The 72,089-nt window shown below is 40.2% G+C and overlaps 2 protein-coding genes across 2 annotated transcripts; both read left to right on the top strand.

The window, feature by feature from the left end:
• Positions 1-8,603: 8,603 nt before the first annotated feature.
• Positions 8,604-17,725, top strand: LOC112844847 (collagen alpha-2(VIII) chain-like). Its single transcript, XM_025904447.1, has 5 exons — positions 8,604-8,623; positions 15,892-16,035; positions 16,290-16,391; positions 16,647-16,748; positions 17,001-17,725. Exons 2-5 carry the CDS (start codon positions 15,914-15,916, stop codon positions 17,104-17,106), a joined length of 432 nt encoding a protein of 143 aa, XP_025760232.1. The 5' UTR covers positions 8,604-8,623; positions 15,892-15,913; the 3' UTR covers positions 17,107-17,725.
• A 6,299-nt stretch (positions 17,726-24,024) lies between these two features.
• LOC109197068 (ribonuclease inhibitor-like) lies at positions 24,025-53,757 on the top strand. The gene is made up of 10 exons (XM_019352152.1): positions 24,025-24,186; positions 28,483-28,662; positions 31,739-31,918; positions 38,377-38,550; positions 47,925-48,098; positions 48,385-48,552; positions 51,585-51,631; positions 51,780-51,785; positions 52,614-52,617; positions 53,343-53,757. The coding sequence occupies exons 2-10, from the start codon at positions 28,523-28,525 to the stop codon at positions 53,755-53,757; spliced, it is 1,308 nt and encodes a 435-aa protein (XP_019207697.1). The 5' UTR covers positions 24,025-24,186; positions 28,483-28,522.
• Positions 53,758-72,089: the final 18,332 nt, after the last annotated feature.

Below are 72,089 nucleotides of genomic sequence, written 5' to 3'. Positions count from 1 at the left end.
CTCTCATCCGAGAAGCTTCTTCAGTTCTAAGGTCAAATGGCCGAGAGTCCCAGATTTAAACCCAGTGGGAGTATCCCCCCAAGGAGGGACAAAGGACCCCCTGGTGATCCTCTAATCACATGCGCCAAGGTGTGAAAGTGGGTGTGGGACCTAATCAGCCAGGGTTTCGGGTGAGCTCATTGTGAAACCTGGCCCCACCCTATCATGTGATTTCCTGAGGTCAGATGGCCCAGGATGTGAGTGGGCGTTAAGGCGTCTGGCGAGGGAACTCAAAACTGGATTATAGATGGCAGACAGTTGGTGTCGTAAACCACCGCCTCTGTTCAAAGATGGTCGCTCACAGTGGACATAGATGGCCTCTTTCACTCCTCTTTCAAACCATCTGTCCTCTCTGTCCAATATGTGAACATTGGCATCCTCGAAAGAGTGACCTTTATCCTTAAGATGCAGGTGGACTGCTGAGTCTTGTCCTGTGGAGGTGGCTCTTCTATGTTGTGCCATGCGCTTGTGAAGTGGCTGTTTGGTCTCTCCAATGTAGAGGTCCGGGCATTCCTCACTGCACTGTACAGCATACACCACATTGTTCAGTCTGTGTTTTGGAGTTTTGTCTTTCGGGTGAACCAGTTTGTGTCTGAGTGTGTTGCTGGGTCTGAAGTACACTGGAATGTCGTGCTTGGAGAAAACTCTCCTGAGTTTCTCTGATACACCGGCTACATAGGGGATGACAATGTTGTTGCGTCTGTCTTTCTTATCCTCCCTCGCTGGTGTCTGATCTTCTTTTCTGTGCCTCTTTGCTGACTTTATGAACGCCCAGTTAGGATAACCACATGTTTTCAGTGCTTCCTTTACATGTGTGTGGTCCTAATTACTCCAAGTTTGTGTTCCAGAGGGTGATGGGAGTCAAAGAGGAGGTACTGGTCCGTGTGTGTGGGCTTCCGGTAAACTTCAATGTTGAGGTTGCCATTCTCTTCAATGTGCACAGCGCAGTCCAGGAAAGGCAAACAGTTATCCTTAGTGTCTTCCCTGGTGAACTTGATGTTTTTATCCACGGCGTTAATGTGCGCAGTGAAGGATTCCACTTCTTGTGTCTTGATTTGGAAAACATGTGACTCGTCTCCAATCGGCCGAACTGAGCCCGACTTGTGTTTGTGTATTTATTTCAAAACAAAAACAACAAACTTTTTGCTTTCATTCAAGGCAAATCCCACTCACCCCAACGTCTCTGTTGAGAACGCCAGCATCAGATAAATAACACGTGAACACAACCCCATGCAATCACCTGAGGTGCAGGAAAATCTAAACACCTGCGCCACCATAACTAATAAAAACATAAACATTCACTTTAGCTCTCACACTCAGTCTGCACTTTCATTCATGACTTCAACAGGTTGAAATGAGCTTTGAAGAAACATCAGTTTAGTGTGAATTTGGACACCCCCATAACTCAGAGTGGTGGACACACTCGGCCTCGTTGGTCCAGCTGTGAGTCCGTTACCGTGAACTATGGATACGGCAGATTTGTGCTGAACTAAGCTGCACACAGCTGATGTTAGCCAGGAAAACATTACACACTGACTTTAATGGAGAGACCAGAAATACAAACACACACATTTTGTTGTGTGAAGAAATCAAACATGAGCTGAACAAACAGTATATGGGGGACCACAAGAGCCACGCGCATCGAAATAAAATTCCAATTTAATAAACTGCATTTCAAAATCCTTTTCCCTTTCCTGTTTGCTCCGGGATTAGCTGCTGGATTAGCTCTTCGATTAACAACTTCCTCGAGGCTATTCAAATTAGCCACACCGTGGGATGTAAGGAGCTCTCTAATTGGTCAGAGAGCTGCCCGCTTTATTCACTGTTATGCGCACACTTTAGGCGCCACATTGCACAATGCTTTAGAAAATTAACGGTGCTTGTGCTTGTGCCAGGGCATTTTGCCTGGTCCGTCTGTAACCTGAAAATGTCCAGCATATCACGCATATTGAGGAACATTGCCAGTGAGATGGAGCGGAGGGCAGAGACTGTTTCGTCGACAGAAGAACTCTCATCATCATCCGCGCCGTCAAGACACCCTGTTGACGGTAAAATATGTTCCATACAGTCAAGTACATTTAGGCTAATGGTAAAATGCTAATCCAATGTTAAAACTTGACTGAAGTTTGTAAACTTTGGCTTGTGCTGGCTGATTAAAATCTATACTAGAAGCGCTGGCTAGCTATCGATCCAGCAAATATACCAGGTCAGAACTACTCACAGCACAACTTCAAAATAAACTGTAAAAAGGCCAGTGTACATGCTATTTCTGTATATATTATAGCTCTTGTCATTTTATTAAAAGTGAAAAATATCGATGAAATTGCACAGGCTTGTGCAAATACAAACTTCTGTGGTGCATCTGATGACCTGCAGAGGAGAACAAGTCGGGGTAAAAGTTAACAAAAGATATAACTAAATAAAAGATCATAAAATAACATGATGTAAGTGTCTTGTAAGCATGTGCGGCCTTCTACGCTCTGCGTCGCTTCACACAATAGATCAGCCAGACATCCCGCTGACTGTAGCTTTTAACCCTTACTGACGTGAGCACAACTCTATAATAAGCACCAAGCGGCAATATGTATAAAGATGATCCAGGTTACACCTGCAACGAAAGATTATATGATTATACTAACACCTGTAAATAGAAGATTAACATGAGGTTATAACAATCACTGTCATCCAAACTTTAATGCAATGCTTATTATATGATTCTGATGCAATGATAAAATAACAGTAAAATATATCTTCTCACCGGACACCTCCTGACCTTATTTCCTCGACTCAGCTGCAAAATGCTTACGGGGTCAGTTTCCTTTTCATCATCATTATCTGCTGTCATTCAGACATAAGTTGAGCAATGGTTTAACCAATTTTCCATCAAAGGTATTAAACAGAACATAGGATGTAAGTTAAGGAAATATAAGTTTGACCATGGAGCACATCTCCTCCAGCGTTCACAATAATGGGTTGCATTTCTCTCAGTCAACTAACTGTTTAGGGGGAAAAGCAGCTAATAGTTAGTGGGCTCTGTGGTTGTTGTTTGTTAATCAAACTAGGAGTGAACAAAAGCAGAAAAAAAACCCTGTAAAGATGCAGACTGTGAAAGTCTGGTTTATACCATAAATCTTAATAGCTGTAGCTGGGTTTTTTTGTGTTTAAAGTTATAAGCACGTGTAAAGACTTCTGTCTCCCATTGCTGATGTGATCCTTCTTTTTTCTTCCCTATTAATGATCTACAGTAATTTGTGATATTGCCCCCATAAAATAATAAGGCTTTAATGAAATCATTGTGATACAGAGAATTGATTTCTTGTGCATGCACTGGATAAAAAAGTAATTTTGTCTACACTGAATGTAGTTTACCGACTGCTCCTCAGTCCAAACTGACTTTATGGTTCATACGTGTCAACTCAGGGAACTCCTGCCGTGACCTCCGCTCTGTGAGCACACACACACACACACACACACACACACACACACACACACACATGCAGAAGGAGAGAAACAGAAAGATCATTAATGGAGAGGATTGCAGCAGCTCTTGGATTTTCAGTGTGTCGGATTTCAGAAGAACGGTCACATAAATTTCATTACAAATGTTTTGCCTTTGCTTCAATGTGTCTTTAAACCCTTTCTCATTCAAATTGTTTATTGACATAGTAAAGAAGTAGCTAGGGAACTCAGTAAATAGGAACAGTGATAGTTTAAAGACATTTTCTACAATAATTTCATCATCCACAGTTTGTGAAAACTGCAGCTAAAAAACAAATCTGTAAATTCACAAATGATGGACTCTTTTCAGAGGTACGCTTCGTGTACTGATTAACATACACTTAAAAGATGTACATTAGGCTGCACACTGGTTATGTGGATTTTGCTATATGAATATGCTCAAGAGTCTGTTTAAGCTAAAAACTTGAAAAATATATATCTGTATATTTTAAATCAGTAACATAGATAAAATGTTTTTGGATAACAAACGAGTCACATTTTAAACACTGTTTGAATAATCAAAGAGATATTTATAAAGGGCAGGCTACAACAGACATGCTTACCGGGAGCTCTATTGTCTCTTCTGCATAAGCCACACCAGAAACGTTCTGTGCAGATAGCAAAGTCTGCGCCGTAGGAGTGTCTGGACCCTCCACGCCGGGATCTGCCGCACAACCTCACACTGGTCCCCAGGGGCACGGCAAACTTGTAAGCCCTAGTTCCGGCTCCTGAAAAATATGCTTGAGTTGTTTTTGTGTCCAACAAAAATGAGTTCTAATATGTTTTATTTTTAATGTTAATGTGTTGAAGTTAGCACAATTTAAATTAAAAAAATTATTAGTCTCTTAAATGAAAGGCATCTTGACGGGGACTCGGTAAGAGGCTTAAAAAACTAATACATTGTTTTACATCTTGTGCACCTGAGTACACTTCAATGAAACTCAAAACGTGGGACACACAATATGGAGATGATGACTTGGCATTTGTTAGGGATGAGTGTAAGTATAGAGAGGAGGAAATCCCATTCATGTACTCTGCAATGTGCATTCTGTCCTTGTAACGTCTTTACTTTTATCAGATTAAATAGCTGAGAAAAAAACCCATCAAAGTTGAGGTAAGTATTCACCACAGTATCGTGTTTTTTTTATTAGGGTCAAATTTCTCTTTGGGTAAAACTTAAGCCAACATCCAAGTGTCAAAGGTCTGTTCTAAAAAAACAAGTCAGTCCCTGAAGCTTATTTGTGCCACAGATGCTAATTCAATGACTGCGTGTAAGGAATGTTTTGAGACCTGTCTGGTCTTAAAAAACTAACTTTGTTGTTACATTACAGCAATATTGAGGAAAGACTTAACGGCTGATCATGGAGCAGGATAAAGGTCAAAGGGAAACTCGTTGCCACGCTTCCGGTTATGCTTCCATCCGGCGTAGTCATCCAGCCGGTCTGTGCTATATCGCCCCTCCTGACCCGGAGTGGTATAACGTGTTGTAGAAAAGTTTGATCGATTCGCTCTCTCTTTCTCTCTCTCTCCCTCACTCTTACAAAAATAATAAATTCTCTGGAGTTTTTTTCTTATACACTTATGGTACCCGACGGATAGGGATGGGTATTGATAAGATTTTAACGATTCCGATTCCATTTTCGATTCTGTTTAACGATTCGATTCTTTATCGATTCTCTTATCGATTCTTGTTTTTAAAAAGGAGAACACTAAGGTCGATTAGCTTAGAACTTTGTTTTATATCTTCTCTTTCAACAAGATAGAAATTTAGGAGTAACATGGCCTTACAAACCCAACAGTGAGATCTTAAGAGATCCAGCCTACGGCTCTTCAATGGGGTGTCACAGGGTCCCCGGGGAAAATTATAAACGTAAAATAATAAAATAAATATTCTTCTGTAGCAATAACAAAGTATAACATAAATTATTCTGTAGCAATTACACAAGAATATCCAGTAATGTCCCTGCCTGCAATTAAACACATTCACTTACCATCTGCTGTGACAAACGGGTGCAAGGTTTTTACCACAAACTAGTCACTGCTCGGTGACATTCGGGCCTGAAAAGAGACGCTACCGGTAGACTGCAGCGACAACTGCCAGCGAGTGCCAGCCAGACTCTGTCTGTCTCTCTCATCATGGTCACCTAAATGCACAGTAATGGCAGGTTTTGTAATAAGGCAGATCGCGCTAACATAATATGCACTGTTAGTTGATTATTAACGGATTAACGGGAGATGACGTGCAAACGTTACCGCTGCTGCTGCTGGGTTGAGATTCACGAGTCCGGAGCGGTTTTGTGAGCGAATGCTTTTGCATATTCGTAGTGTTTCCTCCCTTAATGAAATATCTACTTTGCAAGTATTGCAAGTTGCCCTGTTGTCATTCGTTCTCGTAAAGTATAAACAAACTTGTAAGCGTTTGAGCCGCTTAGGCGCCGTGTTTCCTGCCAGGTACCCTCCGACGCTCCGCAACGTGGTGACGTCATTCGGGGCGACTGGAATCGATAAGGGAATCGTTTGCAAAAATGGCAAACGATTCCAAGGAATTGAAACAGTGGGAACCGGTTCTCAACAAGAACCGGTTTTCGATACCCATCCCTACCGATGGAGGAAGCATCCCGATCTCTTGGAGGTAATTGACCGGGATGAACCGACGGTCGTCTGATTCCTTCTTGATGTGCATAAAACAAGGCCGTTTTCTTTTAGGAATTCTGTCTATTTTCTGTTAATGAGAAAACCCGTTGTAAAAGGAGCTCAAAAAATGAAGAAAAACTCTTTACTTTCGGTCTGATAAGGAGTGGCTGCACAAAACCAAAATACCTCATCGGGGTGATTTAATAAAATTATTTGGGATAGAGATCTGAATATGTGCTTTTTTTTCTTTTTCCTTTTTTTCCTTTTTTTTTACTCAGGGTTATTTTTCACGTACAAGGAGTTGAGGCCTTTATGAAATTCTTTGCTTTCCCGGAGGCATTAAGAAATACTAATAACGATTAGAGGGGTTGTTGACTTCTCCTCGATGTGCGTAGTACAAGACAGTTTTCTTTTAGAGTTTCTGTCACAAAACCAAAATAGCTCATGGGGTGTTTTAATTGTTTAAGTAAGAACGATTTCTGAATATGTGCGCGGTGCTCTTTTCACTTAGGGATAATATTTTTTTTAACACATACAAGCAATGGTGTAGCTCGCCTCCACCCGGCACTATATATAAATGCAATCCGTTACTAGTCGGATAATCTTAAAGGTTTTTATTTTATTGTGCCTGTAACGTAAGAAAGCAAAATAAAGCCACTATTGAAAAAAGAAATAGCTCTTTACTGAGAAAATGGTTATCAAGATCACATTGTCATAATATTTAAAACAGAATTCAAACTATGAGTTTGTCTGTGGAAACCTAACTGCCGCGATCATTCTGTCTCTCTATACAGCATGCGCTCCGATCTCCGCCTTCTCATCAGAAATCTGCTGCGTCACCCTCTCTTCCACGTCCAAGTACAGAGGAACCCAGGGCTGCAGAGTGAAAGGCTCCATCTTGTCTGCGCATAGAAAAAGTGTGCGCCGGCCCCTCTGTTTTTACTCTCCTCCCTCCACAAACCACCTCCTTTTTTCCCACCGGATGCGATTAGTCACACATATGGAATCGATTAAACACTTCTGGAGTACTTCCGGTAGGGTCAAAAGGTCAAGGCTGGGGCCATCAATCAAACTCGCATTCTTCAGTGACACAAGCCATATGGTTATTTTTTTTATTGTTTCACTGATGCTGATAATAATGAATGTGTCATATGTGACATATGATGTGTGGGGGAGCATAGAGGGATGATGGGCACTAAAATAACTTCCTGTTCCCTTAAATAATGCACAGATAGTGGCCACTGTGTCTGTACTGTCAGAGCTGATGTCAGAGTGTGTTCACCTGCACATGTTTGTGTTTCTGGCACTGAAATCACAGTTAGATATCAGTTTGCTCCCACAGACTGTCTTTAACATGAGTGTAATCAGTGTAATCATGCAGACATACTGGATTCATCCACAGTTCAATAAAATCGCTGCATCTTTATAACTCATCCCGTGGACATTTACACATCACTACAGAAGTCCCTGTTTAAACTCGTCTGTTTGAAGCTTCAGACAATCATTGATCGCACTGATGGCTCTTTTCTGTCAGAGCTGGTCTATGATGTTGGAGATGATCTGGATATTTCTTAGACTGATGACTGTGCTGCAGCTGAAACACTTTGAAGTTCATTCACTAAATATAGTTTCTGAGGAGTTTTTGAACACAGCTGCAGACAGTCTGAATGTGTTCTGACAGCATTTCCCACTGAAAGACTTAAAGATGTGCTCATTAAATGCTGCTGTCAGTGCACAGCAGCTCACTCCGCACAAACATGTAAACAGCTGTGATAGAAATGTCTGATTACCTCGAGTCTGTTGAAAAGGTGGGAGGAGAAAACAGCTGAGGTATTAAAAACTGCTTCACTGTCTAAAAATATATGAACTGAATTTGATTCTTTTAAAATCCTCTAAATGTTTCTTTCAGCTGTAAAAACTGTATTGATACTACATTACAGTTACAGAGTATTACTTCAGTTATATTAGTTCATACTTGTATTTAATTGATGAACACATTAAACTCTGAGCTGGATTTAATTCATTTAAAGTTAATATCAGCCTGTAGTTTTCTATGTGAGTCCATGTGCGGATTTTAAAAGGAGATTCTTTGATTTGAACCAAATTCATGTTGATTTTCAGACTTTAATAATTTTGTTGATAATTTCGCTGATAAAAAGTGATTTTATTATTTTAATAATTGCTGAATCTGCTCAGAGAAAGAAATAAAAACTTGGTGAAAAGATATCAAGCTACTGATATTTCTGACAAAGTCACTCAGTCAAAAACATCAGTGAGACCTTACATTCATTCGAAAACAAAATGCTCTTATTGTGAAAATCTGCCTCCTTCCCCCTCCCACCTGTCCTGCTTCAGGGTGAGTCCCGCCTCTTTCCAGGAAGCAGCTCACCTGTGTGTCCGTGTTTAGTGTCCAGGTGTGGAGTGGAGCTTGTTGTTGGTGTGTGAAGAAACTGTAAGTTTGCTTTGTTTCCTCCTTTAACAGTTTGTCTTTAGGAACTTTACTGTTTGTTCAGCTCATGTTTGATTTCTTCACACAACAAACTGTGTGTGTTTGTATTTCCGGTCTTTCCATTAAAGTCAGTGTGTAATGTTTTCCAACAAGGCCGAGTGTCTCTGCCATGTGATCAGAGTCCGGGAATCAGACTAAACACACTGAATGTGGCCTGAGCTCCACCGGAGAGCCTCTGAGCTCCGGATGTTTTTATTTACATGGACAGCAGGAGACAGAGAGTGGACTTTGTAAATGTATACTTAGTATAGATGTGTGTTAGATACAGGTTCAACATGTCAGTCTTAAAAATACTGCGTCACAAACTGTTGGCTCCTCTCCAACAGGAAGAAGTGTTACAAAACACACAAAACTGAAAGTTAACTTAGAACTACAGCTAGATCTAAAAAAAGTTAAAGTAGAAATAAAAACTGCACACATAAACTAAAACTAAATTATTGATAATGATCAATGAAATGATTTTGGAAAACTGATTAACATTTTACAGGAAATGGTCTGTTAGTGTTGTTAATTTGGCTAAAAAAAAAAAAAAAAAGACTGAGTCACTGCTTTCAAAAAGTTCAGTTTTTATCATAAAATCTGCATTAATCTACGTCAGTCCAGCCTCTGACACCCTAAATATATAATAAATAAAAAATCTAATATAAGCTGAAACAAGCAAACTCACCGTGGAAACTAACTGAAACTAAACAGAATTAAAAACACAAAGTGAAAAAGAAATACAAATAAAAGCTAATTAGAAATTACAAAACTACAACAACCTTGCTGTCTGTGGATATGTTTTGTGTGGAGGTTTCAGCCACCACAGATGTCTTCCTTCATTTATCTGTCAGTTTTGTTTTTCTTTTTCTTTTTTTTTCTGTTTTTTTTTTCACTTGTTTTCTCTTGCAAGACGTCTGTAAGATTGCTGGTCATTTCTGAGATGTAGCGATAATATCTTATTTAAGTATTAAAAAGACAGTCAGTGAGATCATTTAAAGATGGTTACATATCTGCCACAGTGTTAAGATAAGTCCTCACCCTTTGTATTCAGAGGCAGCAGGTGGAGGGACAGCATAGGACTTTCTTTTTTTAAAGCAAATTTGATTCAGCAGGTCGGCCTCTGTTAAAAATATCACGAACTGTCCGCTCAGACTGTTCACACCTAAACAAAGATGGAGGATAAAACATGTTTTACATTTCTCAAACTGAACAAAAGTTACTGTATTAAATTTAAAACACTGTTAATAAATCGGAACATTTAAAGATGCTTCAGTCATGGTTTTTATATTAATAGTAAGTCAGATGTTGAGCTTTGACGTGAAAAAAGTTTTGTTTTTTTCCTGGTGAGGACAAAAGTTTGAAAAAAAATCAGTTTTAAGTTTTATATATACATATTTGATTTGTACGGGACTCATATATTAATACTAAAGAAAACCTTTTGTCTTCTGTCTGTACAAAATACCAGATATTAAAGTGCAGATGTTACAGATGTTTATATCTATATTTTATTGTGAAACAGAACAAACGAACAGTTTAGCACAAACAAGCATTAACATGTAGATATTGTACTAAACTGCAGTGAATATGAACTCAAACTTTGACTTTTAGAAGATTAAACTTTATAGTGACGTGTAGGAGTGGAACAGATGAACACTAACTTTGACATTTGAATACAAACGACTGATTCTGAGAATTTTTTTTTCTCACCTCTCATCATCTTATAATATATTTGCTTGTTCTTCATAAACAGTAAAAAAAATCAGATCAGTGGATCTATTTTACTGTTTTAATGGCAGCATCGACAGAAGTTTTATATCTCTGTGTTTATTTTTGAGGGGATCACTGTATATCACTACTGTTATAGTTTAATATTATTTCTGTACAACTGCTTGAGCAAAAAAGCTTAAAGTTTGAAACCAGGACTTTAACTTTGATCAGAGTTTCCATAGTGAGTTCCTCTAAATTTCCTCTAAATTTCATTCATGGGTGTTGGACTGTTCATAGGTCTCAATAAAGTTTGTTTCAAAAGAAAAAGACTGACACAGACACGTCATCCGTCTGTGTTCATGTCATATGAAACTTAGAGTGGAAAATTCCTACTTATGCTGCATTCAGGAGCACCAGTAAAACCTCGGTTCTCGAGAGATTAGAAACACTTTGGGTCACTTTGAACGGCGGCCATGAAAATGAGATTCTTGTATCAGAACCAAGAAATGTTGATTTTTCAGGGAACATTACTGATAATTAAGAATTTAGAGAAAGACACAAACATATTTAATTATTTTAATAAAAGCTGAACCTGCTCAGTGGAAAAACAGAAATGAGACGAGATTAAATCTGACATCATGACGTTAAACAGTCAGAAACTCTTCTGAAAATCTGCCTCCTCCCCCCTCCCCCTTCCTTCCAGGACGGCTGTAAGTTGGCTTTGTTTCCTCCTATAACAGTTTGTCTTTAGGAACTTTAGGGGCTTTTTTTTCTCCTCATGAACATGATGTGAGACAGAGGACAGAGCTGCTTGTGTTCTGCTTTTTTGGGTTTCCCTCAATAAGCAGCTCCCTTTATGTTCTCAGTTCTTCTGTATCTAATGTCAGCATGTGAGTCCTCTTCAAACACAAGCTGAACATGTTTTCATGGTAGCATCTGTAGGATTCATGGAAAAAGCACTGATTCAGGTCACTAACCAGGTTCAGGGAAATGACTGGAGTATTTCCCAAACAGAGACATCCTGCTGGGATCTTTGTTCTCTTGTAGACTCTGATATTTGTAAAGAGAAAATCTGTTTGGTTCATTTTTCTTTGTTTCTTTGTTTCTTTGTTTCTTTCTTTCTTTCTTTCTTTCTTTCTTTCTTTCAGTTGGTTCATAGACCCTTGGTCTGAGGAACAGAATATAACAGGGAGTCCAACACACAACTTAATCTAGTGAGTAACTAAGTAATATACTGCATTACTTTTAAGAAAAGCAAGAAGAAGAATCCAAACAGAGCAAATCAGCATGTGAACTTTACCCTGACTCAGTCTGAGCAGTCAGACGGCTTTTTTTTTTTTTTTTGGAGTAACACATAAAGGTGTGACTGACACACACACACACACACACACACACACACATAGTTAAATCCAATCTGAAGTGAGACTCAAAGTTCAATTTGTACATAGACAGTAAAAAAACTGCATTTACAGTATTTCACAGAATTGAGTACACCCCTCACATTTTTGTAAATATTTTATTCTATCTTTCCATGGGGATACACTGTGGATATGACACTTTGATACAATATAAAGTCAGTGTACAGCTTGTATAACAGTGTAAAATTGCTGTCACCTTAAAATATGCCAACATACAGCCATTAATGCCAAACCCGCATGCAAGAGAGGTGTGTACACCTCTAAGTGAAAATGTCCAAACTGTCAATATTTTGTGTGGCCACCATTATTTTCCAACACTGCCTTAACTCTGTTGGGCATGGAGTTCACTAAAGCTTCACAGGGTTCCACTGGAATCCTCTTCCACTCCTCTATGATGACATCTTGGAGCTGGTGGATGTTAGAGACTTGCACTCCTCCACCTTTGAGGATGCCCCACAGATGCTCAATAGGGTTTAGGTCATGCTTGGCCAATCAAGTATCTTTACCCTCAGTTTATTTAGCATGGCACTGGTCTTTATGGATGTGTGTTTGGGCTGTTATCATGTTGGAAAACTGTCCTGTGGCCCAGTTTCTGAATGGAGGGGATCCTGCTCTGATTCAGTACTTCACAGTACATATTGCCATTCATGGTTACCTCAGTTAATTGTACCTCCTCAGTGCCAGCAGCACTCATGCAGCCCCAAACAATGACATCCCACCACTATGCTTGACTGTAGGCAAGAGACACTTGTCTTAAGATAAGATAAGATGGCCTTTATTAGTCCCACAGGTGGGAAATTTGTTTTGTTACAGCAAAAGTGCAAAGTTATGTAGCAGAAATTAGAAAACACTGGAATGCAATAAAATAAAATAAAATAAAATACTATGTACAATAGAATAAAATGGAAATACAAATACTATATACAACTGAGTAGGAAAATACAAAAACACAACTTCGTCAGAAGAAGAATTGCACATATAGCAGTCTTATTGCACATGTGTGGGTTTGTGTGTTTGATCAGCTGCAAAAGTCTTTATTGTAGAGTCTGACAGCAGTGGGGAGGAAAGACCTGCGAAATCTCTCCGTCCCACACCGTGGGTGCCGCAGTCTCCCACTGAAGGAGCTGCTCAGTGCTGTCACAGTCTCATGCATGGGGTGGGAGATGTTGTCCATCAGGGATGACAGCTTAGCCACCATTCTCCTGTCACTCACCACCTCCACTGGGTCCAGAGGGCATCCCAGAACAGAGCTGGCCCTTCGGATCAGCCTGTTCAGTCTCTTCCTGTCCCCAGCAGAGATGCTGCCTCCCCAGCAGACCACACCATAAAAAATGGCTGAGGCCACCACAGAGTCATAGAAGGTCTTCAGGAGTGGGCCCTCCACTCCAAACGACCTGAGTCTCCGCAGCAGGTACAGCCTGCTCTGCCCTTTCCTGTAGAGGGCGTCTGAATTATGAGTCCAGTCCAGTTTGTTGTTCAGTTTGTCTTGGTACTCCTCACCCGGTTGCCGCTACACATCCCTGACACCATCTGAACCAAATAAGTTTATCTTGGTCTCATCAGACCAGGTAATTCATGTCCTTAGTCTGCTTGTCCTCAGCAAACTGTTTGTGGGCTTTCTTGTGCATTATCTTTAGAGGAGGCTTCCTTGTGGGACGGCAGCCATGTGATGCAGTGTGTGGCATATGGTAACAAGTCCTTTTTAAAAGTTGTGTTTGACTTTATGCTTTTCTGTATAGTTTCTGGGATGTTTAGAACTCAAATTGCACTGCTGGAAAGAGTTTATTTTAATGCACATGCTGGTTTTTTTTGGCAAATTTGCATTATAATATTTATTGGGCGACCGTGGTTCAGGGGTTTGGGAAGCTCATCTGTAACCAGAAGATTGCCGGTTCGATCCCCAGCTCTCTCTGTGCTGGTTGTTGTGTCCTTGCGTAAGACACTTTGCCCTACCTACCGCCTACTGGTGGTGGCCAGAGGGGCCGATGGCACGACATGGCAGCCTCGCTTCTGTCAGTCTGCCCCAGGGCAGCTGTGGCTACAACTGTAGATTGCCTCCACCAGTGTGTGAAGGTGAGAGTGAATGAATAATGGAATTGTAAAGTGCTTTGGGTGCCTAGAAAAGCGCTATATCAATCCAATCCATTATTATTTACGTTTTTTCTGCAGTATATAAAAATTGGTGTATTTCAAAAATAAAACTATGAAGACACTCAAAATAAATTTCCTGTGGTGGGAAACTATTTTGTGCAACGTTTTTGTATTTACAGTTTAGAGGGATAACCCTCTTAAATTTCCTCTAACTAGAAATGTATGTAAAAACAACAAAAACGAATTTCAATTTTTTTGTACTTTATTGTACTTTTTTGCTATTTATGTAATTACTATGCACTTAATGCATACACATTATTAAAATTTGGGCTATAATGGTTGTATTGATGTATAGTAACTTGAAATGTTCCCAAAAATGGCACTACAGCATGTAAAAATATAATATAAGCTCTGGTGGACTTGGTTCTATGGTAGGTCTTAAAGGGTTAAACTGCTGTATGGTCTTGGCCACTGTGCTGCAGCTCCGTTTTAGGGTGTTGGCAATATTCTCATAGCCTAGGCCGTCTTTATGTAGAGTAACAAGTCTCTGTTTCAGATCCTCAGAGAATTCTTTACCATGATGTGCCATGTTAAACTTCCAGTGACCACTATGAGAGAGGGTGAGAGCAATAACACCAAATTCAACACACCTGTTTCCCATTTGCCCCTGAGACCTTGTAATACTAACGAGTCACATGACCCCAGGGAGGGACAATGGCTAATTGGGCACAATTTGGACATTTTCACTTAGTGGTGTACTCACTTTTATTGCCAGCAGTTCTGATATTAATGGCTGTGTGTTGAGTTATTTAGAGGGGACATCAAATTTACACTGTTCTACAAGCTGTACACTGACTCTACATTGTATCAAAGTGTCATGTCCTCAATGTATCCCCATGGAAAGATAGAATAAAATATTTACAAAAATGTAAGAGGGGCTCTCACTTTTGTGAGATACTAGAGATGAAGGAACAGTTGTTAGTGGAATTCTTCATTCATGTGATTTCAGGATTCAGTAAATGTGACATGTGTCAGCTCCATGTCATCAAACTCAGGACTGATCTGTTCATCATTAGAATCCAGAGTGATTTTCCTGCCTCCATCAGTCTGTGGAGGAGTTTGAGAGGAGCTGCTGCTCTCACTGAAACACTAACTGCAGAATGAGCTCAGCTGCTGTTCCACAGTAACTGCTGTGAGGTGGACACATCTGTTTGACCATAACCAGTTACTGTGTCAACAGCTGTTGGAGGTCAGGGGTCTTTATAATTACAGTGCAGGTGGATGCATAGATGTAGTGTAGAACTGAATTAAACATGCTGACTTTATCCGTTTAAAATCTTCACCTCCTGCTTCAACAGGAAGTAATTATCACAACAATACAAAGGTTGTTGGGTTTGATAATTAGACTGACTTAATTAGATAATTGTAAATGGTAAATGGCCTGTATTTGTATAGCACTTTACTAGTCCCTAAGGACCCCAAAGTGCTTGACACATCCAGTCATCCACCCACTCACACACACATTCACACACTGGTGATGACAAGCTACGTTGTAGCCACAGCCACCCTGGGGCGCACTGACAGAGAAAACATTCCACAACGTCCACATCAACACAAGTACAGAAAAAAACTGTCACTTCTAATTTTTCTTAATAATAGTGAATCAGTGTGTGTCAGTGAATGCATCACGTGTGCTTCATGGCTCCATCTAGTGGACTGATAGTAGAGCAGCTGATGGCAGCTTCCTCTGCCTCACACTGCTGTCTGACTGCATTCAGCTGACACTGAGATGAAGCAGGAAAGAAGCAGCTGATATTTGGACAGCACACATGATGGAAAGGAGGATTTCAGTTGATGTGCACATGAATGATTTGTGTTTCCTCTGCAGGTGAAGGTAGAAAGTGTGTGTGAGCTGATGTGAATCATGTGACCTGGTTTCTAGGTCACATGACAGGTCAGAGGTCAGCGACTGTAACTCAGTAACTCACTGAGTGTTTGTGGTTTACCTCTCAGACTGACTGAAGTCCACAAGAAGATGATGATGGAGGAAGAGGAGGAAGACAGAGCAGAGTCTGCAGGATCCAGCTGTCCGTCTGTGAGGAGTGACCGGTCCAAAGATCCACCTCCAGGCTTCAGTGGTGAACCTGGACCAACGAGGTCAGAGAGCTGAACTCACTGAGTAACAGAAATAATTCTGCACTGACATTATAATCAGTGTTGATTCTGGTTGATTGTCTGACTGTGTTTGTGAGCTGAGAGGAAATGAAAATGAATTTGTAACAAAATCAATTTTGTCCAGTTTTCCTGTAAAAAGCTGAACTCTAATCTAAGAGGATGTTACTGACAGGAAACAGCTGCATTATCTGCAGTCTGTGTGATCACAGCTGCTTCAATCATGTTTGTGTCTGCAGAGGTCAGAGGTCACAGTCTGCAGGATCCAGCTGTCCGTCTGTGAGGAGTGACCGGTCCAAAGATCCACCTCCAGGCTTCAGTGGTGAACCTGGACCAACGAGGTCAGAGAGCTGAACTCACTGAGTAACAGAAATAATTCTGCACTGACATTATAATCAGTGTTGATTCTGGTTGATTGTCTGACTGTGTTTGTGAGCTGAGAGGAAATGAAAATGAATTTGTAACAAAAATCAATTTTGTCCAGTTTTCCTGTAAAAAGCTGAACTCTAATCTAAGAGGATGTTACTGACAGGAAACAGCTGCATTATCTGCAGTCTGTGTGATCACAGCTGCTTCAATCATGTTTGTGTCTGCAGAGGTCAGAGGTCACAGTCTGCAGGATCCAGCTGTCCGTCTGTGAGGAGTGACCGGTCCAAACCTGAACCTCCAAACTTCAGTGGTGAACCTGGACCAACGAGGTCAGAGAGCTGTGATGACTCCTTTACATGTTTGTGTTTCCTGGATAAATCTGACCTGAAACATCCTCAGATTGTTACAAAGATTCATTAAAAAGAAAACAATGAAAGAGAAAAGATCCAAATGTTCGACTTGGTCATTTGCTGTTTGGGGACAGTGATGCTCATATCTGTGGGGAAAGTGTGACCTGAGTGGGTTCATGTTTGTCTTTAAAGAGCTGCTCTGATTCTCTTTGTGTCTGATCTGTTAAACAGTCTGAGAGGTCACACAGAGACCCAGCAGCTAAAGCCTGGATCATACTGGCTGCTGTTACTCCATCAGGACAACACTGAACCACAGTGGTGTGGATGTAGTGGATAAATCCCACCATACTGATGCTCAGATTTAATCACAGGGAACAAAACCAGATGTGACCTTCAGATTGTGACCTTTGGAGTGGATGATGCAGATTTCAATAGAAAATAAATGTTGTTGTTTTTCAGCTGTGAAAAAAGAATCTAATTTTCTGAACTTAAGAATTTATGATGCTGAAAAAACATGGTGACAATAACACAACATTTCACTGTATTCATAGAATGAATGTAAAACTGTCAGACATTCATTAAATATGCAAAATGTCCACAGAAGCATCAGAGGGTCAGATGTGAAGCACTCGGTGATTTTGATCAAAGGACTCATCAGTTATTGATCTGTACTACACTGATCTACCACGTTAGTAAAGCTGGTGTTCTGGTGGTGGAGAGACCTCGGATCATGTTCTGGTTTTGGAGCAGTGATCTGCTGATGGTTCAGTTCAATGAGCTTCTTCAAAATCATCCCTGACATCCCCACTGAAAGGACGTCCATATACTTACTAAAAATGACCCATATTTTCACAATCTGAGAGTTTAAAACTTGACAGACTTGATTCAGATGAAGTTATTTGAGCAGAAACTCCTGGATCTTTATCCTGTGCTTGATCTAATCCTTCATGGTTCCTCCACAGAGTGGACCAGCAGAGCTCAGAGGTTCCCAGTGGTCAGTCTGCCCAGCAGCATCAAACACAGCTGGACTCCATATTTATGGTCTGTACATGTACAACAACTACTTTACATCTATTCTGTTCACAGTCATCTCCATGCTGCTCTTTGTAGACCAGTGGATTGTCAGTGTGTCCAACATGGATCTGATGTTTGGCTCCATGATTGCAGTCTGATTGGCTCATTCATAAAGTATTCTGTTCCAGCTGCTGGAGGACAACATCATCACTTTTGTGAAGAACGAGCTGAAGAAAATCCAGAAGGTTCTGAGTCCAGATTACCCAGAATGCTTAGAGAGCAAGAGGAGCAGCAGCAGAGAGGCATTTGTGAAGATCACAGTGGACTTCCTGAGGAGAATGAAGCAGGAGGAGCTGGCTGACCGTCTGCAGAGCAGTAAGAGGATTTAAACTTTTGGATAAATGAACATTTACTAATGTCTTAAGAGATGGAGCATGAATGTTTTAAAGATTAATTATTTTTGGAATTAAGTGTTTATTTCCATTTTCAAATGATATTCTACATATTTCTTCTCTTTCAGAACTTCAAGCTGCAGTTTGTCATCGTAACCTTAAATCATCTCTGAAGAAGAAGTTCCAGTATGTGTTTGAGGGCATCGCTAAAGCAGGAAACCCAACCCTTCTGAATCAGATCTACACAGAGCTCTACATCACAGAGGGAGGGACTGCAGAGGTCAATGATGAACATGAGGTCAGACAGATTGAAACAGCATCCAGGAAACCAGACAGACCAGAAACAACAATCAGACAAGAAGACATCTTTAAAGCCTCACCTGGAAAAGATGAACCAATCAGAACAGTGCTGACAAAGGGAGTGGCTGGCATTGGGAAAACAGTCTTAACACAGAAATACACCCTGGACTGGGCTGAAGACAAAGCCAACCAGGACATCCAGTTCATATTTCCATTCACTTTCAGAGAGCTGAATGTGCTGAAAGAGGAAAAGTTCAGCTTGGTGGAACTTGTTCATCACTTCTTTACTGAAACCAAAGAAGCAGGAATCTGCAGCTTTGAAGACTTCCAGGTTGTGTTCATACTTGATGGTCTGGATGAGTGTCGACTTCCTCTGGACTTCCACAAAACTACAATCCTAACTGACCCTAGAAAGTCCACCTCAGTGGATGTGTTGCTGATAAACCTCATCAGGGGGAAACTGCTTCCCTCTGCTCGCCTCTGGATAACCACACGACCTGCAGCAGCCAATCAGATCCCTGCTGACTGTGTTGGCATGGTGACAGAGGTTAGAGGGTTCACTGACCCACAGAAGGAGGAGTACTTCAGGAAGAGATTCAGAGATAAGAAGCAGGCCAGCAGGATCATCTCCCACATCAAGACATCACAAAGCCTCCACATCATGTGCCACATCCCAGTCTTCTGCTGGATCACTGCTACAGTTCTGGAGGATGTGCTGGAAACCAGAGAGGGAGGACAGCTGCCCAAGACCCTGACTGAGATGTACATCCACTTCCTGGTGGTTCAGGCCAAAGTGAAGAAGGTCAAGTATGATGGAGGAGCTGAGACAGATCCACACTGGAGTCCAGAGAGCAGGAAGATGATGGAGTCTCTGGGAAAACTGGCTTTTGATCAGCTGCAGAAAGGAAACCTGATCTTCTATGAATCAGACCTGACAGAGTGTGGCATCGATATCAGAGCAGCCTCAGTGTACTCAGGAGTGTTCACACAGATCTTTAAAGAGGAGAGAGGACTGTACCAGGACAAGGTGTTCTGCTTCATCCATCTGAGTGTTCAGGAGTTTCTGGCTGCTCTTCATGTCCATCTGACCTTCATCAACTCTGGACTCAATCTGCTGGAACAACAACAAACAACAGGCTTTTGGTGGCCTTTCCAGTTCATGCTGTGGTTTAAACCATTTCCAGAGAAAATAAATCTTTACCAGAGTGCTGTGAACAAGGCCTTACAGAGTCCAAATGGACACCTGGACTTGTTCCTCCGCTTCCTCCTGGGTCTTTCACTGCAGACCAATCAGACTCTCCTACGAGGTCTGCTGACACAGACAGGAAGTAGCTCACAGACCAATCAGGAAACAGTCCAGTACATCAAGTTGAAGCTCAATGAGAATCTGTCTGCAGAGAAAAGCATCAACCTGTTCCACTGTCTGAATGAACTGAATGATCGTTCTCTAGTGGAGGAGATCCAACAGTCCCTGAGATCAGGAAGTCTGTCCACAGATGAACTGTCTCCTGCTCAGTGGTCAGCTCTGGTCTTCATCTTACTGTCATCAGAAAAAGATCTGGATGTGTTTGACCTGAAGAAATACTCTGCTTCAGAGGAGGCTCTTCTGAGGCTGCTGCCAGTGGTCAAAGCCTCCAACAAAGCTCTGTAAGTACATTTGTACTCATATCTTTACTTTTAACATCCAACTGTGTCTGTAATTTATTTCACCAGGCTTTCTGTCTTTTAATGAATTTGTATCCAAAAGTTTTGGAACTGTAACCTCTTTGATGCCTCCAGAACTCGGTGTACTCGAGACGCTGAATCCACCATAAACTCTGATCATCACTGCTGCTGTTATGTTATCAGTCTTTGTTTAAAAACTTAGGCTGCATGTGCCTGATGTTGTGATACTTTATATTCACATGCATGCTCCTAGATACATTTCTACTGCAGGTCTATTTTTAGTCACAAATATTGGTGAAACACTTGCTTTTACATGCATGGTGGGTCCTGCATTAAAGAAAGCATTTGAATTACTCAGTGAATCACTGCAGCCAGAGAAACATCCTTAGTTACACTTTAAACTAAACTCTGCTTCGGTCTTCCACAGTGTGTTTGTTGTTTCTTTGTTGTTGTTGGCCTGCTCTCTCCTCTCACTCCAGTCTGGTTGCAGCAGACGTTTGTCCCTCCCTGAACCTGCTTTTCTTCCAGTTTTTCTTTCACACTGTTGTCAACATGTTGTTACAGACTTGGGTGCAGCACCTCAGTTCATCTTCAGTCTGAAACCAGCTGTTTTAGCTATATCCCCTCAAGCACACCTTCCCTGGTCATCTCTGCTGTGGTTGCTATAAAATTTAATCTTGATTTTTTTTTAAAAAGAACAAAAAAAAAGCAAAAACTCAAGTCAGACTTGATGCCATTTATTGGCAGCATGGTGCCTGTTTGTCAGTCTTTGATGATAAACTGCACCACAGTCTAAAGCAAACCTTCTGACTTTATTGACTTTATGCATGTATATATTCTTCCTGTTCACCTTGGACACACAACAGCTCTCTGTTTGTTGTGATTGGATCTAGAACACAATTCAGATCAGCCAACATATCCTAATCTAGATGATTTTTAAGGTGACATCTGGGACGAAAAGTTAAAAATCAGCTTGGATGGCCTGTACTGTATGATGGCCTTGGTTGCACCACATTGATAGCCATGCAGGGTGGTTCACTCCTTGGGCAAGAAGACCGAGGAGTGAGCCACCCTTGGTCAAAGCTAGGGCTGCCACAAACGATTATTTTGATAGTCGACTAGTCACAGATTATTTTTGCAATTAGTCGACTAATCAGATCCTGCATCCATTGGACGTTAAACGTACAGCTTATTGCACCAGCATGCATCTGCTCTTATATAACCATCATTAGCTTACAGCTTTAAGTGTTTAAGGTCTGTGCTAACTAAAAATAAAGACAAGATGATAGTTTGTTTCGGTGAAGTTTAATAAACTCCTTGCTATCTGAAATATAACAGGGCACCGGAGTATATTCTCGAGCATCTCACACGTTGATGTTTATTCAGGTGTGTAAAAACTAGAACTTTAATCTCAGCCAAACCGATTTACTCAGGAACAAATAAAATACTAAAAAAAAGCCAAACAATAACATTTTTAAGTTATCTAAATGACTTATATATCATGTTTAACCTGAGTAGCGAAAGACGGCGGTGGGTTTGAAAACGATTTGCCGGGAGTCCGGTGTTCTCAGCGGCTCTAGTGAGCCTTGAGCCCCGGCTAGCTATCGAGCTAGTGGGTAACAGACGTCTCCGAAAACGTTGGAGCGCTTTTGAAAATATGTGGTGTCTTGATAAACGGAGCAGATATTTGAGGTTTACACAGTTACATTCTCACCTGAAAATATGTTAAACATTTATTTTGTGACCCAGAAAGAATAATAAGAGTAATATTAAAACTAACTGGCTGCTGCCATTGTTGGAAACTGAGTAGGGCTGCGCTATGAACTCTGGGACAGAGCTACTTCTTCTTCTTCGGGGTTTAACGGCAGCTGGCATCCTTGTACATGCAGTGCTGCCATCTTCTGTTTCAGTCCGTTATTACACTCTTAAATCCTACTATTTTGTGATCTTACAAAGCTTCAAACGACGCGTCGACTACTAAATCAGTCGTCGACGATTTTGATAGTCGACGTAATCGTGACTAGTCGACTAATCGTGGCAGCCCTAGTCAAAGGGTCATTGGTCATTGGTCATTCAAGCTCACTGTTTTCCCGTTGTTGGCTGATGATAAGTATTTTGTTTTGTTTTTTACCTGACTTATAGTCATCATTGTCTTCAAATTAACTCACACACTGCTGACTGCTGTAGCTTACCTGGCTGAGCAGGTGACCCATGTACTGAACGTTAGAGTCGTGACTCCAGGGCCTGATTTGAGTCTGCCCAAGACCATTTCCTGTGTGTTATTCTCCTCACTTCTCTGTCCTATACAGTGAAGACAAAAGGCCTCAAGTTTTGAAAACTCTTCCCCTTCATCATCTTCCAAATCATCTCTCTCATCTAAAATCACCAGTATTCTCTGAGTAGAGAATCTTTTCACAATCTTGAATGATAAGGATCCAAGTGGGTAAAGTTATTTATTTGTTGTGTTCCTATTTGCAGCTGGGATAGATTGTGAAAAACTCTCGGCTGCCAAAGTTACATCCATTTTAGAAGAAAAACATTGAGTGAAGTGTTTGTTTCATCATCCTTCACAACTCATCCAGCAGGTGTCACAAACTGACGCAGAACTGTACAAAGCATGTCATACTGGATGGCTGCAACAACCAGAGTTTTACCTACCTTTGGTATTTCTTGCATCTTCAGCATGAGTGTAATATTTACTGAATATAGTCATCTTCTGTGATCTTTTCAGATTCAGATTCAGAACACTGTATTTATTTTCAAGGGGCAATTATGATACTGACCTTGCCAACTGTACATACAATACACAAACATCACATTGAGGAGACAGGTCAGGCTAGGTAGCTGGCGGGTCAGCCGCTAGAGCAGTGATCCGGAACCCAACAGCAGAAAGTGCACAACATCAGGAAAGATGAGGAGAAAAAAGAACTCCCCCCAGACTGAGCTCCAACAGGGAGATCAGTTTGAGAACAGAAAAAAAATGACCTTAGCGCAGAGCACATGAAAACTCTTAATACGCCATAGAAACACATGACAAGCAACAGGGATGGGTAAAAGGTGAGAGACAGCCGGTGTAGACAGCGCATCTGGGCCTGCAGCATTTGCGCTGGTCCCCTTGACCCACCGTCTGCACCGGGAGGGGATAAGCATGCTTAGGATGGGAAGGAACAGTCTAAACACTCTGTTATCAGGGTGAGATTTGTTATGTTCAGCTCCAGCCTTGAGACCACAGCTGGTACCGGTATGTTAGCCACATGAAATGATGGTGGTTTTCTTTGGTGCCAACAACTGCATGTCAATTTCACAGCTGATCTAACAGTCCGTCACACGTCTCTCAATCTCCCGTTGGAGAGCCACGAGCTTCTCCGAGAGGTTATCAGTGTTGCGCTCAAACAGCAAAGTCTGAGAACTCACGCATGAGCTTCTTCAAGATCTTATCCGTGCTGCGTTCAATCAGCCCATTTTGAGAAGTCACGACCCGTCCCATTGTTTCAGTCACAGCAGGCAGCCTTGTGGGGTTTTGAACAGCTGATTCCGCTTTCTTTAATCTTCAATAAGCCAGGGCCAAGCCAGCTCAGATCAGCAAGAACCCTTTGCTGCTGTGAATGTCCGTGCTGCTATATTTCAGTATCAGGCTCTAAATGTACAAATGGATCTGAGAAGATTTCCAATCATGTTTCTACTAGATTTACAGTTTGTTTTCATGTCTTCTGACTCAGAAGGTGGAGCAGGTGGAGCTTACAAGGTGTAAGTGCTGATATAGAAGAAGAGTTGTGTTTTAATGAAGCCATTTAGTGAACCAATAATTGTATTGCATGCTGGCATTAAAAATGTTTCATTTTAATTAATTAGTTTGTTTTTTTTTCTTCCAGACTGAGTGGCTGTAACCTCTCAGAGAGAAGCTGTGGTGCTCTGTCCTCAGTTCTCAACTCCCAGTCCTCTAGTCTGAAAGAGCTGGACCTGAGTAACAATGACCTGCGGGATTCAGGAGTGAAGCTTCTGTCTGCTGCACTGCAGAGTCCACATTGTACACTGGAAACACTCAGGTCAGGATCCAAATTATTGCATAAACAACCAAGCTTTATAGAATTGGCAGGTGAACTTTTCTTTATCTTTGGATTGCTTAGGAGATTCTTAATTACTGTCTGAAGATTTTTTACAGTCACATATTTTGTTTTAATGGTAAAACAGAATTATTGTTCAGTTCAATGAGCAGGTAGCTGTGAGATTCATAATAATGAGGTATATTTGTATTAACGATGACTAAACTTGAACAGTAGCTGTGTGAGTTACTTTGTTTACTCATGTGTGCTGATGTTGTGAGTAATTTAAAGCTGAAGTAAACTTGTAATGAGTTTAGAGTTTCTGAAGTAAGTGTACTTGGAGATATTTATGTGTTTACTAAAGTCCAGGAGCAGGAGGCTGTGTGTAGCATAGAGGAACCCAGACCTCAGCTTTGTCTCCTGGTTTCTGTTGCTGCTGTTACAGTTTCCCCTCATCGTTCCCTTCAACAGTCTCCTCACTGTAACAAATCAAAGTGTTACTGTATAGATTCATGTCTGAATGTTGCCATGTGCTATTAAAACTAAAAGCGATGTTTCATACACCCACGTGGTTCAGTCACACAGTAACTGATGGTGAATAATGTTTGTGTTGAGCACATCGTACAGGTCAGCTGCTCCACACAGATCTCAGGTTTACATGCTGGAACAGTTTGTGATCATGAAGGATAAACCTCACTTCCTCTTTGTTTCATACAGATGTGACATGAACAATAACACATTCATGGAATCCTTTTAGGAACACAAACACTATTGTAGCTGGAGAATATATTTGAATGTAGGATAATGTAGGGGATCATAAACAACAGTAATAACTAACCACCACCTCACCATTTGGGTTGATAGCTGTATGTTGATTGATGAAGTCATTTTCTTCTTCCTCCATTTCTACCTTATTAGTACAAGGACTGGACATGGGGGAAACGGCTCTCATCACTGGATCAAAACATGAAAACAAATCTGAAGTAAAGTTTTGTTGAGGTGAACTGTGGTGGTGCCCAATGTTCCCTCTAAGTTGCACGTGTGCACAATTGCACACTGCTGGCACGGTCTCTGCGCACAGAAAATCTGCGTTGCTCACAAAAAAATAATCAAATCTCAATTGAAATTAAAATTAAAACTTTAACAATTCTGTTTTGCAGTGTTAGTCAGTGAGTGACTGGCTGCTCCCGTATGGGATTAGAACGATGCCACCTTATCCCATAGTCCAGCCAATGATGTGATTCACATTCGTATATACGCAGCTAATCAACATGGTTGACAGGCTCTGACAGCGTCCTTATGTGCCGACACCGGAGTTTTAGCTAGCAAAGCGCCGTGGCTGATGTGGAGTGAAGCCACGTTAATGACAACGTGTACAACCATTGGAGATGTGAGCAGGAAAGACGGAACAACTGACGGACAAAGTGTGGACTTTATACCAGTTTTTAAATTGTGTTGATCGGCCACGTAAAACCAGAGTTATGATAAAAATATCTGCAATGTTCGGTTTTCTTCCTGAATACTGTCGTTGTTTATATTTACTGCGGGAAGAAACGGTAAAAACGGCGTTTTATAAGGAAAACGCTTGAAAGCACTCTCCACCTGTGAGCAAAGATGAAACCAAAAACCCCCCACCCTTTCCCATTGGTGGAAAAATGTACCATGTCGACCAATCAAAAAATGATATGGCGATATGGCATTTAGTTGTTTAGGGAGGGGGAAGTTATAGGAGTGATGGCGGTGTTTTGAGATATGAGAGATTTGTGAAGTTAAGCGTGTTTGGAGTGTGGTAGTGTCTTGTGTCTTGTGTAGTTAGTGTGTAGTTAGTGTGTAGTGTAGTCAATAGTTTTGTTGTGTGTGTCAGAACAATGAGGCGACTGCTGAATGTTACAGGTGTTACAGCAGTGATACATCTCCTGCTGTCAGGCCTGCAGGTATCAGGCTGTTGTTCTCCTTTATCTCATAGTGGACAGAAATTATTTTTTTGAGTGGCACAAATAATTTGTGTGGCATCAAATTTGATGCAGAACAGCTGATTGTTCTGTAAATAGTTTAAAATGTTTATTTAAAAAACGCCTTGGCTGCATTTTTAGGTAAACAGCTGCAAAAAACTTTGTTGTTTGCAAAACTCAGTAACGTTTTTGAAGAAGTAACTATATAATTAATTGCCCAACATTGGTCATTATTTACTGTATTTTGCAGACAGAGAGTTACAGACTCTCTCCCAGACCACAGACTCATAATACAAGTCAGAGCTTTATTTTAAAAAAAAGAAAAGAAAGAAAGTTCCATCCATCCATCCATCCATCCTCATCCGCTTTATCCGAGGTCGGGTCGCGGGGGCAGCAGCCTAAGCAGAGAAGCCCAGACCTCCCTCTCCCCAGCCACCTCCTCCAGCTCATCCGGGGGAACACCAAGGCGTTCCCAGGCCAGCCGAGAGATATAATCTCTCCAGCGCGTCCTGGGTCTGCCCCGGGCCTCCTCCCGGTGGGACATGCCCGGAACACCTCACCCAGGAGGCGCCCAGGGGGCATCCTTGTCAGATGCCCGAACCACCTCAACTGGCTCCTTTCGATGTGGAGGAGCAGCGGCTCTACTCTGAGCCCCTCCCGGATGGCCGAACTTCTCACCCTATCTCTAAGGGAAAGGCCAGCCACCCTTCGGAGGAAGCTCATTTCCGCCGCTTGTATCCGCGATCTCGTTCTTTCGGTCACTACCCACAGCTCGTGGCCAGTTGTGAAAGTTGTGTTTTCAAAATTGGAGTTCAAGTTATTTTTACTTCCAATAGTGTTAACATACTACACAGGTCATGAACAAGATTGTTTTTAATTTTCATTGTAAGTGGGCTAAAGCAGTTAATTAAAAGTAGTCTAACATAAATGTAAATGCTGTAATTTGATTATTTTAATAAACCATGTAACTTGGATGGATTTGATGCTGGCGTGACCACAGTGCACACGTCTGATGTCGCTCACAGTGGTCCAAGGGATCGCTCAGTTTGTGTGTTCGCTCAGACACATAAAAAATTAAAGGGAACATTGGCGGTGACTGACAGGGAAAAGGGGAATGATAAGACTTACTGTAAATATAATTATGTATGTATTGAAAAAGGAACAACTAAAATGTTCCAGCTGAAAAAATGAAATCAGTTTCAGTTTATGAGCTCTGTTTGTTTTCTTTACAGTTCCAACCTTTTATAGTGAAATGAGCTGCTCATCCCTGTTTAGATGACCTGGATAAAACAATACAGAGCACATTGGGCTGAATATGGAAAGGAAGCATCACAGTACACCTTAAAGTCTCTGATATGAAATGAAGCAGCCAGAGCTTTTTCATGAGTGGAAATCCACTGTGACTGTCAGCTGCTGCTACAGCCTCCAGATTAGCCAGCAGCTCATCCTGCTCAACATTTTCTCACTAACTTTACTGGCAGTGTGATGTTTTCAGCTGGAGTGATGGTCAGGGTGGCCTCCCTCTCCTCTTCTTCTCCTCTTCCTCTTTCATTTGTAAAGCCACTTCTGCTGTTTTCATTCATGTGGAAGTCCTGTAGCTGAGTTTGGGAGAGACTAACAGCCTCGACAGCAGAGGGGAGAAAGGCTGTAACACCAACACTTTATTCTACCTCTCACATCATTTTATCAGAAAACATATGTATGCTCATGTTTTTAGTATGTTTGGCTTGAAAAGCTAAAATAAAAGAAGATCAAATGATGCTCTTTATTATCATGTTGGTTTTGTTTCCTGTCTCTTGGATGGAGCCCAGCTGTGCGTGGCCCCTGGGCCTGTGGTCAGAGTGTGTGCTGGATAATCCGGCCCAGGATGAGGCCAAACTGAAATGGGATTAAATGTCTGTCACATATTTGAGCCTAATTTAAAAACATCCTCCATAAATATTGAATAATAACAATAATAATAAAGGGTCAGAAGATGACTTGTTGGAATGAAAATGAGCTTGTAGTTTGTCTGCTTTAATAATGTGACTGAAAAAAGGTGTTGAACTTCAAATATGTCCATTTCTTTCACACTTCACCTTTAAAAGTGAAGCCATGTGGTTCCTTGAAGGAAAAACACGACTTTTTCATGTTTTTATGATAAATGTACGACTTTAATGGGAAATATTCAGAGTTTTTTCTCTTGTTTGTTTGAAGCAGCTTCCTGTTGGCTTCAGCTGTTTGGAGTTTCCATTTTCTAAACGTCTACATTCTGAACCTTCTTCAGCTCTGAACAGATGATGAAACACTGAATGATTTCAAGCTCACACTTTGTCTAATAAACTTACATCTTTCATTCTTTATACAGATTGAGGAGCTGTGGTTTGTCAGAGATCAGCTGTGGTTATATGGCAGCAGCGCTGAAGTCCAACCCCTCGTATCCCAGAGTGCTGGACCTGAGTGGAACCTACAACAACCTGCAGGATTCAGGAGTGAAGCAGCTGTGTGTTCTTCTGGAGAATCCACGATGTCAATTTGAAACTCTGAGGTCAGTCACCATGTTTTAGTTGTGCTGAGATGAATATGACGTGAAAGTTGTGCTGACACTGTGCATCAGTAGGCCCACAGACACCTCTATACAGGAAGTCTTGTTCTACTCTTTGTAGAACTTCTGATCCCTGATCCTCTGAGTCTGACTCAGTAGATAATGCAGAGTTCTGAACTGATATGGGTGAGCGGACTCAGGCAGCCTGACAGACTTGATGTCTTCCCTGCTTGTCATGATACAAATAAACATGAGTATCTGGTCAGTGGTTGTTGATCAATGGTCATGAGAATTTGCATAATTAAGATTAAGGAACTGACCTCCCAGCCCATTGTTCCTTCAGTCTGCTGGTTTCAGTCATTATGCAAATGTACTGTTTATAAGATTGGGGAAACCTGCAGTCAGCTCAGACTGAAGAAGTCACTTGGATGAGTGACGAAATATTTCTCCCACAAAACGCTACGTCCAGATGAACAGAATCAGCTTTTGGAGAAACATGAGTATCCTTGCAGGTCATATCTTATCAGTCACACCTGTTAGTGCAGCTCTCCTCTAGATTTTAGTGCTTGGTAAACTAGGATTATTTTAGGAGCCTGCACCATAGATCCAAGGGAAGATATTACTTGGAAAGGCTGAAGCAACCTATTAGAGGTATTTGCACTAACATAGATAAATACTCAGATTTAAACCTTTATTCTCTCACAAAGGGTTAAAAAGTGAATGTACACAGAGAGATTGGTGGTGAGATGGGCACTTCCAGCACTGTAGATGTGTTCCAGCTCAGTGTTCATGGAAATAATCCGGAGAGCAGGATTCCTTGATAAATTTCACATCTTAAAGTTATAATCCACAGGGAAAACTGTAAAACTGTCGTTCTGATATCTAGTCAACCAATCAGGTGTTTGATCTTCAGCCCCACCTTATTATCAGTTTCTCTCTCTTTCACATCTGAATTATCTTCACTTCACATTTCAGTCAGTTCAGATTTCATTAGCACGTTCACTTTAGCATAATCCATTTTAATCCAAACACCTTTCTCTTTAAACTCTGTTTGTCAGTCACAGTATATCCAATACAATCCTCTTTTTCACTGAGTCACACACATTCAGAGATTAGAGTGTCCTGTGTGCTCTCATTCACTCACACTCACTGTCAACTGGCCTGAGTTAGGCCTGTCTCTAAAATCATTATTTTATTACTTTTATTCTGATTCATCAAAGCCAAACTCAAACATCTTTATATTTACTGATTATGTTCTCATCAATAATTAACAGTCAGTACATTCAGATATGAATCATAATTCAGTGTTTAACATATTATCACAGATGGACTCCACAGGAGATCTCCTTTATGAAGAAACTGTGAAAGTTTGTCCAACAGTGGGAAACATTTCAGAGAACATCTCAGAGAATATCTGTGAAGCAGAAACTAAACATAATAATAGAAGAAAAGCCAAATAATGATCCAAATCCTGCTCTGAGACTATCAGACAGTAAAGGCTTCCAGAGACTGCTCACCTCTCAGACTTAAAGATGCTGGTGCTGTCCACAGATCAGCTGACCTGCTGGGTCTCCATGATCAGCTTTGTTTCTTGGAGATAAAGGCTGAGCCCTTTAGAGCTTCAGTTCTCCAGAGCAGCAGGATGTCTGAGGTCTGCAGAAACACAGAAACACATCAGCTAAAAATAGTTGTTCAAAGAAAACGAGGTGGGAGCTGCTGATTCCTGAGCTTTGATACTGGATTAGCTCCAGTAGTTATTCCCATCACTGCTGTAGGAGCTACATTTAGTCACAGCTGATTGTCTTCTTTGAACAATCACAATGACTACTGTTGTAAAAACAAGCAGACAAAGAACCAATGAGAGTGAAGAACAGGATAAAGACCTCCTGTGATGGTGGCAAAGAAATGAGCAGCAGACGGCCATCTACATGTTGTAGTGGTTTACAGTCACCAGGGGCCGCCGTCACAGCCATGCAGTCAGCTCTACTTATGCTGTTGTTGGTGCAGCTGAAGTGAAAGTGAGTGTTAAAACAATGAAAAGTGTCCACTGCAGCCTCCATCTGAGCTTCTCATGTTCTTCTTCTTTGATCCTCCATGTTTGTGCTGAACGCTGCCGTCACTCTCTTCCCTGTTCCCGCCCACTTTCTAACCAATCAGCATTGGAGCGTGCACAGCGTCGTCCACACTGAGCTTTGTTGTGAGCGCGTGGACTCGTCTGCAGAACATTTCCGGTACAATAACCATCTGTGCATGCGCCCCAAGCAGCAGCTTCAAGCTCACCTCAAAGAAGTTTAACAGGAAGGACGACTCGGCCATCAGGCGTACAGCTGTCCGTGACCGTGTCCACAGCAGAGTGTCACCGAGGCTTCATGCTAACACGCACACATGAAGCTAATACCACCACGAGCAGCTGCTCAGTGGATTTGGAGGAGAAATGTCTGCAGCTTCTCACAGGCAGTATGCAGAATGTGGATCTCCACAAAGACTGTGGAGACCTCGTCCCAGACTCAAAATCAACACTTGTCTGCACAATGCTTCTCACACGTTCCCGTCACAAGTGTCCTCTAAGTGAAGCTACCAGGTTCAGGTCCAGCTCTGTTTATCTGGGGCTGCAGCACATCGGTGATCCATCCTCACAAATCAACAAAAACACCAGATATGCAAACACAGCATTATACAACACAACCAAGAGATCCAAAGAATTTTCTCTGCATTTCTGTGGCTGATGCTGCTGGAACGAAGCTGTTTGAAAACTTGTTGTTCTGCACTTTGGGACCTGAAGAGGAAACTGAACCTCTGTGCAGAGGGTTCAACTCTGCGGATTCCTGTTCAGTTTTTTTTTTTTTCACATGGCAAAACTTGACAACTTTATGATAAATGTACAACTTCAATGTGAAAAATTCATTTTTTTCTCTTGTTTGTTTGAAGCTGCTTCCTGTTGGCTTCAGCTGTTTGGAGTTTCCATTTTCTAAACTTCTACATTCTGAACCTTCTTCAGCTCTGAACAGATGATGAAACACTGAATGATTTCAAGCTCACACTTTGTCTAATAAATTTACATCTTTCATTTTTTATACAGGTTGAAGGACTGTGATTTGTCAGAGATCAGCTGTGATTATCTGGCAGCAGCGCTGAAGTCCAACCCCTCGTATCCCAGAGTGCTGGACCTGAGTGGAACCTACAACAACCTGCAGGATTCAGGAGTGAAGCCGCTGTGTGTTCTTCTGGAGAATCCACGATGTCAATTTGAAACTCTGAGGTCAGTCACCATGTTTTAGTTGTGCTGAGATGAATATGATGTGAAAGCTGTGCTGACACTATGGATCAGTAGGCCCGCAGACCTCTATACAGGAAGTCTTGTTCGGTCTTTTTGTAGAACTTCTGATCCCTGATCCTCTGAGTCTTTCTCAGTAGATAATGCAGAGTTCTGAACTGATATGGATGAGCGGACTCAGGCAGCCTGACAGATTTGATGTCCATGTCTAAACTGCAGTTTGGTGGCGCTGTCACTTGGTGTTCGCTCGCTTTGTGGTAGAGTATCACTTCCTGTTCCTGCTCAAACACAGTGGTGTTTCTGAGTAGCTTTTCTGCTTAGCAATTTAATTTAAATCTTTTGATACATCCCTTTTTCATAGTATAATCTTCACGTGCTTCATCTGAATCACCCTTTCTGTGTACTCACTACCTAATTTATAGCCAAAGTATTCACTCAATGTCTCTTTACTGTTTCGCTACCTTAGCTTAGCTCGTAGCCGACTCGTTAGCACCATGGCTACTTCACCTGTCCCCCCTGCACTTTCCTGCTCATTGTGTCAGATGTTTAGTTACTCCTCGGCCTCCTTTAGCAGTAATGATACCTGTAACAATTGTAGCATATTTGCAGCTCTGGAGGCCAGGATTACTGAATTGGAGACTCGGCTTCGCACCCTTCATTCACCCGTAGCTAGCCAGGCCCCTGTAGCTGGTGCAGCCGAAGATAGCGTAGGCCCCGCTAGCTGCTCCCCGGCAGACCCCAAGCAGCTGGGGAAAGAGGGCGGCTGGGTGACGGTGAGGAGGAAGCATAGTCTTAAACAGAAGCCCAAGGTACACCACCAACCTGTTCATGTGTCTAACCGTTTTTCCCCACTCGGCGACAAACCCGCCGGGGGTCAAACTCTGGTAATTGGTGATTCTGTTCTCAGACATGTGAAGCTAGAGACACCGGCAACCATAGTCAATTGTCTTCCAGGGGCCAGAGCAGGCGACATTGAAGAAAATTTAAAACTGCTGGCTAAGGGTAAACGTAAATACAGTAAGATCATAATTCATGTCGGCAGTAATGACACCCGGTTACGCCAATCGGAGGTCACTAAAATCAATATTGAATCGGTGTGTAACTTTGCCAAAACAATGTGGGACTCTGTAGTTTTCTCTGGTCCCCTCCCCAATCAGACCAGGAGTGACATGTTTAGCCGCATGTTCTCCTTAAATTGCTGGCTGTCTGAGTGGTGTCCCAGAAACGATGTGGGCTTCATAGATAATTGGCAAACCTTCTGGAGGAAACCTGGTCTTGTTAGGAGAGACGGCATCCATCCCACTTTGGATGGAGCAGCTCTCATTTCTAGAAATTTATTAACCCCCCCAAAATATGACTATCCAGAGTTGGGACCAGGAAGCAGAGTTGCAGTCTTACACGCCTCTCTGCAGCTTCTCTCCTCCTGCTACCCCCCCCAAAAACCCATCTCCATTGAGACTGTGTCAGCTCCCAAAAAGACAAAAAACAAACCAAAAACCAGCAATAAACAACTTAAACATAAAAAATCACAAAGAAAGAACAATACAGTATCCACATCTAAACCAAAGAGTAAAACAGTGAAATGTGGATTATTAAATATTAGGTCTCTCTCCTCCAAGTCTCTGTTAGTACATGACTTAATAATTGATCAACAAATCGATTTACGCTGCCTTACAGAAACCTGGTTGCAGCAGGATGAGTATGTTAGTTTAAATGAATCAACACCCCCGAGTCATTCTAACTACCAGAAATCTCGAAGCACAGGCCAAGGGGGCAGTGTGGCAGCAATTTTTCACACCAGCCTATTAATTAACGAAAGACCAAGACAGACTTTTAATTCATTTGAAAGCCTGATGCTTAGCCTTGTCCACCCCAGCTGTAAAACTCAGAAACCAGTCTTACTTGTTATCATCTATCGTCCACCTGGGCCTTACACAGAGTTTCTCTCTGATTTCTCAGACTTTTTATCTGACTTAGTGCTCAGCTCAGATAAAATAACTATTGTGGGTGATTTTAACATCCATGTAGATGCTAAAAATGACAGCCTCAACATGGCATTTAATCTGTTATTAGACTCAATTGGCTTCTGTCAAAATGTAAAAGAACCCACCCACGACTTTAATCACACTCTAGATCTTGTTTTAACATATGGCATAGAAACTGAACATTTAACAGTGTTTCCTGAAAACCCTCTGCTGTCTGATCATTTCCTGATAACATTTACATTTACAATAATTGATTACACAGCAGTGGAGAGTAGACTTTATCACAGTAGATGTCTTTCTGAAAGTGCTGTAACTAAGTTTAAGAATATAATCCATCCACTGTTATCATCTTCAATGCCCTGTACCAACATAGAGCAGAGCAGCTATCTGAATGCTACTCCAACAGAGGTTGATTATCTTGTTAATAATTTTACCTTCTCACTACGTACGACTCTGGATACTGTAGCTCCTGTGAAAACTAAGGTCTCAAATCAGAAGTACCTGACTCCGTGGTATAATTCTCAAACACGTAGCCTAAAGCAGATGACTCGTAAGCTGGAGAGGAAATGGCGTGTCACAAATTTAGAGCATCATCATTTAGCCTGGAGAAATAGTTTGCTGCTTTATAAGAAAGCCCTCCGCAAAGCCAGAACATCTTACTATTCGTCACTGATTGAAGAAAATAAGAACAACCCCAGGTTTCTCTTCAGCACTGTAGCCAGGCTGACAAAAAGTCAGAGCTCTACTGAGCCAACAATCCCTTTAACGTTAACTAGTAATGACTTCATGAACTTCTTCACAAATAAAATTTTTATCATTAGAGAAAAAATTACCAATAATCATCCCACAGATGTAATATTATCTACAGCTACTTTTAATACCATCGATGTTAAGTTAGACTCTTTTTCTCCAATTGATCTTTCTGAGTTAACTTCAATAATTAATTCCTCCAAACCATCAACGTGTCTTTTAGACCCCATTCCTACAAAACTGCTCAAAGAAGTCCTGCCATTAATTAATTCTTCGATCTTAAATATGATCAACCTATCTCTAATAATCGGCTATGTACCACAGGCCTTCAAGCTGGCTGTAGTTAAACCTTTACTCAAAAAGCCATCTCTAGACCCAGCTGTCTTAGCTAATTATAGGCCAATCTCCAACCTTCCTTTCATATCAAAAATCCTTGAAAGAGTAGTTGTCAAACAGCTAACAGATCATCTGCAGAGGAATGGCTTATTTGAAGAGTTTCAGTCAGGTTTCAGAGCTCATCACAGCACAGAAACCGCTTTAGTGAACGTTACAAATGATCTTCTTATGGCCTCTGATAGTGGACTCATCTCTGCGCTTGTCCTGCTAGACCTCAGTGCTGCGTTCGATACTGTTGACCATAATATCCTATTAGAGCGATTAGAACATGCTTTAGGTATTACAGGTACTGTACTGCAGTGGTTTGTATCATATCTATCTAATAGACTCCAATTTGTTCAAGTAAATGGAGAGTCCTCTTCACACACTAAGGTCAATTATGGTGTTCGACAGGGTTCAGTGCTAGGACCAATTCTATTTACATTATACATGCTTCCCTTAGGCAGCATCATTAGAAGACATAGCATAAATTTTCACTGCTATGCAGATGACACGCAGCTCTATCTATCCATGAAGCCAGGTAACACACACCAATTAGTTAAACTGCAGGAATGTCTTAAAGACATAAAGACCTGGATGTCCGCTAACTTTCTGCTTCTTAATTCAGATAAAACTGAGGTTATTGTACTCGGCCCTGAAAATCTTAGAAATATGGTATCTAAGCAGATTCTTACTCTGGATGGCATTACCTTGGCCTCCAGTAATGCTGTGAGGAACCTTGGAGTCATTTTTGAGCAGGACATGTCCTTCAATGCACATATTAAACAAATATGTAAGACTGCTTTCTTCCATTTGCGCAACATCTCTAAAATTAGAAATATCCTGTCTCAGAGTGATGCTGAAAAACTAGTTCATGCATTTATTACTTCCAGGCTGGACTACTGTAATTCTTTATTATCAGGATGTCCTAAAAACTCGCTGAGAAGCCTTCAGCTGATCCAAAATGCTGCAGCAAGGGTACTGACAGGGACTAGAAAGAGAGAGCATATTTCTCCTGTTTTGGCTTCCCTTCATTGGCTTCCTGTTAAATCCAGAATTGAATTCAAAATTCTGCTCCTCACATACAAGGTCTTAAATAATCAGGCCCCATCTTATCTTAATGACCTTGTAGTGCCATATCACCCTATTAGAGCACTTCGCTCTCGCTCTGCAGGCCTACTTGCTGTTCCTAGAGTATTTCAAAGTAGAATGGGAGGGAGAGCCTTCAGTTTTCAGGCCCCTCTTCTGTGGAACCAGCTTCCAGTTTGGATTCGGGAGACAGACACTATCTCTACTTTCAAGATTAGGCTTAAAACTTTCCGTTTTGCTAAAGCATATATTTAGGGCTGGACCAGGTGACCCTGAATCCTCCCTTAGTTATGCTGCAATAGACGTAGGCTGCCGGGGATTCCCATGATGCATTGAGTTTTTCCTTTCCAGTCACCTTTCTCACTCACTATGTGTTAACAGACCTCTCTGCATCGAATCATATCTGTTATTGATTTCTGTCTCTCTTCCACAGCATGTCTTTATCCTGTTTTCTTTCTCTCACCCCAACTGGTCGCAGCAGATGGCCCCGCCCCTCCCTGAGCCTGGTTCTGCCGGAGGTTTCTTCCTGTTAAAAGGGAGTTTTTCCTTCCCACTGTCGCCAAAGTGCTTGCTCATAGGGGGTCATAGTTATAGTTAAAGTATAGTTAAAGTTATAATCTGATATCTACTCAGCCAATCAGGTGTTTACATCATATTCACTGATCTTCAGCCCCACCTTATTATCATCCCCTCTCTCTCTCTTTTACATCTGAATTATCTTCACTTCACATTTCAGTCAGTTCAGATTTCATTAGCACGTTCACTTTAACATAATCCCATTTTAATCCAAACACCTTTCTCTTTAAACTCTGTTTGTCAGTCACAGTATATCAGGTACAATCCTCTTTTTCACTGAGTCACACACATTCAGAGGTCAGAGTGTCCTGTGTGTGCTCTCATTCACTCACACTCATATGGCTGAAGTCTGTTTGTACAGAGGCTAACCTCAAGAAATCACATGATAGGGTGGGGCTAGGTTTCACAATGAGCTCTCCGCAACCTTGGCTGATTGTGACCTACACCCATTTTCACACCTTGGCTTGTGTGATTAGGTAGAGGATCAACAGGGGGGTTCATGACCCATTTGGCGGACTCTCCCACAGGGCTTAAATCTGGGACTCTCTACCAGTTGACCCTAGAAATAAAGAAGCTTCTTGGATGAGAGGTGAAACGTCTTCAAGAAACTTAAAGAAGTCCAGATGCCTTTTTTTCGAAGCTCTTTAGATGACTGCGAACCTTCACAGACACCTCATCAGTCTCACTCTCAGAGCTACCAGCCCTTTGCTAAAATCACAAAGCTCTTGATTGAAATCAATGATATCAAAGCTGGAATTAAATGAGTCCTACTCTTCTGCTGATTCAGCATCACATTCATCTTTGCTCCTTGCACTGCATCCCCACCATGGACTTCATTCCTTTCCAAGCCAGCCTTGAGTGTCCTTTATTCAGCTCATCCTCTGCTTTACTTTAGACCTGATTTTAGCTGCTTTATCTCTCTTTCGACAAGTTTCTGTGCCTCGATCTTTTTCTTCTCTCCCTCATAACAAGACAGTTTCTTCTGACTGAGAAGATGTTTGAGTTATTTACTAATCCAGGGCTGATTTTTGGGGAAAATAGTTCCTGTTTTCAAAGTAATCCCCATTTTTCCCAGAAAGAAATGTAGGTAGAAATAAATGATCTAAGTGAGAACATGAGCCTTTAAAAAGGCTCTTCTGAAGCTGCTGCCAGTGGTCAAACCCTCCAACAAAGCTCTGTAAGTAAATATGTGATCATAGCTTTAGTTTTTAAATGTTTATTCTAGTTAACACAAATCAGGTGGAACAACTCAAATAAAATATCAAAACTATTAAGTGGTCATCGGTACTCTGTTTGTTCAATACTGAATACATTGGAGCACAAATTGTCCACATTTCTGAAATATTTCTGGCTGTAACTGTTACCAAAGTGCAATTTAGACCTGGCCTGTGGTTGTTATCTAAGTGATAATCATTGATTCTACTAAAACAAATACAAAATAAAGAAATTTGACTCATTTTGTTGATATCAAAAGCACACTGAACAATTCAGTGTTGTTTTACTGCTGTTCTCTCTTCACTTCTTCTCCTCTGATTCTCTCCACATGTTGCTCTGCATAAGTGCTCAGTTTCCTGACAAAAACAAGATTAAATATTGCTAAAAATAATAGTATCTCATTACACTTCAACATAAGTGTTTTATTTTAATGGTTTATCTGTTATTTTTCAGACTGAGTCACTGTGACCTGTCAGAGAGAAGCTGTGAAGCTCTGTCCTCAGGTCTCAGGTCTCAGACCTCTAATCTGAGACAGCTGGACCTGAGTAACATTAACCTGAAGGATTCAGGCGTGAAGCTTCTGTCTGAAGGACTGAAGAGTCCACACTGTACACTGGAAACTCTCAGGTGAGATCAAGCATTTTTCTTTCATCAACTGACAGAATTAGCAAATTAATAATAAGGCAGTCCTCTGATAAGAGGAGAAGTGGAGGTGTTTTGAAGTGCAACATACTCTTATGTTGAAAATTTCTAAAACAGGAAGTAGTTCCTGGGAACTGCTTCCTTTGTTATTGTGTAAGTAGAAACCTGATGGTAAAACAGTGATGAGTTTGCAGAGGTGAATCCACAGCACACAACACAACAATGCTGTTGCCTGCTGAAAGCAGACTTCTCACAGATTCTGAGACTGCAGGTTTCATCACTGTCCAACCAAAATTCACTGAACCAGCAGTAAATGAACGTCCAAAACTAGGCTTCATGTTTAAAAAAACAGATGATCAGGGGGATTTGTGTTTACATCTTTTTTGTGTAATCTATTCACCTGCTGTTTTAGCTGTTTGGTGGTTGTTGAGATGGTTTTGTGAACTTTTAGCTGAGATTCTGACATTTCTGTAGATACCACACGTCTAATTACTTTGTATAGCATGAATGGCCATAACGAGGTTTTTAACAGTAAGAAAAGTTGTAAAACTTAAGAAAACATAGTTAAAAGTCCAAAATCTTCTACGTCTGGTTGCTTGTGGTAAGGAGCAGATCAAACCACTTAAGAATTATACGTTATAATTATAAATGGCTTCAACAGCACATTCAGGTCTGTGGGACTCATTCAGACACTGAGCTGTGGCTCTGTGCTATATGCACATATTTCTGCATCTCTGCCATTCAGACACACTTTATATATAGTTTATTTTATGTAGTATTCAGTACTGAACTGTACATTTAGTCTTTTTAAAGGCAGCAATTTTTATTCAGTGTTTTCATAAAAGCCTTATTTTTATCCATTTACTGCTATTAGGAAGAACACACGTGAGGTTTAAGACCTGGACGAGTTTGAAACCAATTTGTCCTCCACAATGGAAAATGGGTGGAAATAAAAATGGGTATCACTTTAGCCAGCTCCTAATTTTATCAGTTCTACTCTCAGCGTCTCCTGTATATCTCCTATATAAATTTTGCACTCAGCTTTGTGGTCTCCAATATCACTGAAATGCAGCCAGAAGCTGCTCATTTTGTGTTTTCACTCTTTCCTGACATGCTTGCATTTCAGTACAGCTCCCAGTTTCTCTGTGTACCTGGTCTATACCACTACACTTGCTGTCTGTGGGACATTTCCGTCTTCTTTCACATAATGGTATGATCCCAGTCTGTCTCTTAAAGTGTTGGTCACATGGTTTGCTCATCATGGTGGCTGTGGCTCAGGTGGTAGAGCAGATCAGCTATTAATCGGAAGGTTGGTGGTTCGATCCTTGGCTTCCCCAGTCTGCATGCCAAATATCCTTGTATTTGGTATGAATGTGTATGAATGTAGTTTACGTTGCACTTGAGTTTAGAAGTGCTTGTATGAGTGGGTGTGAATGGGTGAATGAGGCAGTTGTATAGAGCGCTTTGAGTACTCCGGGAGAGTAGAAAAGCGCTATATAAGAATCAGTCCATTTACCATCATAATAAAATCTCAGCCGTGCTCACACTGATTATCAGCAAGCCTGAAAATTCATCAATATTTGACATATGAAATTATCTTAAGCGCTGGATTTGGCCCACTGGCCATATGTTTGACACCCCTGGTTTACACAGTTTGGTATTCAATGTACAAGTGAGTTAACTCTCAGCTAACTAGCAGACAAGCTAACTGCTGGGACTGCATCTTTCTAACAAGAGCGTCAGAATGGTTTCCTTTGTGGATGATGATGTATTCTCACAATGATCCTTCATGGTGATGCTGCCATCCACCCACTGCTCCTGGATTCTTCATCATCATCTCCATCAGCCCTCACAATACTCCACCTTCATCAGCTTCATATTCAGGAGCCTGGATGGACAGTAATTCTTTCCATGGGTTATGGTGGGACATTGAGAGCTGAAGTCAAACAGCAGTGAGAAATGAAAGACTGTTTCTATTTAGTTTTGTGATGTGCAGCTTTGTTCAGAGCATTAAGGCCCAGCAAAGATTACTGAGGTCATGGAGTCACTGATGAAACCTGTGTGCTTATAGAAACTGAAACCAGATGAACCAGAATAGAAGGACATTAAAATGAAGTGTCAGCTACACAAAGGCAAAGGTATTCAGTTGTTGGTGTGAGTTATTTAAATGGAGGATGGAGTCAGACTTTAAGCTGCTGGACTCAGTCACTATATCCTGTTCTCCTCATAGAAGCTGGATACACAGACTCACCTGTGACACAGTGACACACAGTGTGGGCTACACACACATTAGAAAGTGGATCAGTCACACTTCTACAATCATTTGTTGTGCTGGGAAACCATGAACACTTTGAATCACCATTAATGGCATTGTTACAGCAACATTCAATCATGAGTTCAAAAGTAGTGTATTGTGTCCTTATCTTAATAGTACTGCAGTATGAGAAGTGCAACATTCAGTGTGCAGAAACAAATCAGGTGCTTTCCAACAGCAGTGTTCGCTTTAACACAGTAGCAGTTCAAATATTTCTGTCAGTTTGAGCTGAAACATGAATCTAATCAAATATCAAATCAAAGTTCTTTGCCTCTGCCAGGACGTCAACATTTGATCTAGTTTTTTGATCAACAGCAAGTGAACATTTATAAATGTGTGTTTTCAGAACAGGAACCAGCAGAACTATTTTTCTGTTATCAGGGAGCAGCACAAACGCTCATCAGCTCATTTACTGTTGTTAAATCCTCCCAGTTCTTTCGATCTTTGGGTTGAAGGAAGGACAATACTCGGTGTATAAATGCTCAATGAACAATCAACATTTTATGAGCATAAAGCATCCGGATGGGAGATGAGCGCGGGAGGGTGTCTGCCTGATCTCGAAGTGTCTGAGCGTTCCTCACATTCTTATAGCTTCAGCCCCCCCCCTCCACGTAGTCATAAAACCTAAACATCCACATTCTTTCTATCTCTCAGTGAGCCTAAGTTATGACCTTGCCTTCCTGTGCAGTATGTTCTGTTCTTTTCTAATCAGACAAATAAGGTGATGACTCTGAAAACAGTATTTCTTATACCTCAGCAGTATAATGCATCCTAAAACAATATCATTCATTCACAATAAATCAGCAGTCTAATGTAATACAAATCAGTTTAATAAATGTAATAGTTGTCACCTTCTTCTAAGTCAGGAGAATAATGCAAACTAAAACTACATAATAATTTCACAATCTTTAATTAGGGGTCTAACGTGGCATAAAACGATATAATAATCTCACAATTCCCCCTTTGATCTCTTTTTAAAGAGATCACTTACATCTTGCAATCCAACATTACGAGGTCAATCTCTTCTTACCCCTAAGGCCCTCTGTCCCCCTTTAACGGGTGGACCATATGTGGGATGACCTCTGTGTTTGCGCAGTTCAGATGCAAGAAAAACTATGATTACAACAACAACAAAAACAGTAGTTACAGATGACACTCCCGTCACTCTCCAGTTCTCCCACAGCTTTATTTTGGTGCTACCTTGTACCTTTCAAATGTACTCAGACTAGAACCTCTGTCTAAGGAGCTTTTAACCTTTATTTTATTTCTTCAGCTAAAAGTGTCTTCCAGTCAGGTGATTCTCTGCTTCTTTCTTCGACCTCAGGGGTTAGACCACCCTTCAGTCGTTGCACAGATCAGGGGATTATTCTGCCCCGATTTCAAACAAAGATCTGTATATTCTGGGGTCACAGCCTGTCCCCCTTTTTACCAAGAACCTCTTGAACCTTGTTGGTCTGGTGTTCCTGGATTTCCGCCAACCCCTTCATGGTTATTGCTGTGTTTATGGGATCCATCCTCTCCAGGTCACTAGTCAAGCCCAAACGCCATGACACTTCACCCCAGCTGCTGTCTTGACAGTCTCTGTGTCTGTCTCTGCTGTGAAGGACCCTCATATCTCCGTGACCTCATCTGGTGTCTGTTCCTTTCTCTGTAAGAGACAGAAAACCAAAGTTGGTTTAGAATATCATGTGCAGGACTCTCTGACACAGAGACTTATTCTAATCATAATCTATGTGTGTAAGCATGTTTTGCATTTAGCCCTCTGCACTCAGAGTCAATACTTACAATATATCAATCCGGACCGTCACGCCGAACGAAGCTTATGACCTTCACAAGACTGAGTGCCAAGTCATTATGAGCACATTTGCAATGTGTGTATGAAAATGATTATAACCGCTTAGTTTAGTAAAAGAAATCAAAAACAAATCATTTTTAATTCTAGCATTTTCCCCCCTTTTAACAAAAACCATGTGTTTCATTCAGCCTGCTGTATCACGGTTTCCTCTCCAGTGTGGTACTCAGCTTCTCATGAACACAGGCATTTTGTCTTCTAATGGCTATTCAGTTTATTTAAATCATTAATGCTTAAACATGAAACTAATGATTTATGCTTCTCACTGGTTCTCTAAAATAGTCTGGGAACTTTTGGATCATTATAAGCTTAAGTTTTACCATCCCTAAATTATTAAACACACAACCAAAGTCATAAAAATGTTCATAAAACCATTGTTTGATGTTAAAACTCAACTTCCTCCTTTTTGACACACTCCCGTGTGTCAAGATTAGTGACATCATTAGTCTGGACTGTCAAAGGTGACTTTAACGCTAACCTTTCCGACAGTCCTGTTTATTGTGTTACCTGGTCTGCACACTAGAATAAACATAATTAACTTGGTCAACATTTTATTGCGTGTTATTTCACAATCTTATAGATTCAAACCTCTATCCTTATGTGGTTTGCCAAATTATGTTTAACCAGAACTCCTTTCTTTCTCTAAGTTTTGGAGAAATTTTATGTTTGGTGTCAAATTTGAAGAATTTGACCATACATGAAATTTATGGTGTTATCACCCCCATCGGGGCTTACCTTTCCCACTTTTGGTGATATTCCTCCCTCGAATATTCCCAATTACCGTCCTTTGGTGGCGAAAAACTGTTGGTGTGGTCAAGTGGGTGCTGTAAAAACAAAAGCTCAGGACAGAACAGTTATCATTCATGTACATAATACAAAATTTGCATATACTTGATTTCATATTGATCCTCTGAGTGTAATGGTACATTTTAATTTGAATTTATCAAAACTAAACACAATAGTTTTCTCTTTCTTTAGCTTGCTCTTGCTCTTTTGCAGTACCACATCCTATCACATGTCCCTGTCATTTCTATTCTGATTTTTAAATTATTGACTATTTCGGGGAAGAACCTAAATCACGTGGACCAGTGTTTGTTATTACATATCTCTATTTTGAATGTGACAAGTCTTCCATTCCCCTGTTATTCATAGATATTGTTAAAGTTTTGGCTGTTTTCCTCTATAAAAGTTAATTGGCTTTTACAGTGGCCTGCTATTTATTATTAATAACATATTCCAGTCATGAGTAAAATCAAATGTTTTCTCCATTGTATCATTTGACATTCCCCAACAATATAATGTGATACATTAATCGAAACACAGCTAATAAAACACAATTTTCTTAAAGCAAACATCAGTAACTCAAAATTAGCAACCAAAGGGTTCAGTCTACAGTTCCACACTTTCATGTGACACTACAGTCTCCCCCTCTGCTCTCTCTTATTCTCCTGCTCCTGCAAAAACAAAGCAAAACAAAACATCCCTTTTCTTACCACCTGAGTGAATTGTTTATGGTCATTCACTAATCCTAAGGTCGGTGCAGTTTTTGTCTCAGTATCAAGTCAGTCAAAACTTTTAGTCGTCAGTCCATCACAGTCCAGTCACACGCATTCATTCACACACATACATACCAGATGTTGCTGATAATGGAGTCTCACACGCGACCTATTCGAGTATCCATCACCAGCAAGATGACGTCATCGTTTTAAAAGTGAAAACAGTTCCTTGTTCTTTAGACTGGATTGACTCGCTACAATCCTTATAGGCTCAGGACTTCTCATGTGATCAATGTCCCATATAAGTGAATTTCTCCCAAGCCAATTATAATCATGGAGAAACACACTTTGCAACTGTTTTCAGTAAAAATATTTCATAGCGCTCTAAAGTTCAATCTCTCAGGCCTGGTTTAAAGAGCTGATTGTTAAATCAGGAACTCACAAAATATCATCATCGGTGGATCACACCTCTCAGATGTTCTTATCTCAGTGCACTGTAACAAAAGCAAAAGCAAACATAACCAATAAAATACTAATATAATAACACATACTAGGCCCCGTTGCAAACATGTCCAAGCATAAAACCGTCTCTCTCTATCTTAGAGAAAGAAAACACCTCAAACCTCACTGATAAAATCAACCTAGCGCTAAGCAAAACCCAAAAATCAACCAGAAATTCACAGGAAAGGTTTTGATTCCTCCCGGGACAATATTGTGTGGGAATGAGAACCTCAGGTGCCGTAGCACCTTTTGTTCCTCCTTGAATTAAATCTCAATCACAGAAAATGCAGCGCTCCGAAATAAAACTCACACCATTAGTTCATCATTTTCACTCTTTACCTCCTTATCAGGCTGTGTGAAGCACAGCAAACAATTCGGTCAAGGCCTTGAGCAGCCGTACAAAGACACCACCCACAGACGTTGTTTTCATTACCAGACAATTTTACATTTTATTTATTATTATTTATTTATTATTTATTTATTTTTTGTGGTCAAAGCCTCCAACAAAGCTCTGTGAGTAAATCTGTGATCATGTTTATTTTTAAAATGTTGATTAAAAGTGGTCATAGATTTCTTCCATGTCAGATCCATGTCCTAAAACCATCAGCCTACGTAGTTGTATAGTATAAAAGAAAAGCTTTTGACCACAATAGTGTAACTTGAATGAACTTTTGATACAGCCTTTAAACACTTAAGGAGCTTAAAATGTTTTGATCTATGAACCCACATTAAAGACTCTAGTTAAACTCTAAAAACAGAACATTAAAATCTGTATAACTGCAAATGTATGTGCATTAATGTGACCATGCGTGGAGATCTGAGGTTGGTTGGTAGGATGACTCCTGTGCAGAATCACATGTGTTTGGATTTTTGGTAATTTGGTTCTTTTGTCGTTTTTCTCGGTATGTAGCCGTGGGCTGGTTCACCTGAATCAGGGGTGTCCAGGCTGCTGGGTTTGGTTTGTTGATTGTTATTTATTGGTATATATTATTTCTGTTCTATAATTTATTAAAATATCAATATTTTAGTATTTTGGGGTATTTTTTTGTTTATTATTAACAGGAACACAGTTGAAAGTAACTGCATTGTTGGGATTGTCTAAATGATTAGTAGGAACTACTTCTTCCACCTGTCACAGTAATATGTGAAATACAGCTGTAAAAATGCTTCACAGCTGACGTGTGCTCGCTCACTCAGGTGATGATCATAAGCGAGTCATGTGTGAGGATATTTCAGCTGCACAAACTGCCAAGATGCTAGTTGTGAGAAATGTGGCAGGGGTGACAACCTCATCCAACACAAATAAAAGTAAATCTTAACACAGAGTAGTGCTGCAGGCAGGTACTATCCCTGTATAGAGGGAGGAAATATGGAGCTGGCAGTGTTGTATAGCACGGTTGCTAAACTTTGTAAAGTGACTAAAATCCAGGCTCTGGGTTTTTCTGTCTATGTTTAAATGATGGGAATTCACTGCATCTTTAAAACTACAAATCCCATTTGTTCAAATTGTAGAGCATTTAAAGTTGACTATAGACTAGCTATTTTAAAAATATACAGTGTACTGCGAGTAAAACAGCAGCTGCTGGCTTTAAACAACAAAAATACAATTCAAAATGTTTAATATAGGAAAGAGAGAGAAAATAACACCATCCATCCATCCATTTTCTTCCGCTTATCCAGGGCTGGGTCGTGGGGGCAGCAGCCCAAGCAGAGAAGCCCAGACCTGCCTCTCCCCAGCCACCTCCTCCAGCTTGTCCGGGGAAACACCAAGGCATTCCCAGGCCAGCTGAAAGATATAATCTCTCCAGCGTGTCCTGGGTCTGCCCCGGGGGACCCTTCTCCCAACGGGACATGCCCAGAACACCTTGTCCAGGAGGCATCCTTGTCAGATGCCCAAACCACCTCAACTGACTCCTTTCAATGGCCTTTCCGGATGGCTGAACTCCTCTCCCTATCTCTAAGGAGGAAGCCCATTTCCGACGCTTGTATCCATGATCTCGTTCTTTCGGTCACTACCCACAGCTCGCGACCATAGGTGAGGGTAGGGATGTAGATCGATGGGTAAATTGAGAGCTTCACTTTTACGCTCAGCTCTCTCTTCACCACGACGGATGGGTACATGGTCCGCATCACTGTAGCAGCAGCACCAATCCACCTATTGTTCTCCCGCCTCCTCCTCCCATCGCTCGTGAACAAGACCCCGAGATACTTAAACTCCTCCACTTGGGGCAGGAATTTGTCCCTGACCCAGAGTGGGCACTCCACCCTAAGGACCATGGCCTCAGGTTTGGAGGTGCTGATCCTCATTCCCGCTGCATCACACTTGGCTGCAAACCGTTCCATCACCCGATGAAGCCAACCGAAGCACATCATCCGCGAAAAGCAGAGATGAGATTCTGAGACCCCCCAGGTGAAAGCCTTCCGCCGCTTGGCTACGCCTAGAAATTCTGTCCATAAAAATTATGAACGGAATCAGTGACAAAGGGGAGCCCTGGCAGAGCCCATCACACACCGGACTTATTACTATCCAACTTGTTGCCGGCTATGCCAACCAAGCTCTTGCAATGGTTGCAAAAGGACCGAATGGCCCGTAGCAATGGCCATAAAATGTTTCTCAGTTTTATTATTTTCAGTCACATCTGTTTTTGATTATTAATTGAATATTTTAAAATTCAGCTTTTTTATGTCATACAAATCATCATATTTTCTTATGATGTCTTGTATTGATTCTGAAGGAATAGTTTTCATCAGTATCGCAGATACCAGCCTGATTTTTACTTTGTATTGGATCAGAAAGGAAATCAGTGGCATCACACATCACTTACAGCAACTTCAGTACCACTTCATTTTAATAAACTGGGGGAAGGTGCACCAAGATTCAGTATGAGATAAATAATTATTTTTAACTGTAAGGTTGGAGAAATCTGTTGTTGGAAATTGGAAGACCAGGTCATCTTAAAAATCACTGCATTGTAGTTTTATTCAGGCCCCTTCAATCTGTGATCGCTGTTGCTTTGCATTATAAATGCTCCTATTACAAAAGTCACAAATATGTGTATATGTGTGTGTTATTGGGTAATAAACCAAAAGAACAGAATCTACCAACATCTCACTGATTTCTGCTTAAAAACAACAAAAAAGCAATAAAGCTCTGATTTGTTTTGTTGATCTTGTCTCCCTTCCCGCTTGATTTCAGACTGAGTGGCTGTAACCTGTCAGACAGAAGCTGTGAAGCTCTGTCCTCAGTCCTGAGCTCCCAATCCTCCCGTCTGACAGAGCTGGGTCTGAGTAACAACAACCTGCAGGATTCAGGAGTGAAGCTTCTGTCTGCTGGGATGAAGAGTCAATACTGCCAACTGGAAACGTTGAGGTCAGATCAAGCGATATCGATTTTTTTTTTTCATCAATTAACGTCATTTAATCAATTTCATTTGGAAAAAATTAACATTGAGCCAGTGTGGATGTTTTTTATTTTTTTTAATGAATCCATCCAAGTCACAGTAAGCTGCCACATTTGTCTTTTGTAACATAAAGCAATAAGGATTCCAGCATGTCCTGAAACAATGTTGAAATTTTGTAAATGTAGTAGCTCCTCATGGCACCATGAATATACTTTAACACAAGTGTTTCATGTCTTCTTGTCATCATTTTTTCAGACTGAGTGGTTGTAACCTGTCAGACAGAAGCTGTGAAACGCTGTCCTCAGTGCTGAGTTCCCAGTCCTCTAGTCTGAGAGAGTTGGACCTGGGTAACAACAACCTGCAGGATTCAGGACTGAAGCTTCTGTTTTCTGCAGTGGAAAGTCCAATGTGTACAATTCTCAGGTCAGGATTCAGTCTTTTCTGATGATGATTTAAAACCTGAGTCAGGTCGATAAATGGCTTACTCATTTACAACAGACATGATTTGTCAACTCACCTTATATCTAACCCAAAGGTCCTGTGTTTTACTACTTTGATTGTGTAGTAAAACACAGGACCAAACAGCAAATATGAGCACTGAATGTGTCTGAGACAACACAGATACAGACCTGAATGAGACACGAACTTTGTCTCTGAGAGATAACTTTTATTATTAAATACACTTTCATTTCTCATCTGTGTAGAGAATGTAGAGTTTGACATGCTAATATTGCAAAATGCAAAATCACACTGAGTCACAAAGAAATTATTTTGGAGTATTTATGGTTCAGCTGATGAAATTGTTCAAACAAACCAGTAATTTACACAGAAACAGCACAAGTGAAACTTTTTCGGGGGACTTACCACTAAGCTGGTCCTGGTACACCTGTAGACCTCAGCTTCTATGGACCGTGTGCTTAAGTTCTGTGCTGCTCTGATCTATTGCCCGTGCTGTCTTTCAGTTCAGCTTTGTCGAGCCTCTGGTAGGATTTTTGAATGTCAGACACCTTTTTTTACCTGACCTGTGTAAAACCAAAACAGTAAAGACATTAAGCTGAAGTAAGATGTACAATTTGAAAAATGGGGCACAAAGAATGTTGCTTTCTGGAAAGTGCATCTAAGAAGACCCAATGGAGAAAGTGAAGAGAAAAATCAAAGATTAAGAAGAAGAAAATGGCAGAGGCAGTTTCTTTTGGACTGCCTGCAGATGGAGCAAGACTCTAGAAGCAGGGATGATTGGAGAAAATGTAAAGAGGCCATATGATAAACCAGGAGATGAATACTCTGGTATTCTGGGGATAGTGGGAGTGAGCGGGAGAGATGCCAGTAAATGATTTCAAGGATAAATTTCAGAGAATCAGAGCTAAGAAACCAAAGCAAGTGGGGAACTACAAACATATGCACAGACCCATAATTAGGCCAAAGACACATTAAAGGAATGATTACAGGTTTAGAAACAGGGATGGATATGAAGGAGCTCAGCATGAATTTGCATTGAGGAAAAAATAGCAACAAGCATCAGAGGTGAGGAAACAATTAGGAAAACTAAAAGGATGTACTGGCAGGAATACTGCAGTACTTTAGGAAGAACTGCAAAGATTCAGAATGTGTGGAGTACAGTTAAGAACATGAATGCAGACAGGAAACAACAGCAGTTGTCGTAAAGTAAATTCAAACTCCTTCATTAAATGCAGCTGGTTGAGTTGGAAACAATGGAGAATGATTCTGTTAAGTTGTTTATTCTCTATAGAAATGGATCAGAAGGAGCACATGCAGAGCTGGACGTGGGCTGTATATACATGCGTGTGTCTGTGTTGTCTGTGAGCAGAGAAAACAAAGCGCTTGTGATTCTCCCACAATGAGGGAAATATAAATGTAGTTTACCTATTAAACAGTTGAAATAATAATGATACCGTTAGCTTCAACAACAACTCCTCTCGACACAGATTAACAGGGCGTGCAATAAACTAATAACCACAAAGGTCCTGACAGTTAATAAACCTGTTATTACTTACAGTGGCTTCATAAACGCACTGATGGAAATGTCCAGTGTATCATAAGCCAACCAGCCTGTTACTGCAATGAACTTCTTCACCATAAAGTGTCACCATCAGGCTTCAACAGCAGTTTCCAGTATTAATAGTATTAATGAGCTACAGGTAGTATGGATGGGAAAACGTAGAGATGCTGAGCAAACAATCTGATCAAATCCACAGTGGGAATAATTGAAGTGATGAAGGCAGATGTGAGAGAACAAAATGAATCATATTGAAATGTTAAATCAGGAAAATCCTGGAGAAGAGGATAGTTCTAATGTTCAGTTTGTAATGTTTGAGTTCAAAGCAGCTCTTAAATGCATAAAAATGACTTCACCTGGGAAGGATCAGGTGTGTTACATCATGATGAAGCAGTTAAGAGGATGCTCTGCTGCTCTTCTATAATAGAATATATCAGGAAGCTGGAAAGAACTGTGAAACCAGGGAAAGACCCCACTATGACCACAGGTTATAGGCCTACATCTCTAACATCTCATCCAGGGAAAGTCATGGAAAGAATGACAGTGGACAGACTGATGTATGTGACTGAAAGAAGGCAGCTGTTTGCACCTTCTCAGCAGGGGGAGGAACACCATGGACCCAGCAGTCTGTTAGAGTCAGAGATGAGGAAAGCTCAGTGCATTAGGAGATGAGGTGTGGTTTGTATCAGCCAACTGAAATGATGGAAATGAAAGAGCTGTTCCTGGTTAATATTCTGTGTTTGCTAACAGTATTACAGACCCAGGCCTAATCTGTCATCTGTTAACACGTCCAAAATCTACTCATTTATTGGAGGATAATCCACTAACATGTTTTAATGTACACGTTCATGTTCTGTGTGCTGATAACATCCAGTCTGTTCTGTGTGGAAATAAAATAACTCAATGAAACCAGACGAGGTCATTTCTGGAGATGTTGTGGTGGGATTGTTGCTTCTGCTGGACTCGGTCTGTGGCTCGCTGCTGCTGATACAAAGTTGGAGGTAAACAGGTCGGCTAAAAAAGCTGAAGGGAGATGGCTCATAAACAAGTGACTCGCCACTTTATTAGGTCACAGGTGTACCGTACCTGAGACAGTGGCCACTGTGTACCTAAAAAAGTGTCAGCCATGGTAAATGTGTTTCCAAGAGGAGAAAACCAGCTGGCAGCAAAGGCAGGGAGGTGTCCTTTCACCTAAACAGGAGGGGAATATAAAGATAATGAAGGTCACAGTTTGAATCAGTCATGTTTCATTCAATACAGTGATGTACTGATCTAGGATCAGTCCAATCATCAGCAGATTGATCCACGGATAGATTGAAGTGTATCTGTGAAAATGTTGGACTGTTCCTTTATCAGTGTGTAACAGTGTGTGTGTGAGAGCCATGTAATGTCCATGTGTGCATGCTGACTGTGCTGCTCTGACCCCTCCTCCTTTCAGGGTGGAGCCTGCTGGAGTCCGATGGTTGAGACCAGGTCTGAGGAAGTGTAAGTGTGTTTTTAATGGGATTCATGAAAACAAAGCAGCACACATTCAACCATCTTCATCATGTCAGGAGTCATCATCAAAGTGTCAATCAATGAACAGATGATGGATCAGTAACTGCAGCTGGATTGTGTTTGTTCTCTCCATCAGATTCCTGTCAACTCACAATTGACACAAACACAGTGAACACAAAGCTCCAACTGTCTGACAACAACAGGAAGGTGACACATGTGAAGGAGGTTCAGTCATATCCTGATCATCCAGACAGATTTGATGGATTTTATCCTCAACTGCTGTGTAGAAATGGTCTGACTGGTCGCTGTTACTGGGAGGTCGAGTGGAGAGGAAGAGTTTATATATCAGTGAGTTACAGAAGCATCAGAAGGAAAGGAGAAAGTAATGACTGTGTGTTTGGATACAATGATCAGTCCTGGAGTCTGTTCTGTACTGATGATGGCCCCCGTCGTGTCTCTCACAATAACAGACAAACATCCATCTCCTCCTCCTCCTCCTCCTCCTCCTCTGTCTCTAACAGAGTAGCAGTGTATGTGGACTGTCCTGCTGGCACTCTGTCCTTCTACAGAGTCTCCTCTGACACTCTGATCCACCTCCATACCTTCAACACCACATTCACTCAAACTCTTTATCCCGGGTTTATGTTCTATTCTCGTGATTCCTCAGTGACTCTGTGCTGAGTTGAGTGTAAAGAGTGTCTCCTCTTAGAGAAACACTCTGACCGTTGAACAGATAGTTCAGTCTGTACATGTCTGTCTCTTTCACTCACAAACACGTTTTCACATTCATGGATTCAATCAGTTGATGTTTGAAACTCTTCTAAATGATTCCTTGTAAACTTCTTCCTCTTCAGTCCTTTAAAGATGGAAGCTCCCATTATTCCAGGATCCACATGTTGTTCTCTGTCTTTTCCCACACAAAGCTTCACAATGAGCTTTGTGTGTTGTGTTATGTTGTGTTTCTCTGTAGCTCAGTTCACAGCTTTCTTAATGGGATGTTTCCAAACTGTCCACATGCTCTTACTGGTTCACTCATTGTTGGAAGCTCATCATTTGAAAAAGTTTCAGCCATAGAAGCTGAAAATATTGGCTCAACAGTTTTGAATGCAGTTCTAAGCAGAATCTGATTGTATTGAGGGATCATAATGCATGTGGCTTATCTAATAAACAGCAAAGGCTTCAGTCCTCATTTGAAACTAGTCTTGTGTTTTTCCCATGTTTAACAAGAACATGTTGCAGGACATTGGTAACAGCTTGGTTATCAAACTCTTAGAAACATGTAAATATGTGTGTATAGCACTGCATATGTTTTGTATCACTTTAGTTTGAATGAAACATGAAAACTATCAGAAAGGGTCCTGGTTGGTGTTTTTAAAAGTCACGTTTTACTTTATGCTTTCCTGTATCATTTCTGGGATGCTTAGAACTCAAATTACGCTGTTGGAAATAGTTTATTTTGATGCATTATAACATTTATTTTCATTTCTCCTGTAGTATGTAAAAATTAGTGTATCTCAAAAATAAAACTATGAAGACACTAAAAATAAATTTCTAGTGGTTGGAAACTTTTGTATTTACAGCTTTGAGGGATACACCTCCTAAATTCTTTTAGAAATATATGTAAAAAACAAAACAAGTTTTTGCAATTTATGTAGTTACTATTTGGATATACCTCCTATATCCACTTCTGTGAGGACAGCATTGTGCCATCACGCACCAGGGTGAGTTATAACAATGACAAACCCTGGTTTACTCCTAAACTCAAAAAGCTGTGGCTGGAAAAGAGAAAGGCATTCAGAAGCAGAGACAGGGACTGCTACAGAGAGGCCAAGTACAGGTTGACTAAAGAAGTGGACATTGCTAAACATCAGCACTCTGAGAAGATGCAGCAGCAGATCTCAGAGAATGACTCGGCCTCTGTGTGGAAAAGTTTTAGGAATATCACCAACTACAAGCCTAAAACCCCCCACTCCACTGATGACTTGCTCTTGGCCAACACCCTTAACGACTTTTACTGCCGTTTTGACGAGCCATCAAGCAGCCTTCACACCTCCATCGGCCCCAACATTAGAGACACTTTGGACACTCATTCCCCCCCTCTCCCCCCTCCATAGAGCCATCACCACCATCAAACACTTCACCTACAACACCTCCCTCCACACCCCACACCAAGGAGGATTTCACACCACCTTCTCCCACCACAACTCTTCATATTCATGAAGCAGATGTGAGGAAGCAGTTTAAGAGTCTGAATGCTCGAAAAGCTCCTGGCCCAGACGGTGTGTCTCCTGCCACCCTCAGACACTGTGCAAACAAGCTGGCCCCAGTGTTTTCTGGCATTTTCAACTCCTCACTGCAGGCATGTCATGTGCCTGTCTGCTTCAAGTCCTCTACCATAATCCCTGTCCCCAAGAAACCAAGGATCACTGGACTAAATGACTACAGACCTGTGGCTCTGACATCTCTGGTCTTGAAGTCATTTGAGCGCCTGGTTCTCTCCTACCTCAAGACCCTCACGGCTCCCCTCCTGGACCCCCTGCAGTTTGCATACAGAGCCAACAGGTCTGTAGACGATGCTATCAACATGGCTCTACACGTCATCCTGCAGCATCTGGACTCCCCAGGAACCAACACCAGGATCCTGTTTGTGGACTTCAGCTCTGCCTTCAACACCATCCTTCCAGACCATCTCCAAGGCAAGCTTTCCCAGATGAATGTGCCTGATCCCATCTGCCGGTGGATCACTGACTTCCTGACGGACAGGAAGCAGCATGTGATCCTGGGAAAGAATGTCTCGGACTCCCGGACCATCAGCACCAGCTCCCCTCAGGGCTGTGTTCTTTCTCCTCTGCTCTTCTCCCTGTACACCAACTGCTGCACCTCCACCCACCAGTCTGTCAAGCTAATCAAGTTTGCAGATGACACCACCGTTATTGGACTCATCTCGGATGGGGATGAGTCTGCCTACAGAAAGGAGGTTGAACGCCTGGTGTTCTGGTGCAGCCACAACAACCTGGTGCTGAATGCCCAGAAGACAGTGGAGATTATTGTGGACTTCAGGAAGCACACAGCCCCACTCCCCCCCATCATCCTGACTGACACCCTCATCACCTCTGTGGACTCATTCCGCTTCCTGGGTACCACCATCACCCAGGACCTGAAGTGGGAGCCCACCATCACCTCCGTCATAAAGAAAGCCCAGCAGAGGATGTACTTCCTGCCAACACGGACGATGATGCAATTCTACACCGCAGTCATCGAGTCCATCCTCACCTTCTCCATCACTGTGTGGTACGCTGGAGCCACTACCAAGGACAAGCAGAGACTGCAGCGTGTTGTGCGCTCTGCTGAGAAGGTGATTGGCTGCAGACTCCCATCTCTGCAGGACCTGTACACCTCCAGGACACTGGGGCGTGCAGCTGGGATCACAGCTGACCCTTCTCACCCTGGACACAGTCTGTTTGACCTGCTCCCCTCAGGCAGGAGGCTCCGGTCCATTCGCACCAGAACCTCTCGCCATAAGAACAGTTTCTTCCCCTCTGCTGTTGGACTCATGAACAATAACCATATGACTGTTCCCACCACTAACACATGACCCTACAGCATGTAAAAACATAAAGATAAGCTCTGGCGGACTTTGTTCTATGGTAGGTCTTAAAGGGTTAAATAGCCTGTGGCAAATATATTAGTGTTGTCTTTATGCAAGAAAAAATAAAGTATTAAAAAAAATGACATTTTTCGCAAAGATCATGGTCTTGGTCTCGACGGACTTTTGTCTTGGTCTTGTCTTGGTCTCGACGGACTTTTGTCTTGGTCTCGGTCTTGGTCTCGCTGTTTTGGTCTTGCATTCTCAAATCGACGTAGTGTTCGGGAGATTTGGAGTCAACCATCAGCGGAGCGGGGGAGTGGCTTACTGAGCTTAAGCCCGGGTCATCTTTTCAGAAGCATGGGGTCTTTTGGAGTGTAATTTGTTAGTTAGATGCCTGACTGACAACTGTATAAAACAAAAACAACACACGAAGCACAGAGCGCACCGTCGTAAATTCCCCCTAATTTTGGTATGATCCAAGCTCAGGCACTAGGCGACTGAGCACAGCACCCATGTGAGCGAGGGGGGAGAAGCTGCTGCCTGCGAGTTTGCTGCAGACAGAGGAGAGCTTAAGTTTGACAAGGTACCAGAGCAAATCATTCATACTGAACTAATAATGTAAATATGATGGTGTATCACAAAAGATTGATATCAAACTGATCACTTGGTTGCGTTACTTACTCTTCGAGTGAATCAACAAATGGATAAATAAAAGGCCGAACAACAATGCTGATTTTTTAGAGAGTCTTAGCTTACATTTCATATTTTCAGTTTTCACCCTCCACGGCTAAACAAACTCTCTAAATCGGTTTCAATTGTGTACTGATGAACACAACAATGGACATAAGGAGCTTCTTTCAAAGAAAAAACTCAGGTAGATGTTATTTTATATATTATGCTTTGTATGTTGTTCAGTATATCTATGCAAAACAAGAGGAATTTCAATACACAGCAGTATATTCACAGTTGAAACCAGATATTTACATACACTTTAGGGAGAAAACATAAAAACTTTTTTTTACTGTTAAACATCAATTTAGAGTAAACTTTTGTTTTAGATAAATAAATGTTGAAATATCTTTTGAATTAGTTAAATGTCAGAATAAAAAGAGGGAGCTGTCTATTTTAATCACTTTCATCAAATTTAGGAGTACATGTACACTAAGTTTATTGTTAATTAATAAGAAAACTCCAGACGATTCCATTCTGAGCTGAAGAAGCTTCTGATAGGTTAGTAGAGTCCATGTGACTACATTGGTGGCACAGCTGTGGATGCATATAAGGCAAAACACTGAGCCTGTTTCTGTGACATGGGAAAATCAAGAGATGTCAACCAAAACACCAGGAAAAGAATTGTGGAGCTCCATAAGTGTGGCTCAATTTTGAATACAATTTGGTGCCATTTCAATTAAGAAATACAGATAGTTTCTCTCTTTACTCTTAAAGTTAACAAATATATTTTTATATTTATCAATCTAAAAAAAATAAACATTTACTCTGATTTGATGTTACAATTAAAAAAGTGTTTGTGTTTTTATCTGAAGAGTGTGTAAATATCTGGTTTCAACTGTATATTTGATGATGTTGGTGTTTGGCTTGATTGTCAGCACAAAGAGGGAGAGAGAGGAACAGAGCGGGAGAGAGAGGAACAGAGCGGGAGAGAGAGAGAGGATAATGAGGACAGAACAGAGATGGAACAAGAGCAGGTGAGACACACATGTTAGTCAAATGGTTGTTTGCCAAAACTCATCAGAACATGTATCCAGTACCTAGTGTTTCTTTTTAGATACCATTTGTTCCTTTTCAAATTCTATATGTATTAAGTTCTGCAGCCTTGTTTGCACAACAAGGCTAAATAATTATATAAACTTTTCAGAATCTAAATAGTTTGGTAGTTTAATCGTTTCAATAGTTTAATGTACTTTGGTAGAATTAAAAAATAAGTGTAGTGCAGGTCTATGATAATTTTCAATGCTACTATCATCTAGTTCTGATACTGGTTCTGTCTTGGTTACTGTTGTAGTCCTGTTTTAATTCCGGATCAGTTCTGGGTCTGGTTGAATTGGGGTTTAGTCCTCGTGTCTTGATACAGGCCCAACTTCGTTCTGCCTTGCTGCTTAATTAAAAAGCTAGTTTAAGGTGTCCTGCATATGTATATAGAAGTAATATATATATATATATATATATATATATATATATATATATATATATATATATATATATTATATTATATATATATATGTTAGCTAAATGGGACCTGACTCTTGGTGGCGCTGTCACTTGGTGTTCGCTCGCTTTGTGGTAGAGTATCACTTCCTGTTCCTGCTCAAACACAGTGGTGTTTCTGAGTAGCTTTTCTGCTTAGCAATTTAATTTAAATCTTTTGATACATCCCTTTTTCATAGTATAATCTTCACGTGCTTCATCTGAATCACCCTTTCTGTGTACTCACTACCTAATTTATAGCCAAAGTATTCACTCACTGTCTCTTTACTGTTTCGCTAGCTTAGCTTAGCTCGTAGCCGACTCGTTAGCACCATGGCTACTTCACCTGTCCCTCCTGCACTTTCCTGCTCATTGTGTCAGATGTTTAGTTACTCCTCGGCCTCCTTTAGCAGTAATGATACCTGTAACAAATGTAGCATATTTGCAGCTCTGGAGGCCAGGATTACTGAATTGGAGACTCGGCTTCGCACCCTTCATTCACCCGTAACTAGCCAGGCTCCTGTAGCTGGTGCAGCCGAAGATAGCGTAGGCCCCGCTAGCTGTTCCCCGGCAGACCCCAAGCAGCTGGGGAAAGAGGGCGGCTGGGTGACGGTGAGGAGGAAGCATAGTCTTAAACAGAAGCCCCAGGTACATCACCAACCTGTTCATGTGTCTAACCGTTTTTCCCCACTCGGCGACACACCCGCCGGGGGTCAAACTCTGGTAATTGGTGATTCTGTTCTCAGACATGTGAAGCTAGAGACACCGGCAACCATAGTCAATTGTCTTCCAGGGGCCAGAGCAGGCGACATTGAAGGAAATTTAAAACTGCTGGCTAAGGGTAAACGTAAATACAGTAAGATCATAATTCACGTCGGCAGTAATGACACCCGGTTACGCCAATCGGAGGTCACTAAAATCAATATTGAATCGGTGTGTAACTTTGCCAAAACAATGTGGGACTCTGTAGTTTTCTCTGGTCCCCTCCCCAATCAGACCAGGAGTGACATGTTTAGCCGCATGTTCTCCTTAAATTGCTGGCTGTCTGAGTGGTGTCCCAGAAACGATGTGGGCTTCATAGATAATTGGCAAACCTTCTGGAGGAAACCTGGTCTTGTTAGGAGAGACGGCATCCATCCCACTTTGGATGGAGCAGCTCTCATTTCTAGAAATATGGACAAATTTATTAAACCCCCCAAAATATGACTATCCAGAGTTGGGACCAGGAAGCAGAGTTGCAGTCTTACACGCCTCTCTGCAGCTTCTCTCCTCCTGCTACCCCCCAAAAACCCATCTCCATTGAGACTGTGTCAGCTCCCAAAAAGACAAAAAACAAACTAAAAACCAGCAATAAACAACTTAAACATCTGTTGATGTTGTTAAAAATCTGTTGTGTTTAGGACCACGGTGCACCTTCCCTTATCCGCTGGTAATATAGTGATGTTGTGGTCTTTGCTCAGGGAAGCGACGGCCTTCTTTTCTTGTAGTGTGAGGTTAGACGGAGGGACTTTGGCACTGGAGAGGGTGGCTGAGACTTTCATCCTCAGGATGAAAGTCTCAGCCACCCTCTCCAGTGGAAAGAAAGGCTCTTGGCTCTTTTAAAGGAAGAGCACCCAGCCACTGGTACAGATATGTAGACGACACCTGGGTCAAAATCAAGACACAAGAAGTGGAATCCTTCACTGCGCACATTAACGCCGTGGATAAAAACATCAAGTTCACCAGGGAAGACACTAAGGACAACTGTTTGCCTTTCCTGGACTGCGCTGTGCACATTGAAGAGAATGGCAACCTCAACATTGAAGTTTACCGGAAGCCCACACACACGGACCAGTACCTCCTCTTTGACTCCCATCACCCTCTGGAACACAAACTTGGAGTAATTAGGACCCTACACCACCGGGCAGAACTTGTTCCCTCTAAGCCTGAAGGGAAAAAGAAGGAACACACACATGTTAAGGAAGCACTGAAAACATGTGGTTATCCTAACTGGGCGTTCATAAAGTCAGCAAAAAGGCACAGAAAAGAAGATCAGACACCAGCGAGGGAGGATAAGAAAGAGAGACGCAACAACGTTGTCATCCCCTATGTAGCCGGTGTATCAGAGAAACTCAGGAGAGTTTTCTCCAAGCACGACATCCCAGTGTACTTCAGACCCAGCAACACACTCAGACACAAACTGGTTCACCCGAAAGACAAAACTCCAAAACACAGACTGAACAACGTGGTGTATGCGGTACAGTGCAGTGAGGAATGCCCGGACCTCTACATTGGAGAGACCAAACAGCCACTTCACAAGTGCATGGCACAACATAGAAGAGCCACCTCCACAGGACAAGACTCAGCAGTCCATCTGCATCTTAAGGATAAAGGTCACTCTTTCGAGGATGCCAATGTTCACATATTGGACAGAGAGGACAGATGGTTTGAAAGAGGAGTGAAAGAGGCCATCTATGTCCACTGTGAGCGACCATCTTTGAACAGAGACGGTGGTTTACGACACCAACTGTCTGCCATCTATAATCCAGTTTTGAGTTCCCTCCCCAGACGCCTTAACGCCCACTCACATCCTGGGCCATCTGACCTCAGGAAATCACATGATAGGGTGGGGCCAGGTTTCACAATGAGCTCACCCGAAACCCCGGCTGATTAGGTCCCACACCCGCTTTCACACCTTGGCTCATGTGATTAGAGGATCACCAGGGGGTCCTTTGTCCCTCTTTGGGGGGATACTCCCACTGGGTTTAAATCTGGGACTCTCGGCCATTTGACCTTAGAACTGAAGAAGCTTCTCGGATGAGAGGTGAAACGTCTTCAAGCAACTCAAAGAAGTCCAGACGCTTTTCTTTGCAAACTCCTTTGTGTCCTTGTATGGCTGTTTTTGTGCACAGCCTGGATTCTCAGTTTGTGTTGTTGGATTTTCTCACACCAGCTCAGAAATGTAGCATTTTGTTTTCAGGTGGCGATGAAATGACTCCCAGGGCTTCAGGGTTCAGGATCAGGTCTCAGTGCTGTTGGCTGAACTTTGTCTCATGTTCTGAGTCTTAAATGAAGTCAGTCAGGATTATTTCTGGTGTCGAGTCTCATGAGAACTTTGTGATGTCAGCTGGCACAGATTCAAAGCAGAGCTCAGAAATCTGAAATATATTTGCATTATAAATGGAGTTTAGAGAATGAGCTGTGTACAGGAGGTCAAAGGTCAGAGCTCCTGTGGGTCTAAGGGCGGCCTCACATTGGAGAAGGATGAAGGAGTCTGACCTGAGCCAGTGTTTGGCATGAACACATCAGCACTGCTGTCAGTGAGCCTAACGACAGCCGTTAGCATCATTTCAGTGTTTCAGTCATTTAAAAACACTTCCTGTCACTGTGGTGGTTACAGTGACATCATGCAGTTTGTGTTTTGACCTCCAGAGGGAGACAAATCAGCACAGACAGAGAGCTCCATTCAAACTTTGCTGCCATCAGTAATAATTCTTCAAATATAATCATCAGTGTTTGAGCAGTTATGATATCAGGGACAATCTAGATGTGTGTGACAATACTGAACATGTCACATGACACACCTTAAACATCATGTGATCCACTCTCAGTCTGCACTTTCATTCATGACTTCAACAGGTTGAAATGAGCTTTGAACAAACATTCAGTGAAATAAATCTTTCATGCTCATGTGATTTCAGATCCCTAAAAAGTTTTGTTCCAAACAAAGCAAACAACAAGGTTTCATGTTAACAAGTGAACTTCTGTCTGAACCAGCCTGAAGTCAAACACACTGATGAGGGTCAGAAGCTGCGGTCAGACTAACATTAAATTATAAAACCAAAGATCTGTTTCTAAACAGTAAAGTCTGTAGATGATCGGGATCCAATAAACATGTCAGACTGATTTAATATTTCTCCATTAATTGTTTTTACTTTCCATAAATCATATCACAAGTGATATGATGACTTGTTTTAGTTGGAGAAACTGTGAGCCATAACTTAATAAAGTGTTTGTTGTTTTTGAATCATGAGGTGGAGTACAGATGACTTATGTTTTTTAATGTGTGTGAGAAAGTTAATAATCTGTGAAATTTCTAAAAGTCAGATTAATGAAGTGCATCCAGAATTAAACCAAAAACACATCATGATGTATCAGAGAGCAGCTTGGTGAGTTTAGTATTTTGCCCAAAGATATTTGCACGAAGACTGAAACAGACGAGGATTGAACCACCAACACTCTGATTAGCAGCGGACCTGCTCAACCACTTGAGCTGCAACCACCGAGAAAGACGGACTAAAGTAGCAGATTGGATTCATCACGGCTGCACTCTGGTTGGTCAAGTTTGAAAACATGTTTCTAATACAGACTGAGTGTCTGCAGCAGGGACCCGAGAAGAACTGCAATATAGAATTAAACTCAGGGGACATTAATGAGTCGATCCCACTGTGCCTTTGAGCTGAGAGCAGGAAAAGGAAGAAACATATATGAGCGACTAACTGTATTCTTCTGTTAAAAAACACTATTGATAACTGTAGAAGACTGTTAGTTTGTTGTCTTTGTATCTGACAGAAAAAAGTAAGAATCACCTTCAGGGTTCATGATCTTCAAACTGGAACATCAGGCTTCAGTGTTTTCAGTCAAATATTGGAGCTGTACCAGAAACAAACTGAGAGTTCAGTTTCTCTGCTTGTTTACACAACACGGCTGAAGGTACAAGGTATCATGTTAATGAGTGAACTTTACACTGAACCCATCTGAAATCAAACACACTGATGAAGGTCAGAAGCTGCACACAGCTTCTACACAGTAAAGTCTGTACATGATCAGGATCCATTATGTCAGACTAATTTTATTTGTGTCTTTAAAACTGCACTCAAAAAAGCACATAGACCAACGAGTCTAACCTGATTCTTTGGTGGGGCCCTGATGACTGTTAACAGGCGGAGCTTAACATAAAGTTCAGATATTTAAAGTCTAAGATGATCTGAAAGAGCTGCAGTTAATGATGGCTCTCCAACAGTTTGTGTGCTGCTTCACTGTGGTGATCATTTTCTTTTGCAAAGGTGAGAAAAAAGATTTTTCTCATATTTTCTCATTGAGATTATATCAGGGGTGGAAGAAGTGTGCAATGAATTAGAGGTACAAATGTCGACTATTCTAAACCAAATGTTCCTCCTGGATACAAGGAGAGAGTCTGTTTAGTATTGATGTCATTCAGCATCATATTTAATATTATAATGTAAAGAGAGCAAATCAGCCACAGTCACTGCTTCATGTTCACAGTAATCCACACGTTTTTATTTGATATCAACAGTTTCTGTCTTTGACACAGTGTAGACATGTTTGTTAGTTTAGTGAGTCCACTGTGAGAACATTTGTGAATCATTTGATCAGGAACACAGAGGTAAACGTTTGACAGCAAAAGCAACAACAGCGGTGACTCTGGTTTGGAGTTTGTCTCTGCAAAGATGTTGTTTTCTTTCTTTAAAACAAAGAAATGTGACTTAAAGATGAACTGGTAGGTTAATGTTTCAAGGTTTTACAACAGTCAGCATTAAAATGTTCTGTTTAGTATGTGATCAGTTCTCAAGTTAGACGAACTCACTGCCATCATCGCTGACCTGTTTCAGTGAACATAACCAGTAAGACGTCACAATAACCAGAACTAAAAGGGTAAATAGTTAATTACTTTAGTAACTGCTTAATAAATTAGGGACTTGGTTCACAGTCTGATCATTTACAACATTAAATTATATCTCTAAGAGGACCTGCCCACCATCAGAGGATACTTGTCATGTTCAAGGTTCTTTATTTGTCACATGCATAGTTATACAAGTATAACACACAGTGAAAAGTATCCTGACACGCTCCTCGACATGTGCAAAAAAAAAGGGGGGGGGGGGGGGTAGAGGAAAAACATTATATACATATATATATATATATATATACATATGTATATATATATATATATACATATGTATATATATACAGTTTAGTGCTGACGCACCCCCAAAAGTGGTCTAAAATCGCCCCTGGGTGAGAGGTAAGATATATTTTACTTGCAACTGCATTTTGTGCCTGCATAGCACAGTTGGGACAGGACGTGCTCATGATGTTCCAGAAGATAAGCTAAAAGAGAACGAGCAACAGGAAACACCTGGAGTGAAGATGGTCGAAACAGCTCTTTAAGTATGTTAAAGGTTTTCAACATATTAAATGAACTGAAATCAGTAGTGTGATCCCCAGTATTGATATAAGGAATGAGAGAACTGACAGCTTTTATTTTAATCAGCCTGTCTCAGTATCATAAAGTAACATGAGGACTGACGAGTTTACTGTCAGCATTTTATTCGCTAGTTTAAAGGCTGTAGGTTGCAGCCATTGCTCTAATATCGTATAAATGTATCAGGGCTCAGTTCTGGTTCTAATAGTCTGAGCTACTGCCATCTTTATTTGTGAAGAAATTGATTTTGAAATGCAGTTTATTAAAGTGCAATTGGAAAAAGGATTTTGAAATGTATTTCATTAAAGTGCAATTGGAAAAAGGATTTTGAAATGCAGTTTGTAAAAGTGCAATTGGCAAAAGGATTTTGAAATGCAGTTTATTAAAGTGCAATCGGAAAAAGGATTTTGAAATGTATTTCATTAAAGTGCAATCGTAAAAAGGATTTTGAAATATATTTCATTAAAGTGCATTTGGAAAAATGATTTTGAAATGCAGTTTATTAAAGTGCAATCGGAAAAAGGATTTTGAAATGTATTTCATTAACGTGCAATCGTAAAAAGGATTTTGAAATGTATTTCATTAAAGTGCAATCGTAAAAAGGATTTTGAAATGCAGTTTATTAAAGTGCAATCGGAAAAAGGATTTTGAAATGTATTTCATTAAAGTGCATTTGGAAAAATGATTTTGAAATGCAGTTTATTAAAGTGCAATCGTAAAAATGATTTTGAAATGCAGTTTATTAAAGTGCAATCGGAAAAAGGATTTTGAAATGCAGTTTATTAAAGTGCAATCGGAAAAAGGATTTTGAAATGTATTTCATTAAAGTGCAATTGGAAAAATGATTTTGAAATGCAGTTTATTAAAGTGCAATCGTAAAAAGGATTTTGAAATGCAGTTTATTAAAGTGCAATCGTAAAAAGGATTTTGAAATGCAGTTTATTAAAGTGCAATCGGAAAAAGGATTTTGAAATGTATTTCATTAAAGTGCAATCGTAAAAAGGATTTTGAAATATATTTCATTAAAGTGCAATTGGAAAAAGGATTTTGAAATGTATTTCATTAAAGTGCAATCGTAAAAAGGATTTTGAAATGTATTTCATTAAAGTGCAATTGGAAAAAGGATTTTGAAACACAGTTTATTAAAGTGCAATCGTAAAAAGGATTTTGAAATGTATTTCATTAAAGTGCAATTGGAAAAAGGATTTTGAAACACAGTTTATTAAAGTGCAATTGGAAAAAGGAATTTGAAATGCAGTTTATTAAAGTGCAATTGGAAAAAGGATTTTGAAATGCAGTTTATTAAAGTGCAATTGGAAAAAGGATTTTGAAATGCAGTTTATTAAAGTGCAATTGGAAAAAGGATTTTGAAACACAGTTTATTAAAGTGCATTTGGAAAAAGGATTTTGAAACACAGTTTATTAAAGTGCAATTGAAAAAAGGATTTTGAAATGCAGTTTATTAAAGTGCAAAGGATTTTGAAACACAGTTTATTTAAGTGCAATTGGAAAAAGGATTTTGAAATGCAGTTTATTAAAGTGCAAAGGATTTTGAAACACAGTTTATTAAAGTGCAATTGAAAAAAGGATTTTGAAATGCAGTTTATTAAAGTGCAAAGGATTTTGAAACACAGTTTATTTAAGTGCAATTGAAAAAAGGATTTTGAAATGCAGTTTATTAAAGTGCAAAGGATTTTGAAACACAGTTTATTAAAGTGCAATTGAAAAAAGGATTTTGAAATGCAGTTTATTAAAGTGCAAAGGATTTTGAAACACAGTTTATTAAAGTGCAATTGAAAAAAGGATTTTGAAATGCAGTTTGTAAAAGTGCAATTGGAAAAAGGATTTTGAAATGCAGTTTATTAAAGTGCAATCGGAAAAAGGATTTTGAAATGTATTTCATTAAAGTGCAATCGTAAAAAGGATTTTGAAATATATTTCATTAAAGTGCATTTGGAAAAATGATTTTGAAATGCAGTTTATTAAAGTGCAATCGGAAAAAGGATTTTGAAATGTATTTCATTAACGTGCAATCGTAAAAAGGATTTTGAAATGTATTTCATTAAAGTGCAATCGGAAAAAGGATTTTGAAATGCAGTTTATTAAAGTGCAATCGGAAAAAGGATTTTGAAATGTATTTCATTAAAGTGCATTTGGAAAAATGATTTTGAAATGCAGTTTATTAAAGTGCAATCGTAAAAATGATTTTGAAATGCAGTTTATTAAAGTGCAATCGGAAAAAGGATTTTGAAATGCAGTTTATTAAAGTGCAATCGGAAAAAGGATTTTGAAATGTATTTCATTAAAGTGCAATTGGAAAAATGATTTTGAAATGCAGTTTATTAAAGTGCAATCGTAAAAAGGATTTTGAAATGCAGTTTATTAAAGTGCAATCGTAAAAAGGATTTTGAAATGCAGTTTATTAAAGTGCAATCGGAAAAAGGATTTTGAAATGTATTTCATTAAAGTGCAATCGTAAAAAGGATTTTGAAATATATTTCATTAAAGTGCAATTGGAAAAAGGATTTTGAAATGTATTTCATTAAAGTGCAATCGTAAAAAGGATTTTGAAATGTATTTCATTAAAGTGCAATTGGAAAAAGGATTTTGAAACACAGTTTATTAAAGTGCAATCGTAAAAAGGATTTTGAAATGTATTTCATTAAAGTGCAATTGGAAAAAGGATTTTGAAACACAGTTTATTAAAGTGCAATTGGAAAAAGGAATTTGAAATGCAGTTTATTAAAGTGCAATTGGAAAAAGGATTTTGAAATGCAGTTTATTAAAGTGCAATTGGAAAAAGGATTTTGAAACACAGTTTATTAAAGTGCATTTGGAAAAAGGATTTTGAAACACAGTTTATTAAAGTGCAATTGAAAAAAGGATTTTGAAATGCAGTTTATTAAAGTGCAAAGGATTTTGAAACACAGTTTATTTAAGTGCAATTGGAAAAAGGATTTTGAAATGCAGTTTATTAAAGTGCAAAGGATTTTGAAACACAGTTTATTAAAGTGCAATTGAAAAAAGGATTTTGAAATGCAGTTTATTAAAGTGCAAAGGATTTTGAAACACAGTTTATTTAAGTGCAATTGAAAAAAGGATTTTGAAATGCAGTTTATTAAAGTGCAAAGGATTTTGAAACACAGTTTACTAAAGTGCAATTGGAAAAAGGATTTTGAAACACAGTTTATTAAAGTGCAATTGAAAAAAGGATTTTGAAACACAGTTTATTAAAGTGCAATTGGAAAAAGGATTTTGAAACACAGTTTATTAAAGTGCAATTGAAGAAAGGATTTTGAAATGCAGTTTATTAAAGTGCCATTGGAAAAAGGATTTTGAAACACAGTTTATTAAAGTTGAATTGGAAAAACTATTTTGAAATGCAGTTTATTAAAGTGCAATTGGAAAAAGGATTTTGAAATGCAGTTTATTAAAGTGCAATTGGAAAAAAACATTTTGAAATGCAGTTTATAAAAGTGGAATTGGAAAAAGGATTTTGAAATGCAGTTTATTAAAGTGCAATTGAAAAAAGGATTTTGAAATGCAGTTTATAAAAGTGCAATTGGAAAAAGGACTTTGAAATGCAGTTTATAAAAGTGCAATTGGAAAAAGTACTTTGAAATGCAGTTTATTAAAGTGCAATTGGAAAAAGGACTTTGAAATGCAGTTTATAAAAGTGCAATTGGAAAAAGGACTTTGAAATGCAGTTTATAAAAGTGCAATTGGAAAAAGGATTTTGAAATGTATTTCATTAACGTGCAATTGGAAAAAGGATTTTGAAACACAGTTTATTAAAGTGCAATTGGAAAAAGGATTTTGAAACACAGTTTATTAAAGTGCAATTGAAAAAAGGATTTTGAAATGCAGTTTATTAAAGTGCAAAGGATTTTGAAACACAGTTTATTAAAGTGCAATTGGAAAAAGGATTTTGAAACACAGTTTATTAAAGTGCAATTGAAAAAAGGATTTTGAAACACAGTTTATTAAAGTGCAATTGGAAAAAGGATTTTGAAACACAGTTTATTAAAGTTGAATTGGAAAAAGGATTTTGAAATGCAGTTTATTAAAGTGCAATTGGAAAAAGGATTTTGAAACACAGTTTATTAAAGTGCAATTGAAGAAAGGATTTTGAAATGCAGTTTATTAAAGTGCCATTGGAAAAAGGATTTTGAAACACAGTTTATTAAAGTTGAATTGGAAAAAGGATTTTGAAATGCAGTTTATTAAAGTGCAATTGGAAAAAGGATTTTGAAATGCAGTTTATTAAAGTGCAATTGGAAAAAAACATTTTGAAATGCAGTTTATAAAAGTGGAATTGGAAAAAGGATTTTGAAATGCAGTTTATTAAAGTGCAATTGAAAAAAGGATTTTGAAATGCAGTTTATTAAAGTGCAATTGGAAAAAGGACTTTGAAATGCAGTTTATAAAAGTGCAATTGGAAAAAGGACTTTGAAATGCAGTTTATAAAAGTGCAATTGGAAAAAGGACTTTGAAATGCAGTTTATAAAAGTGCAATTGGAAAAAGTACTTTGAAATGCAGTTTATTAAAGTGCAATTGGAAAAAGGACTTTGAAATGCAGTTTATAAAAGTGCAATTGGAAAAAGTACTTTGAAATGCAGTTTATTAAAGTGCAATTGGAAAAAGTACTTTGAAATGCAGTTTATAAAAGTGCAATTGGAAAAAGGATTTTGAAATGTATTTCATTAACGTGCAATTGGAAAAAGGAGTTTGAAACACAGTTTATTAAAGTGCAATTGGAAAAAGGATTTTGAAACACAGTTTATTAAAGTGCAATTGAAAAAAGGATTTTGAAATGCAGTTTATTAAAGTGCAAAGGATTTTGAAACACAGTTTATTAAAGTGCAATTGGAAAAAGGATTTTGAAACACAGTTTATTAAAGTGCAATTGAAAAAAGGATTTTGAAATGCAGTTTATTAAAAGTGCCATTGGAAAAAGGACTTTGAAACACAGTTTATTCAAGTTGAATTGGAAAAAGGATTTTGAAATGCAGTTTATTAAAGTGCAATTGGAAAAAGGATTTTGAAATGCAGTTTATTAAAGTGCAATTGGAAAAAAACATTTTGAAATGCAGTTTATAAAAGTGGAATTGGAAAAAGGATTTTGAAATGCAGTTTATTAAAGTGCAATTGAAAAAAGGATTTTGAAATGCAGTTTATTAAAGTGCAATTGGAAAAAGGACTTTGAAATGCAGTTTATAAAAGTGCAATTGGAAAAAGGACTTTGAAATGCAGTTTATAAAAGTGCAATTGGAAAAAGGATTTTGAAATGCAGTTTATTAAAGTGCAATTGGAAAAAGTACTTTGAAATGCAGTTTATTAAAGTGCAATTGGAAAAAGGACTTTGAAATGCAGTTTATAAAAGTGCAATTGGAAAAAGGACTTTGAAATGCTGTTTATTAAAGTGCAATTGAATAAATTTTGAATGAATTTTGATGCGCGTGGCTCTTGTGGTCCTCCATACTCAAGTAGTGAGTAACTGGTTCTAATGTTCTATTTAGTTTTTAATGATATCAGAGAAATAGAAATAAATGAATATATAAATATTACTATTTTCAAATAGAATATATGTAAAACATTAAATAATTAAGGCACACTAATTCTAATTTCCAGATTTCAGTATTTCTCAACATAAAGCTTTTTTTACCAATACCTACAGTAAATAATATAAATATATAAACAGTGCAAACCATTTCCAGTGACAAGATATGCTGTAAACTTTATATTCATTTTGCTCCAAATTGCACAGCAGCCTCAGAGAAAACATTAGAACAAAGCAACTTCAACATATGTACATACAAGGCCATAAGTTTACCATAAATTGTATAGCTGTGCATCTATTTCTGCATATTTAGCAAAAATGTTCCATTTCTTAACTCAGTGAAGTGATGGTTAAGCTTCAGCAGCAGTTTGCTCTCAAGGTTCTTTCTGTGAAGCTGTAACTGTTTAGCAGTGAACAGGAGTCCTGCATGACTGAGAAGTCCTTCACAGGCTCCAGATGCAGGAAGAGCTGTATTGATTTTGATCAACAGCTTCTTGATGTTGGGAAAGCCATGCAATAGATCCAGACCTCCAGTGAATGGACATGAAAGGTACCTCTCCAGCTCCCCTGCTTCTGGCTTTCCTGACCCAATGGATCCATTATCTTCGTCGGTTAGGCTGCTGTTTGTGCTGGCGTCATCCAGCTCTGAGTCTAGGTGATGTCTGATGAAGTGGAGACCTGTGGAAAGACGTAAGGTTTTCAAAAGAATTAGGTCTGGTCATTACAGTGCTGTAAACACTGCCAAGCTGTGGCTGTTCGGCATAGAAATTTGATCACACTGTAGATGTTTTTTAATAACTCTTATTGAAAAAGAAAATCTTGTCCTTCATATCCCGCACTAACAATTTGCAATGAATTCCAGATTAAGTCTCTCACACTGCGCAGGCGCAAACACAGAAATGCAGAGTGGGATCTGAACACAAGCGATGGAGGCACAACTTGTAGAACTTTTGCAAGCTCATCCAAGTATGGAAGTGTTGAGCTGCCACCCAGGCAAAAGAAAAATAAAAGTATATCAAGTTATAATTTGAACAGTTTGTTGTTCTAACAGTATACTATCATGTTAGTAAAATGTACTTTTCATGTTTGTACAATATAAATATTATATAGTACAAACGTGATAATGATGTAAATTGTACTAACATGATAGTAGCTCTACAATTCTGTATCCAAGGCTTTTCAATGTGGCCTCACAAAATTATTACGACTACAACAACCATGAAAAGAGTTGGATGGACATTGCTGCTCTATTGCAGCTTCCTGGTCAGTGTTTTTCATTAGCAATTTACCATAGTTGATGGTGGTGGTGTGTGTGTTTGTAAGACAGAGAGAGGGAGAGCGAGAGACAGATTTTTGTATGATAAGCTTCATGTTATGGACGCACAGTGTGAGCACTCAGGTCGCATCGGGCCATATAGTGTGAGACCCTGCATCGTCACCTATGATTCAATCGTACAGTTTGAGAAGGAGCTGAATAAGGTGACTGAAAAGAATCATGTTTGCCCAGCTTAATGCAGACTGTTTAAACTAAACAAGCTGCTGTTTCACATAATAAACCCTGTCAGCCGCAGTATTGCCTTCTGATTTAACAGTTAAGCAGTAGAGATGGGCTGTGTTTACATGTGCATGGAACTCTAGCTTCATTCAAAATAATTTCCCCTAGTGATCAATAAAGTATTCTGATACTGATTCTGATTCATTAACCAGGCTAGCTGTTAGCTTATAGCTCACGCTAGCTAACCAGCGAGCAGTTAAGAGCTGTGGAAACAACACCCACAAACTTATGTCACTACAATGTAACGCGGAAAATATGACGTGATTCTAGTTTAATCAAACTCGGGGCTCGAGCGCAACATAGCTGCTGTAACATAAGACTGACATCCAACTAACCACAGCTAAAAAGATATTTAGACTAAACTTACTGCGACACGTTTCCTCAGGTTACATGAGTTAAGTTTATGAGGCCGAGGGTGTTCATCCTCTTCAGTTCTAGCGGAGACAGCTGGCTCTACCATGTTTTCATGTGTTTCTTCTTTCCGTGTGTCTGCTACTTTAAAACGCATGGGCCGCTCTGCCCAACCAAAGTTTCAAACTGGTCGTGTGAACTGCATGGCCACATCTGATTGGTAAAAGAGTTACTGGAAACTCCACTGGCGGCATGATCCTTTATTAGCAGTAATGTCTAATGTGTTAAACTAATTCTTTTTAAAAAAGTAACGAGTCGAATTTTGCCAAATATAGCAAAGTAAAAGTACTGTTTCTTCTTCACAAATGTACTCAAGTAAAAGTAAAAAGTATTGTGGAAAAAAGGTACTTTAAAAGTACCCTTTTTTCAAAAACTTACTCAAGTAAATGTAACGGAGTAAATGCAACTCGTTACTACCCACCTCTGGTCACGGTCCTTGGTCTGTGACCCAGCATTTTGTTGTATTTGTTGTTGTTGTATTTGTGATTTCTTAGGTATATTGAAAAAAATATTAAGTTCTAGTATTATCAACTGGTTGCCTTGAGTTTTAAGTCTAGTTTAGGTTGATCTATGTATTCTTAGTTATAAGTCTGTTCCTGTTCAGTATTATTATATAGTCTGTCTCAGGGGCGAGTCTAGGCTCAGAGCTTTGGGGGTGCTGAGGACCCAGAGAGCTGCCCAGCCAGGCAAGATAAACATAACTCGTCAATGAGACTTCTTCCTTGTCTCTGTCAGTCCCTGCATTCTTAACTGTCTCCAGTCGTCCCGAATTCTCTCTGACTGTCTCCTTGGTGCATTTAAACCCCTGTTCCTCCCTGTCCTTGTCGTCTGTTGTCTTCGTCTCCATTATCAGTCATCATAATTTTACCATCTTTGTGCAAGTCTGCAAATTTCTTTATTAAATCATAAGATTCTTAAAT

This window comes from Oreochromis niloticus, unplaced genomic scaffold, assembly GCF_001858045.2.
Source record: "Oreochromis niloticus isolate F11D_XX unplaced genomic scaffold, O_niloticus_UMD_NMBU tig00001669_pilon, whole genome shotgun sequence".
In the NCBI taxonomy this organism is placed as follows: Eukaryota; Metazoa; Chordata; class Actinopteri; order Cichliformes; family Cichlidae; genus Oreochromis; species Oreochromis niloticus.
This window is presented reverse-complemented; position numbering and strand designations above follow the sequence as displayed.

Bases quoted from the DNA above. Each gene is read 5' to 3' on its own strand.
- LOC109197068 (XM_019352152.1), top strand. From the start codon at position 28,523: ATGGCAGCAGCGCTGAAGTCCAACCCCTCGTATCCCAGAGTGCTGGAC. The intron at 38,551-47,924 runs GTGAGATCAAGC...GCTTGATTTCAG, and splicing joins TGTACACTGGAAACTCTCAG to ACTGAGTGGCTGTAACCTGT. The intron at 48,099-48,384 runs GTCAGATCAAGC...TCATTTTTTCAG, and splicing joins TGCCAACTGGAAACGTTGAG to ACTGAGTGGTTGTAACCTGT.
- LOC112844847 (XM_025904447.1), top strand. From the start codon at position 15,914: ATGATGATGGAGGAAGAGGAGGAAGACAGAGCAGAGTCTGCAGGATCC. The intron at 16,392-16,646 runs GTCAGAGAGCTG...TTGTGTCTGCAG, and splicing joins GGTGAACCTGGACCAACGAG to AGGTCAGAGGTCACAGTCTG. The intron at 16,749-17,000 runs GTCAGAGAGCTG...TCTGTTAAACAG, and splicing joins GGTGAACCTGGACCAACGAG to TCTGAGAGGTCACACAGAGA.